General features: G+C 46.5%; 3 protein-coding genes across 3 annotated transcripts; 1 reads left to right on the top strand and 2 right to left on the bottom strand.

Annotated features, from left to right (window-relative positions):
• The first annotated feature begins 12,490 nt into the window (after positions 1–12,490).
• On the top strand, positions 12,491–20,759 carry LOC123763516 (uncharacterized). Its single transcript, XM_069304442.1, has 2 exons — positions 12,491–12,557; positions 20,137–20,759. Exons 1-2 carry the CDS (start codon positions 12,491–12,493, stop codon positions 20,757–20,759), a joined length of 690 nt encoding a protein of 229 aa, XP_069160543.1.
• Positions 20,760–39,815: 19,056 nt separating this feature from the next.
• On the bottom strand, positions 39,816–41,311 carry LOC138352176 (autotransporter adhesin BpaC-like). Its single transcript, XM_069304443.1, has 2 exons — positions 41,306–41,311; positions 39,816–41,036 (listed from the first exon to the last, which is right to left on the bottom strand). The coding sequence occupies exons 1-2, from the start codon at positions 41,309–41,311 to the stop codon at positions 39,816–39,818; spliced, it is 1,227 nt and encodes a 408-aa protein (XP_069160544.1).
• Positions 41,312–41,448: 137 nt separating this feature from the next.
• LOC138352177 (proprotein convertase subtilisin/kexin type 5-like) lies at positions 41,449–44,562 on the bottom strand. The gene is made up of 3 exons (XM_069304444.1): positions 44,500–44,562; positions 43,946–44,077; positions 41,449–43,839 (listed from the first exon to the last, which is right to left on the bottom strand). Exons 1-3 carry the CDS (start codon positions 44,560–44,562, stop codon positions 41,449–41,451), a joined length of 2,586 nt encoding a protein of 861 aa, XP_069160545.1.
• Between the last annotated feature and the right edge of the window lie 27,527 nt (positions 44,563–72,089).

Consider the following 72,089-nt stretch of genomic DNA (forward strand, 5'->3'; position numbering starts at 1 on the left):
TTCCTTTTTTATTAATGGTCTGACGCTTAGAAGCGTTTCGTAAGGCTTCTTACATTCTAAAAGACTCCTTTACACTTAACACTACACTTATGAACAACATTTATGATACACTCGATGAACCAATTAATGCACAACTATATTCTACACACTTCAATGACTATTTAATGGCAATGACTACCACATCAACAATCCTACCTAACCTAACCTAACCTAAGCTATCCTATGTTATAGATTCAGCTACTCAGAACAAGTTCCAAATAGCACGGGCTATGGTGAGCCCGTAGCTTACCTGACACAGGAGTGGGGCAAGTAGCACTGGCTATGGTGAGCCCGTAGTGAACTTACCTGGCACAGGAGCGGTGCTCAACCTATCCTAACACAACATTAGGTAAATTCATCCAAATTATCCCAATTTGTGTCAATTCCACTAAATTTTTCCTAATTGTGTCAAACCAAAACCCCAAATTCTACTAAATGTCCCTATGCACATCACATTCAGAGCACGAGTTGACTGTTAAGCGCTGTTAATGTCTATTCCCAACTCCCATTCCACGCTAGATTACAGCCAATTTTGCTAACATATTATTATGCAAAGTACGATATTAATAGGTATTTTCCTCAAATTACCACAAATCAATCACCTCGGACCTAAACTCATACGACATATACTCAGAAAAGTGATGTTTTTTGGATATGAACTAACTGCCCAGCGCCGAACTTGCAGAGGTCTTGGAGCTTTGTTGAATATTGTATCTAAATTCTTAGAAAAGTTAAGTTTTTGGATATGAACCTAACCGCACTGCACCTAACCTGCTTGGATCTGTGTTGGACATTGTATCCATATTCATAGAAAAATGATGTTTTTGAATATAAACCCAACTGTCCTTCGCCTATTAAACTTGGATTTATATTCAATATTGCAGCTATATTGTTGGGTAAGTGTTTTTGTTTTTTACACATCACCCCAACCGTCCTGGACCAAACCTCCCTTTATCTAACTCCAAATTTTCGTATTTATAGGAGGAAAGTGTTGTTTATGCAAAAGGAGGTTAGGTCCGGGACGGTTGGGTTGATGTGTGAAAACGAAAACACTACAAGAAGTAATTGAACAAGAAATGGAAATCATCAACGACCTACAAGACTCACATCTTCACAGACGGATCAGTTGATCAAGAAAGAGGTTCTGCTGGGGCAGCAGTTTACACTACCAACCATGAAGCTTACTGGAGCATGAATAGTGGGTGCTCAACATTGCAAACAAAATTACATGTCCTGAAGGAGGCAATAAACTATACAATTGAGAATAATTTGCATGATGTCATCATTCATACAGACTCTAAATCTTCGCTTCAGGCATTGTTATCCAGTCAGCACAGAGATAATATACAACTCCTCACAGAAATTCAACATATAGGAAAAGATGCCCATAATCGAGGGCTGTCAATCACCCTAAATTGGATACCAAGTCACATTGGCATAGATGGTAATGAAAAGGCAGACTCACCAGCAAAAACTGGCACTGCTCTACCTGTTGTACAGGTTCAAATACCTCCAAGTTTTACAGATTAAGGAGCAAATCAAGAAGAAAATATTCTCAATTATTAAAAGTCGCCACAGAGCCAAAGTAGCGGAAGGAAGATCCACAGCGATATGGTACGAACAAGCCACTGGTTACTCCTCTTTCAAGCTTGGCAAAAAGATATCCAGAGACATTGCAGTAGCCATACACAGACTCAGACTTGGTTACAAGTGCTGCTGGGAGGTAATGAACCCAATAGTTAAAGAGTGTCACATCTGTGGAACAGAAGCAGAGGCGCCACTATTGCACTACTTACTGGAATGTGAAGCTACTGAAGCCCTGCGCATCAAACTCAACATTAATCCAACGACAGCAGCTGCATTATATGCACATTCCACCGCGACTACAATGATTAGAAAAGCCGTTGAGGAATGGGACTCATTAGTGAGCATTCTGCATCTACATCTGCCACCAAGATAATGTTAATAAAACAAGACTAAAACCAGTGCACTAAAACAGAAGTGATAAACAAACAGGGAAAAAGGAGGAATCCCCTCCTCCATTTTAAACTTAGACTCAAATATCACAGAAACAAGGTTATCACGAATAACTGAATAATACACACGAGCTTTCAGCAATAACACAAACGAGCTGTCGGCAATAACACACTCGAGCTGTCAGTATTAATACAAGAGCTCTCAGGAATAACACACACGAGCTGTCAGCATTAACATACACGAGCTGTCAACATAAGCACACACGAGCTGTCAGCAATAACACACACGAGCTGTCAGCAATAACACACACGAGCTGTCAGCAATAACACACACGAGCTGTCATCAATAACACACACGAGCTGTAAGCAATAACAAACACGAGCTGTCAACAATAACACACACGAGCTGTCAGCAATAACACACCCGAGCAGTCAGCAATAACACACACAAACTGTCAGCAATAACACACGAGCTGTCATCAATAACACACGAGCTGTCAGCAATAATACACACGAGCTGTCAGCAATAACACACACGAGCTGTCAGCAATAACACACACGAGCTGTAAGTAATAACAAACACGAGCTGTCAGCAATAACACACACGAGCAGTCAGCTGTATTACACACGAGCCGTCAGCAATAACACACACGAGCCGTCAGCAATAACACACGAGCTGTCAGCAATAACACACACGAGCAATAACACACACGAGCTGTCAGCTGTATTACACACGAGCCGTCAGCAATAACACACACGAGCCGTCAGCAATAACACACACGAGCCGTCAGCAATAACACACACGAGCCGTCAGCAATAACACACGAGCTGTCAGCAATAACACACACGAGCAATAAAACACACGAGCTGTCAGCTGTATTACACATGAGCCGTCAGCAATAACACACACGAGCCGTCAGCAATAACACACACGAGCCGTCAGCAATAACACACGAGCTGTCAGCAATAACACACACGAGCCGTCAGCAATAACACACGAGCTGTCAGCAATAACACACACGAGCCGTCAGCAATAACACACGAGCTTTCAACAATAACACACACGAGCAATAACACACATGAGCTGTCAGCAATAACACACACGAGCTGTCAGCAATAACACACACGAGCTGTCAGCAATAACACACACGAGCTGTCAGCAATAACACACACGAGCTGTCAGCAATAACACACACGAGCTGTCAGCAATAACACACACGAGCTGTCAGCAATAACACACACGAGCTGTCAGCAATAACACACACGAGCTGTCAACAATAATAGACACGTGCTGTCAGCAATAACACACACGAGGCGTCAGCAATAACACACGAGTTATCAGCAATATCCAACGAGCTGTCTGCAATAACACACACGAGCTGTCAGCAATAACACACACGAGCTGTCAGCAATAACACACACGAGCTGTCAGCAATAACACACACGAGCTGTCAGCAATAACACACACGAGCTGTAAGCAATAACATAACACGAGCTGTCAACAATAACACACACGAGCTGTCAACAATAACACACACGAGCTGTCAGCAATAACACACACGAGCTGTCAGCTGTATTACACACGAGCCGTCAGCAATAACACACACGAGCCGTCAGCAATAACACGCGAGCTGTCAGCAATAACACACACGAGCCGTCAGCAATAGCACACGAGCTGTCAACAATAACACACACGAGCAATAACACACACGAGCTGTCAGCAATAACACACACGAGCTGTCAGCAATAACACACGAGCTGTCAGCAATAACACACACGAGCTGTCAACAATAACACACACGAGCAATAACACACACGAGCAATAACACACACGAGCAATAACACACACGAGCTGTCACCAGTAACACACAGGAGCTGTCAGCAATAACACACGAGCTGTAAGCAATAACACACACGAGCTGTCAGCAATAACACACACGAGCTGTCAGCTGTATTACACACGAGCCGTCAGCAATAACACACACGAGCCGTCAGCAATAACACGCGAGCTGTCAGCAATAACACACACGAGCCGTCAGCAATAGCACACGAGCTGTCAACAATAACACACACGAGCAATAACACACAAGAGCTGTCAGCAATAACACACACGAGCTGTCAGCAATAACACACACGAGCTGTCAGCAATAACACACACGAGCTGTCAACAATAACACACACGAGCAATAACACACACGAGCAATAACACACACGAGCTGTCACCAGTAACACACAGGAGCTGTCAGCGATAACACACGAGCTGTAAGCAATAACACACACGAGCCGTCAGCAATAACACACACGAGCTGTCATCAATAACACAAACGAGCTGTCAGCAATAACACACATGAGCTGTCAGCAATAACACAAACGAGCTGTCAGCAATAACACCAAGGAGCTATCAGCAATAGCACACGAGAGCTGTCAGCAATAACAAAAAAAGGATGTCAGGAATAACACAAACGAAAAGTCGGCAATAACACACAGGAGCTGTCTGCAATACCACACGAGCTGTCAACAATAATAGACACGTGCTGTCAGCAATAACACACACGAGGCGTCTGCAATAACCCACACGGGCTGTCATCAATCGCACATATGAGCTGTCTGCAATAACACACACGAGCTGTCAGCAATAACACACTCGAGGCGTCTGCAATAACACACACGGGCTGTCATTAATCGCACACATGAGCTGTCAGCAATAACACACGAGCCGTTAGCAATAACACACGAGCCGTCAGTAATAACACACACGAGCTGTCAACAATAATAGACACGTGCTGTCAGCAATAACACACACGAGGCGTCAGCAATAACACACGAGTTATCAGCAATATCCAACGAGCTGTCAGCAATAACACACACGAGCTGTCAGCAATAACACGCACGGAATGTCACCAATAACACACACGAGCTGTCAGCAATAACATGCACGGAATGTCACCAATAACACACACGAGCTGTCAGCAATAACACACACGAGCTGTCAGCAATAACACGCACGGAATGTCACCAATAACACACACGAGCTGTCAGTAATAACACACACGAGCTGTCAGCAATAACACACACGAGCTGTCAGCAATAACACACACTAGCTGTCAGCAATATCACACAAGAGCTGTCAGTAGTAACATAAACCAGCTGTCAACAAACACAAGCTATAAGCAATAACAGACAAGAGCGATCACTAGGTTGGTTGTGAGGGATCATCAACCCAGACACCACTAGAGGAGTTTGTGATTACCCGCGGGGAGGTGAGGGAGCATCTGCTAGATTTGGACGTGACAAAGGCTATAGGCCCGGATGGAATCTCACCATGGATACTTAAGGAAGGAGCAGAAGCTCTGTGCTTGCCACTGTCCACGGCGAACAAGTCACTGGTAACAGGTGAACTGCCAAAAATTTGGAAGACTGCCAATGTAGTCTCAATATATAAGAAGGGTGATAGTCAGGAGGCACTGAACTACAGGACCAGTGTCCCTAATTTGCATACCATGCAAGATGATGGAAACGATTGTGCAAAAAAATCTAGTGGAACATCTGGAGCTGAGGAACTTTGTAACACAATCATCAGCATGGGTTCAGAGATGGCAAATCATGCCTAACAGGATTAATTGAGTTCTAAGACCAGGCAACAAAAATCAGGCAAGAAAGAGAGGGCTGGGGAGACTGCATATTTCTGGACTGCCAGAAAGATTTTGACACAGTACCACATAAGAGACTAGTGCACAAACTGGAGATGCAGGTAGGAGTGAAAGGGAAAGTACTCCACTGGATAAGAGAGTACCTAAACAACAGGACACAGCGAGTCACCCTTGAGGGGTGAGGTCTCGGAGTGGCGGGGAGTCACCAGTGGAGTCCCACAGGGATCAGTCCTTGGACCTATACTGTTTCTGATATACGTAAATGATCTCCCAGAAGGAATTGACTCGTTCCTCTCGATGTTTGCTGATGATACAAAAATAATGAGGAGGATCAGGACAGAGGAGGATAGTATTAGGCTACAAGATGACCAAGACAAACTGAAGGAATGGTCCGACAAATGGCTACTAAAGTTCAACCAAAGTAAATGTAAGGTAATGAAACTAGGAGGAGGAACTAGGAGGCCAGTCACTGGATACCGAATGGGAGATGAAGTCCTTCACGAAACGGACAAAGAGAAAGATCTGGGAATTAATATCACGCCAAATCTGTTTCCCGAAGCCCACATCAAAATAATAACATCAGCGGCCTATGCGAGGCTGGCTAACATCATAACTGCTTTCAGAAACCTGTGTAAGGAATCCTTCAGAACCCTTGTATACCACATATGTAAGGCCATTCCTGGAGTATGCAGCCCCAGCATGGAGCCCGTATCTAGTCAAGCACAAGACGAAGCTGGAAAAAGTTCAGAGGTATGCCACTAGGCTAGTCCCAGAACTAAGAGGCATGAGTTATGAGGACAGACTACGTGAACTGCACCTCACATCGCTGGAAGACAGAAGAGCTGGGGGAGACATGATCACCACATACAAAATGCACTAGGAAGAGATATGGTGCAGGCTGCCTCCATACACTGTTTCAAATGTAGATATGACAGAGCCCAGTAGGCTCAGGAATCTGTACATCAGTTGATTGACGATTGAGAGGCGGGACCAAAGAGCCAGAACTCAACCCCCGCAAGCACAATTAGGTGAGTACTATTATCACACACGAGCGGTCAGAAACACACACACGCGAACTGTCAGCAATAACACACACGAGCTGTCAGCAATAATACACATGAACTGTCAACAGAAACACTCACGAGCTGTCAACAATAACACACACGAGCTGTCAACAATAACACACACGAGCCGTCAGCATTAACACACACGAGCTGTCAGCATTAACACACACGAGCCGTCAGCAATAACACACACGAGCTGTCAGCATTAACACACACGAGCCGTCAAAAATAACACACACGAGCCGTCAGCAATAACACACGAGCTGTCAGCAATAACACACGAGCCGTCAGCAATAACACACGAGCTGTCAGCAATAACACACGAGCCGTCAGCAATAACACACGAGCTGTCAACAATAACACACACGAGCCGTCAGCATTAACACACACGAGCTGTCAGCATTAACACACACGAGCCGTCAGCAATAACACACACGAGCTGTCAGCATTAACACACACGAGCCGTCAAAAATAACACACACGAGCCGTCAGCAATAACACACGAGCTGTCAGCAATAACACACGAGCCGTCAGCAATAACACACGAGCTGTCAGCAATAATACACGAGCTGTCAGCAATAACACACGAGCCGTCAGCAATAACACACGAGCTGTCAGCAATAATACACACGAGCTGTCGACAATAACACACACGAGCCGTCAGCATTAACACACACGAGCTGTCAGCATTAACACACACGAGCTGTTGACAATAACACACACGAGCTGTCAACAATAACACACACGAGCTGTCAACAATAACACACACGAGCTGTCAGCAATAACACACACGAGCTGTCAGCAATAACACACACAAGCCGTCACCAATAACACACACGAGCTGAAGGCAAAAAAACACGTGAATTCTCATAAATAAAGCACGCGGAAGATCACCAATAAAACATGCGAGATGCCACAAATAAAACACTATAAATCACTAATAAAATACGCGAGATGCCACCAATAAAACTTGATATGTCCAATAAAACACGTGAGCTGTCAATAATAAAACATGCGAAATATCACTTATAAATCATTCGAGATATCACCAATAAAGCACGTGAGCTGTCACCGATAAAACATGTAAGATGTCACAAATAAAACACGTGAGATGTCACCCAAAATAACACGTTAGCTGTCAACAATGAAACACTGGAGATACTACGAAAATAATACACTGAGATATCACCAATAAACCACGTGACCTCGTATTAATAAAATTCGTGAGCTCTCACCATAAATACATGTGAGCTTGTAACTATTAAAACACTCGAGATATTACTTATAAAATGCGTGAGCTGTCACAATAAAACACGCGATATATCACAATAAAACTCGTGAGCTTAACGAATAAAACAGGCGAGATTTTACTAATAAAACACTCGAGATATCACAAAAAACACGTGAGCTGTCACCAATAAAACACGCGAGATATCACCAATAGAACTCTCTCGACATATCTCCAATAAAACACGCATTTATCACAAATAAAGCACCCGAGATATTGATAATAAAACACGTGAGCTGTCACCAATAAAACACGCAAAATATCACCAATAAAGCAAGCGAGACGTCACCTATAAAACTCGCAAGGTATCACCAATAAAACACGCGAGATAGCACCAATAAAGCACGTGAGATATCATAAATTAAACAAGCGAGATATCACTAATAAATTCGCGAGATAGCACCAATAAAACACGTGAGATGCCACCAATAAAACGCAGCAGATGCCATTAATAAAACACGCGATATATCATCAATAAAACACGCGAGCTGTCACCAATAAAACTAGCGAGATATCACCCATAAAACTCGCAGGATATCACCAATAAAACACGCAAGATATCACCAATAAAACACGCAAGATATCACCAATAAAACACGCGAGATCTCACCAATAAAACACACGAGATATCACCAATAAAACAATCGAAACGTCACCTATAAAACTCTCGAGATATCACATACACAAAACGCGAGATATCACCAATAAAACACGTGAGCTGTCAGCAATAAAACACGCGAGATGTCATCCATAACACACATGAGAATCCACCAATAAAACACGTGAAGTGCGATCAATAAACCCCTGAGATATCATCAATAAAACACGCTAGATGTCACCAATAAAACACGCGAGATGTCACCAATAAAACACGTTTAATGTCACCAATAAAACACGTGACATGCCTCCAATAAAACACGTGAGATGCCATCAATAAAACACGCGAGATATCACCAATAAAACACGTAAGATGCCATCAATAAAACACGTGAGATGCCATCAATAAAACACGCGAGATATCACCAATAAAACACGTGAGATGCCATCAATAAAACACGCGAGATGCCATCAATAAAATACGCGAGATATCACCAATAAAACACGTTAAATGTCACCAATAAAACACGTGAGATGTCACCAATAAAATACGTGAGATGCCACCAATAAAACACGTTAAATAACACCAATAAAACACGTGAGATGTCACCAATAAAATACGTGAGATACTACAAATAAAACACGTGAGTCGTTTAACAATAAAACACGCGAAATGCCTCCAATAAAACTTATGAGATATCACCAATAAAACACGTGAGTTGTCATTAATAAAACATGCGAGACATCACAAAAGAACACGCGAAATCACCAATAAAATACGATAGATGCCACAAATAAAACATCCGAGATGTCTCCAATAAAACAAGCGAGATGTCTCCAACAAAATACGCTAGATATCACCAATAAAATACGCTAGATATCACCAATAAAATACGCTAGATATCACCAATAAAATACGCTAGATATCACCAATAAAATACGCTAGAGATTGGTGATATCAATGAAACACTCGAGATATCACCAATTAACACGTTATATGCCACGAATAAATCACGTGAAATGCCACCAATTAAACATGCGAGATGTCACCAACAATACACGTGAGTCGTCACCAGTAACACGCGAGATATCACCTATAAAACACGTGAAATTCCACCAATAAACCACGCAAGATATCACAAATAACGTGAGTTGTCACCAATAAAACACGCGAGGTGTCACCAATAAAACATGTGAGACATTACCAATATAACACGAGAGATGTCACAAATAAAACGTGCGAGATATCACCAATAAAACATGCAAGTTGTCACCAATAATACACACCAGATGTCACCAATAAACCTCCCGATATATTACCAATGAAACAAGGGGAGTTGTCACCAATAAAACACGCGAGATGCCACCAATAAACCACGCAAGATATCACAAATAACGTGAGTTGTCACCAATAAAGGACTCGAGATATCACCAATAAAACACGCAAGATGTCACTAATAAAACACTCGAGATATCACCAATAAAACACTCGAGATATCACAGTATACAACACGCGAGATATCACCAATAAAACAGGCAAGATGTCACTAATAAAACACAGAGACATCACTAATCAAACACTATCACTTACAGATATCGCTTACTAATGTGAATTGTAACTAAACAAAACGCGAGATGCCAGCAACAGAACTCTTGAAATATCACTAATAAAACACGCGAGAGGGCAGCAACAAGACACTCGAAATATCAATGATAAAACATGTTAGCTATCACCTATAACTCACGCGATATGTCACCAATAAAACACGCGAGATACTACCAATAAAACACGTGAGCTATCATCAATAAAACACGCGAGATATCACCAAAAAACACGTGAGATATCACCAATAAAACACACGAAATATCACCAATAAAACACGCAAGATATCACCAATAAGACACGTGAGCTATTAACAATAAAACAAGAGAGATATCACCAATAAAACACGAGAGATATCACTAATAAAACACGTGAGATATAACCAATTGAAACACTCGAGGTACCACAAATAAAGCACGTGAGATGTCACCAATAAAATATTAGCAGACAAGATACAAACATGTTGGTGGCGGAGGCTTTGTCTTCAATATTAATACAGCGCTTCCTCCTGTGTTAGGAGTGCTTGTATTAACGACGTGGACCATAGTACACATACCGACGAACAACGAAATAAGACATTAGAAGTCGGCACTATTGAGTTGGACAAACCTGAAAACTATTTTCTACTTATGTTGCAAAAGATAAACTAAAATAACCTAACCTTCCTAGGCCTAACAAACTATATCTGAGACCTAATATAGTACATATGTGTGCTATACTAGGACTAGGAATATTTAAGTTCGTTTTTAGCTTATTTATGTCAGACTCTATATAGTAAATAGTAAAAGGTTCTACTATTTAATTGCTTGAATTTGGCTGGGTGACCAGCGCCGGGTCAAGGTGTGCACAGCGACCTGCTCTCAGTGTTACCCTGGCTGTGTCCGGACCGGGGGCGCGGCCCTCCGGTCGCTTGTTTGGCGACATGAGGCACCTTCTTTTATCTGTCCGCCATTCAGAGACGATTGGATGGGAACTTTATGGCCGGGCGTCATACCTGGCAGTAGACTGTGGTCGTCCTGGATATGTTCCGTGTTAATGTAGTAGATGTTTGTAGAGTGCAGCTTCTTACGAACCACCGAGTGCTTGTTAAGTTCAGCTCTCCGCCTGTTTAGAAGTATCTAGCGGCCCGTTATGAAGGTCGTTTGTTCTCCCTCCCTGCTGACGGTGATACCGGCACTGTTTTTGATCGCTGCTGCTCCCTCACGTATGTGGCTCTGTATGGGGGTCCTGTTCGAGTTCTTGGACGGGTTACTACGTCGTTACCTTGGTAACTATGAAACCGTGGTCACCCTATGTCTCAAGTCTCCTGTTCCGTCGACTGTCACGTCGATGAGGTACACCTTGCGCGCCTTCTACGCTGGACAGCCCTGGCCATGTTTTAGGTGTGGCCTTGAGGGGCACAAGGCGGCAGGCTGTTGTGGTGTAGCAGCGGCTCTCGTGAATTTGTTTAGGGAGGAGGATTTTCACCCGTTGGTGACTCTGAACCTGACGCCTTGTGATGGTGTGGTGGGGAAGACTTCAATGCCGTCTGCTGCCCGGGTGGTGATGCCGAGTTCATCGGCTTGCATAACCGTGAGTGCGGTTGATGGTGTAGGTGTCGAGGTGGTGGTGTGAGGACCCGCCCCCACAGTCGACTCCCTCGCTTCCACCGGCTGTGCCTACCCTGTCTTCAGTTCCAGTGTCGCCTGTGGGGGTGTGGGCTTGTGCCCCCTGTTGTCGAAACTGCTGTGCTTCGCGATCGCGCTTTTCGTGGTATGGTGCGGCCACCCTAGAGCTCTACTAGGGTGCCTCTTGCGAGTCGTGACTGTTCCGAAGATCAACGGCCTGTGTCCAAACGTTCCTGGAGGATTCGGAGTGTGTCGTCCCTTGTGCGTGGGCTGACATGCAGGAATTTGAGGACTCTGTTAGCGCTTCCCCTGTGGAGTGCGATGTTGGTGTGCTGGGGGCTGATGTGATGTTGGCGGTGGCGTGGACCCCATTTTGGAGGTGGGGGTTGGTGTGGGGACTTTGGTTCCTGACTCGGCTGCCTCGCCCGAGTCTGTGTTCCGGTTCCCCGTGGGGAGTGGTTCCCCCCTGCCGATGATGATGGTAGGCCTAGTGAGTTGGTTATGGTCCTGTAGAAGGCTACTCTCCCAATGTATTCCGTGCCCTCACTCCTTGTTCTATCGGCGGTGGTGTTAACGCCTCTCCGACCTTCGTCTTCGATGTACCCTGCTCTGGTGCGGTCGCTTCTGTCCAGGCCACCGCCTGATTTAGTGATTCCGGAGTTCATGATGCGCCTGCGTCATCGTGGGGATGTCCGCCCTAACGATGAGGAATGGCAGACTTGGAATGCGTACTGTAAGCAGTATCCAAACAACCTGTCCTCTTAAAAAGAACGTCGCTTTTGGCCGTTTGCCCGTATGGCCGAATTTGGACGTAATTTGAAAATGAAAAAATATGAAAATAAATTTGGGACTTTTTTTTCAACAACAGTAAGTTAAGGGTCCTCTGATAGGTTAGGTGGGCAGGAAATTCTCATAAAGTTTCAAAACGTTATGAAAAACGTGAATTGAAAGTTATCTATTCTAACCTTACAGAGTCGACCGGACGACTCAAACAGAAAACGGAACAGTACGTCACTTTTGTGAGTCGATTTCATTTCAAATTACGTCCAAATTTGGCCATAGAGCGCATACGAGCCACAAGTGACGTTATTTTTAAGAGGACGGGTTGGTGTGTTTCCAGAGAAATATGGGCGTGATTGAGTTTGTTCCTATTACTCCGGGTTCCTGTACGCTCCGGTGTTGTGTTGTTTTTGTAGTTGCGTGTGCATGTGTGGGGTTGGGTTTCTCTTGTTCCCGGTTCCTGCGTGGTCCTGTGTTTATGCCTGTGGGTTTGGGTGTGTGGTTGTGGTTTCTGTTTTCTGATTCCTGTACGTCCCGGTTTTTTGTTACGGTGTGTGTCTGCGTATGGTTGTGGGGGGTTTTATTTTATTTAACTTGTCATGCTTCTTCTTCTTGTCTTTATTGTAGTTAGTTTTATGAATAAAGTTCTGTCTTTCCCGCTTCCTGGTTCCTGTGTTCGGGTCCTGTATTTGTGTGCGATGTTTTTTTTTGTGCTGTCCGTGTGGCCCTTTTGGATTGTTTTGTCTCATATGTTTCTATATACATTGCCATGTTTCCTTTGTGTCCGTGGTAATGTTTTGTTTTGTGTCCGTGGTAATGTTTTGTTTTGTGTCCGTGGTAATGTTTTGTTTTGTGTCCGTGGTAATGTTTTGTTTTGTGTCCGTGGTAATGTTTTGTTTTGTGTCCGTGGTAATGTTTTGTTTTGTGTCCGTGGTATGTGTTTTGTGTCCGTGGTATGTGTTTTGTGTCCATGGTATGTGTTTTGTGTCCATGGTATGTGTTTTGTGTCCGTGGTATGTGTTTTGTGTTTCCTCTTTTGTGCTCTGTTTCATTGTTTTTTAGCCTATTTTTTTTAGTGTTACTGTTCTTGAGTTTATGTCTCATGTTCGATGTTCATTGTGAGATTTTTTCCCGGGTCTGGGTTTTTGTTTTTGTTCATCATGTAATATAATTTTTTATTGTATTTCTTGTAGTTTTATAAATATTTTGTTTTTTTTAAATTGCTTAGCACATCAATCTTTGTACTACCTAAACAGGTGAATGGGTTGTATAATAAACAACAACGCTGGTGTCCCTGACGATTTTTTTTCTTTTTATTGATAAAGCCATTAAATACACATAAAAACAGACAGGCAAACCACATAAGCAGCGAACATTAAAGCATAAAACAAAACATGAAACAACAGAGAAAGGATACACAAAACCAAAAAACAAAACAAGCATACAACAGAAAGCATGAAATAAAAACAACACAGAACGATGTGGAATCAAAACAACAATTACAAATCTAGGTACACAAGCTAGCCTAAGGGGCCACACAAGCAAGACAAATAGCAAAGACAGACATGAATCCATAACCGGAACACGCAGGGACCGGGAAATAACACAAGAAATGACACCCACACATACAAACAAAACAAAACAAGCACCGGAACACGCAGGAACCGGCAAACACACACGAACGCGCGCACACACGGCAAGTCCTGCCTCACAGGGTTACTTGAATTCTATGACCAGGCAACAAAAATCATGTAAGAAAGAGAAGGGTGGGCAGACTGCATATTTTTGGATTGCCAGAAAGCCTTTGATACAGTACCACACAAGAGGCTAGTAAAAAAGCTGGAAATGCAGGTTGGAAAGAAAAGGAAGGTACTCCGTTGGATAAAGGAGTACCTAAGCAACAGGAGACAACAAGTCAATGTGAGGGGTGAGGTCTCAGATTGGCGTGACGTCACCACTGAAGTCCCGCAGGGGTCAGTCCTTGGACCTATACTGTTTCTGATATATGTAAATGATCTCTCAAAGGGTATAGACTCGTTTCTCTCAATGTTTGCTGATGATGAAAAAATTATGAGGAGGATTGAAACAGAGGATGATAGTAGGAGGCTACAAGATGACCTAGACAGACTGAGTGAATGGTCCAACAAATGACTGTTGAAATTCAACCTGAGTAAATGCAAAGTAATGAAACTAGGCAGTGGAAACAGGAGCCCAGACACAGGATACAGAATAGGAGATGAAGTACTTAATGAAACGGACAGAGAGAAAGATCTAGGAGTTGATATCACACCAAACCTGTCTCTTGAAGCCCACATAAAAAGAAAAAAATCTGCAGCATATGCGAGGCTGGCTAACATCAGAACAGCCTTCAGGAACCTGTGTAAGGAATCATTCAGAATCTTGTATACCACATATGTAAGACCAATCCTGGAGTATGCGGCCCCAGCATGGAGACCATACCATGTCACGCACAAGACGAAGCTGGAAAAAGTTCAAAGGTATGCCATTAGAATAGTCCCAGAACTAGGAGGCATGAGTTACGAGGAAAGGCTGCGGGAAATGCACATTATGACACTGGAAGACAGAAGAGTAAGGGGAGACATGATCACAACCTACAAAATGGAGACATCTTGCCGCGGACATCCAAAGAGACAGGAGACGCCGCATGAAGAGACGGAGCAGGCAGGGGCGGCTGAGACGGGGCGGCAGGGGCAGGGACGTCGGAGGTGGGGAAGCTGGTGGCAGGAGAGGGTCCACCCCAAATCCCACGTCAACATCCACACCACCACTCAACACCGGGGCAGAAACCGGCAGGGAATCATCACATGGTCCAGCACATGGAGATTGGTCCAGGGCCGAAAACGGGGGAAAATCCTCCTCCTGGAAGAGGTTAACAGGGGTGACCATGCGCACCTTACACCCCGCGGCCAGGTGACCCGGTAGGCCGCAATTGAAACATGTCCGAGGTTGTCCTGCGTGAAAAACACGAATCAGGAACCCCAACAGCATGATGGAGGACGGGACAGGATCCTGGAGGCGCATGGTGAGAGTGCGGGTCCCACACGGTACCCACTTCCACCTCCCGGTAGGAAAGGCATTCATCCTCACATGTAGGACCACCCCAAACCGGCGAAAGTACCGACGTAGGAGATCCTCAGGGAACTCAAAAGGCATCCCATGCACTGCCACATACGTCGAGGCTCCACAACTGTCTGAGAGGGTCACCAACCCACCATCTCCAGGAAGATCTAACAAGCGCCCATCATAGCGCATGACGAGATCTTGATAAATTGCCGGCGAGCCAAATTTGACAATCGCCCGCAGTCCGGCAAGCAATTGCACACCACACACAGACTTCACTGTGACACGTAGCCTATCTATCATCACCACCTCCACAGCGTGGGAGGAAGCAATCCCAGAGAACTCCAGGCCAATGGAGGCCTGCCTGGTGCCAGGGGGCACAGGCCCCCCCATGATTGCAGACCGTCATGGCCCCAGGGGTCCCTCAGCAGAAACACAGGACACAAGCCACGTCAGTAGCAACACCGAGGTCCTCACTCCTCACAGGGTTGTCAACAACTGCAGTGGCCGGATGGAACAACCAACCCCACGACAGCCGGAGCAGTTCTCCACCAACCCTGACGATTGATCGACCAGTATTTACAACCATGTAGGTTTAACAAGTGTATCACATAAAGGCGTTAATCAGTCCTCCAGCATCTGAAAGTCAACTTTACTTACCCCCCCCCCTGCCCCAGGGTTCGTTGCAGGAGAAAAGAGAAATATTCTAAGCCTTAATGTGCGTCGTAGCGACAGATGCGTGTCACTCTAAAGTATTTACGTAGTGATAATTTCGCATCAGTACCTATGGGGGACCTGCTGCATGGGTAACAGCTTCTCCCCAGTATCTACCTACCCTGGTTTTGCGTCCTGGAGTGGCCACTCTAAACATCCTCCAAACAAAGTCCCAAAAGTGATTCCATGCACCCGCCATTGGAAATACACGTGATGCGTGTTTATGAATGAAAACGGTTTACACACGATTCACAACTAATTATGTTCAATTTTGTTCGAACACTTCTGAAACAAGTGCTTCACTTGCGAATTTTGTTCGAACCACGATGCTATAAATGCTTCACGCACGTACTACAAATACAAATAATCGCCAACAGAACTTAAACACCTAACCTAACCTATGCATATATATGCACAATCTATATAAATAAAAATGGAAATGTTCGTTTGTTCAAAATGGCTAATCTCCGAAAGTTCTTCACCGATTGCTTTGAAATTTTCACATAATGTTCCATTCGCATCCGGTCAAGTTTTTATATGCATACTATATAGATGACACGTCTGTGACAGTAAAAAACAAACACATGCTTTTTCTGAAAAACTGTGTTTTTCATGTGGTTTTCATGTGAGGGGAAACCCTCTTCGAAACCTGTTTACCGATTGGTTTGAAATTTTGACACAACGTTGCATTCGAATAGGTGCATCTTTTTATATATCTATCATATACATGCCTTACCTGTGACAGGAAAAACATGCATTTTTTGAAAAACAGCGCCATCTGTTGAACGTAAGAGCAACACATACTGTAACCTGCAAAATTTCTTCCCCAATTGCTTTGAAATTTTGACACAACGTTGCATTCGAATAGGCGCGTCTTTTTATATACCTACTATATCGATGCCACCCCTGTGACAGGTAAAAAACATGCGTGTTTGAAAAACAGCGCCATATGTTGCACATAAAAGCAACATTCACGCTATGCTAAATATGTCACAAATTCCATTTCAAGGTTTCCGATTGCACTGATAATTTTTTTTCATAGATTTTGATTTATTTTATTTTTTATTGAACTATTTTGTGTGACATTGTGTTGGAATTGAGCTGTGTTGTTTAACATACCGTTCATTTCGTAAGTATAAGTATAGATGCCACACCTGTGACAGGTAAAACTATGCTTTTCTTGACAAACAGCGCCATCTGTTGTATGTAAGAGCAACACACATGCTATACTAAATATGTTACAATTTCATTTCAATGTTTCTGATTGCATTGATAAATTGAATTTTCATAGATTTTGATTTATTTTCATTTTGATTTAATTATTTTGTGTAAATTGCATTGGAATTCAACTGTGTTGTTTACCATACCGTTCATTTCGTGAGTATAGTTTATTTTTTATTAGTTCATCTTTTCATTTCATATTTTAACTGTTTTTCTTATACTTCAGTGATGGGAACATCAGATCACTTGATGTTCCCAATTTTCTGATGGGAACATCAGACCATTTGGGAAGGCATCGGACGAGGGAATGAGGAATGGTGGGGATGAGGAGGGGACGGAAGTGAGAGATGGTGGGGAGGATGTGAGGACAAGGGAGGGGGGTAATTGTGGGGAAGGACGAGGGGGACGAAGGAGTTTGGGATGGTGGGGACGAGAGGATGGGGGAATGGAGAATGGTGGAGAGGACAAAGGGACAGAAGAGTGGGGCATGGTGGGAAGGAAGAGGGGATGGTGGAGTGGGGAATGGTAGGGAGAACGAGGGGACGGTGGAGTGGGGAATGGTTGGGAGGCCGAGGAGTGCCTGGTGGGGGAGGAGTAGGGGACAGGGAAGGTTGCTGTGGCTCAGCATCGCGTATTCGTTGCTGAGCCACAGCAATGCGTGGCCGGGTACTGCTAGTATGATAATATATTATAATACTAGCTGTACCCAGCCACAGCAACCTTTCCCTGTCTCCCAGTCCTCCCCACCATCCCCCTTCCCCTGTTTCCTTGTCCTCCCAACCATTCCTTACTCACCCGTCAACTTATCTTCCCATCTATTCCCCACTCCCGCATTCCCTCGTCCTCCCCACCATTCCCCCCCCTTCCCCGTCCCCTTGTTCTCCCCACCATCTCCCACTCCCCCATCCCCTCGTCCTCCAAACCATCCCCCACTCCCCTGTCCGCTTGTCTTTCCCACCATTCTCCATTCATCTGTCCCCTCGTCCCCATCACTCCCAACTCCCCCGTTCTCTTGTCCTCTCCACCATTACCCTCTTCCCTGTCCCCTCGTCCTCCCCACCATCCCCCACTCCCATCCCCTCGTCCTTCCCACCATTCCCCACTCCCTCGTCCAATACATTCCCTAATTATCTAATTTTCCCATCACTAAAATATAAGAAAAACAGATACAAAACGAAATAAAAAGAATGGTATAATACAAAAAATAAACTTTTCTCATGAAATGAATGGTATAGTAAACAACACAGCTCAATTCCAATGCAATTTCACACAATATAATTCAATCAAAATGGAAATATATAGAAATCTATGAAAATTCAATTTTTCAATAAAATCATTAACACTGAAATGAAATTGTGACATATTTAGTATAGCGTGTGTTGCTCTTACATGTAACAGATGGCACTGTTTTTTTTTAAAAAAACATGTTTTTACCTGTTACAGGTGTGGCATCTATACAGAAGGTATAAAAACATGCACGTATTCGAATGGAATGTTGTGTCAAAATTTCAAAGCAATCGATGAAGAACTTTCGGAGATTAATGCATGTGTTGCTCCTACGTCCAATAGATGGCGCTGTTTAAAAAAAACAACCTGTATTTTCCAGTCACAGGTGAGGTATGTATATAGTAGGTATGTAAAAACACGTGCCTGTTCGAATGCAATGTTGTGTCAAAGTTTAAAATCAATCGGTAAAGAGGTTTCGATGATTTCCCTCACATGAAAAACACATTTCCCCCCCCAAAAAAACATGTTTTATCCCCGTCACAGACGTGAAATCTACATAATATGTATATAAAAACCCGCTTGGATGCGAATGGAACGTTGTGTCAAAATTTCAAAACAATCGGTGAAGAACTTTTAGAGATTGTCAATTTTGAACATACGAACATTTACATTTTTATTTATATAGATTAATTTATATATGATAAAATTCACGTTTTGAATGAACAGCATGTTCAAATTTATGAATGCGTCTGTGGGGTCGACCGCTGAATGTAATGGACTTGAGTCGAGGACGGGTTGCCAAACCGACAACCAGAGCGCATCTCTATAGTCTCCTGAGGCTTATGGATACTTACTACTTCCTAAATCATATAATCATTGATGCGCAGATGAGTAATTATATTCTCGACACAAAGTAATTACAACGTCATGATGTCCGGGGATTGGTTGACTTGCCGCGTGGCGAGTCCTCGAGGCTCCACAGGGACGAGTGTCAACAAAGAGGCTCCACAGGGACGAGTGTCAACAAAGAGGCTCCACAGGGGGCCTCCTGTAGGGCCTCGTAGCCTGGTGGATAGCGCGCAGGACTCGTAATTCTGTGGCGCGGATTCGATTCCCGCACGAGGCAGAAACAAATGGGCAAAGTTTCTTTCACCCTGAGTGCCCCTGTTACCTAGCAGTAAATAGGTACCTGGGAGTTAGTCAGCTGTCACGGGCTGCTTCCTGGGTGTGTGTGTGTGTGTGTGTGGTGTGGGAAAAAAAAAAAAAGTTAGTAAACAGTTGATTGACAGTTGAGAGGCGGGCCGAAAGAGCAAAGCTCAACCCCCGCAAAAACACAACTAGTAAACACAGGGACGAGTGTCAAGAAAGAGGCTCCACAGGGACGAGTGTCAACAAAGAGGCTCCACAGGGACGAGTGTCAACAAAGAGGCTCCACAGGGACGAGTGTCAACAAAGAGGCTCCACAGGGACGAGTGTCAACAAAGAGGCTCCACAGGGACGAGTGTCAACAAAGAGGCTCCACAGGGACGAGTGTCAACAAAGAGGCTCCACAGGGACGAGTGTCAACAAAGAGGCTCCACAGGGACGAGTGTCAACAAAGAGGCTCCACAGGAACAGGTGTCAACGAAGAGGTGAGTGCAACTCTCCACAAGACCAGTACAGGTTTGTGATCAGCAAGCTGGTCGCTGGCCAGCCATTAACCTTATACATTACTCTTGGTTATATTCCGGGAGATCCAGTTGGTTATACTCCAGGAGATCCAGTTGGTTATACTCCAGGAGATCCAGTTGGTTATACTCTGGGAGAACCAGTTGGTTATACTCCGGGAGAACCAGTTGGCTATACTCCAGGAGAACCAGTCATCACACCAGAGTACCTAATCTTTCCAAACTCTTCACAATTCAAGAATTAGTGCATATGTGGCCATCCTGACCTAGGTGTTCCAGGCCCGGCGTCACCTCCTCATAATTCAGCCCGTCCTCCTAAGGTTTCCCAACGTCAAGAAACTGTCGTAGTAAAGTGCCCTTATACAACCTACTAGAGAACCCAAAACAGAAAACGACACAGTATACCAATTTCGCGAGCCGCTACTATTTTTAAGCACAGCAGAGATTGGCTTAGGGAGAGTATGACCTCCAGAGTGGCTCTGTGTATAACTTCCTGCTGGGAATACTTTCGCTACTTCATTAAGTAAATATCAAAAGAAGGCACCAAGCCGGGAAGGCTTTGTGGCAAAGTCAAATGTGCAGGATGTTCAAAAGACGTTAAATATAACTAAGGATGCCAATACGAGAACAAAAGTACATAAGGCGAACGACATCAAAGGTATCTGATTCACCAAGAATTCTATCGAGGGATCTTGCCTACCTTGAGGTTGTTCGACAAGTGTTGGACTTGAGGTTGGGCAAGTGACCGCGAGGGACGGTCGGGAAGCAGGACACACGCACGTCCTGGAAGTCCGGACATTCAACATGGATATGCACGAACGTAAGAGGGACAATGCAGTCTGGACAACTTCGTTGTGTCATGTGACACACTTGTGTCAACGACAGGGATTGTTAGGTTGTGTTAGAGAGGTGGAATTGTAAGTTGAGACGTCACCTGTCCTCGCAGCCCACGCGGTTCTCTTTATAAAGCTAATGTACACCTCTTCCCAATACTTTTGCTCTCACCAGTAAAACACCTCCTGTCACAAATAAAACATATGTTATCACAAATACAACACATGTTATCACAAATAAAACACATGAGCTATCACCAATAAAACACACGAACTGTCACCAACAAAACACTTGGTATTAGTGATAAATTGGTGATAAAAGACGTGTCATCACCAATAAAAAATTTTGGTGATAAAATTTTGTATTGGTGATAAAACATTTTATTGGTGATAAAACACGTGGCATCACCAATAAAACAAGCGGTTTCACCAATTAAACACGGGTATCACCATTAAAAGACGTGATTTCACCAATAACCACGTGACATCACCAATAAGCACGTGGTATCACCAATAAGCACGTGGTATCACCAATAAAACATGTGGTATCACCAACAAAACATGTGGTATCTCCAATAAAACACGGGTGCCGAGTTCATTAACGTACACGAGTCGCATACATTAAACCCCGAGCGGTGTTCCCATTAAAGCATGTGAGCTGTCACCATTAAATAACGTCCCAATTACCTGGACTGCCAATTAGTTGGGTTCATGCATCATCGCCTGCTGATATAATTGGTTTATTTTTGGACACAACTGTACTTAATTTTTTCATGTTAATTGTGTACCGTGCGCATTACTCTTCGAGAATATTTGTACTTTAATTATTGTATTCGATATTTGTGTACTGTTTATATTATTTATTACAGAGCAGTTTTCGTTGTCTTTTGTAAGTATTTTGTATCGTGTATAATTTAATAATCATAAGTATAATTTAATAGTGTAATTTATACACTATATTACTAACAATGGGTTACGACGGCGAAGTAACCTTCTGTGGATGTCTCTGGTACAGTACTCACCTGGTTGAGCTTGCGGGGGTTGAGCTCTGGCTCTTTGGTCTCGCCTCTCAACCGTCAATCAACTGGTGTACAGATTCCTGAGCCTACTGGGCTCTATCATGTATACATTTGAAACTGTGTATGGAGTCAGCCTCCACCTACATCACTTCCTAATGCATTCCATTTGTTAACTACTCTGACACTGAAAAAGTTCTTTGAAACATCCCTGTGGCTCATTTGGGTACTCAGTCTCCACCAATGTCCCCTTTTTCGCATACAGCATAACAGGAACAGAGGAAAGCATGATAGCCAGAGGTAACAGGGGAACAGGGAAAAGTCAAGGTGATGAAATGAAGAAAATGTTCGCCCAGCTTTTGGAGGATATCAATAGCGAGATGCAGGGAATGATGAAGTAAATGTAGAATGAAATAAGCAACCTGAAAAGAGAGCTGACAGCAGCAAAGGAGGTGATTAGATCCTTCAATGAGAACAATGTTGATGCTGAGACTCATATAATCATCCAGGGAGAAGGTGGAAATAGTATACTGGAAGAGAATGCCACTATAAAAGCAACATTTGCAGAAATGCTAATAAAAAATAACTCTGAAGTAATGTCCACAGTGATGGAGGTAGGCCATGAAAGCAGCCACCTCACAGGAAGCGGCACGCTCCACTAGCCAGCTGCTGGAAGAAAAAGATCAGTGATAGCTGTGGGTATTAAAGAGCTGGAAGGATCCAATAGGACAGAGTGGAATGATAAGGACAACGGGGCAGTGAATGAAATACTGAAAGCACTAGAGATGGAAGGGGCTGAGCATAGAATTGAGAAGGTTTTCAGGCTAGGCTGGTACAACAAAGACTGAGACCGTGTGTTAAAGTTAGTGTTTGCAAACGAGAACACAAAGGAGATGATTCTAACAAGGAAAAGCCACCTGCACTATGTGGGAGAATTAAAAAAAGTATTCCTCCAGAGGGACATGATGATGGAGGAGAGCCATGGCGGCAGAAGCAAGGAAGAAGCGCAGGGCGAGAGGGGAAAACCAGGAAATCACAGCTCCCAACACAACATCCTCAGAGGTGAGGGGGGAACCCACAATCAGCTATGAAGTAACACCAGAGGGGAGGGCAACCCTACCACCCTCCTCTGCATAGAAACCCCCCCCCCCTACTACAAACCCTCCCTGCCCCCACTCAAATGCTCAGCCAAATCTCCCTTCTCCCACACCCCATTCCCACCCTGCTACCCCTCCCCACCTCCCACTATGTCCCCCCTCCCCTCTTTTTCTTCCGGTTCTCCCTCCCCTTTCATCCCATACCCTCCCTGCCCCCCCCTCCTTCACTAGACACCCCACCCCTCACATCAGCATCCTCTGAGACCCGTTATCCACCTCACAAATCCTCACACCCATAGAACAGCTTCCCCCACCAGCAGAACACTCACCAAGGAGGCTAATTTGAGAAGGGTCAGAAGAAAGTGAGCCTCAAGGCGATGTACACTAACATAGATGGAATTACAAATAAAGCAAATGAACTTGGAGAATGGGTACTAGAAGAAAACCCAGACATAATAGCACTCACAGAAACAAAGCTGACGAAAACCATAACAAATGCAGTGTTCCCACAGGACTATGGATGACTATGTTATATGTATGACTATGTTATGGACTATGTTATGAGGAAAGAGAAAGAAGGAAGAGGAGGTGGTGGTGTAGCTCTGCTGGTAAGAAAAGGCTAGAACTTTGAGGAGATGGTTATTCAGGGCTGTGAAAGTTTCAGTGACTACATAACAGGCACCATAACAACTGGAGGACAAAAAATTATAGTCGTAGTCATATATAATTCACCACCAAATGACAGAAGACCCAGACAGGAATATGATAGAAACAACATGGCCACCATTATCATAATAGAGAGAGCATCTTCTGTTGCTAGCAGGAATGGTTCTGGACTACTAACCATGGAAGACTTCAGCCACGGGAAGATAGATTGGGAGAACCGAGATCCGCACTGGAGGACCAGAAACATGGAGACCTAAGCTGCTGGACGTGGCAACAAGACACTTTCTAAGCCAGCACATCAAGAAACCAACAAGAATGAGAGGAGATGAACCAGCTATTCTCGATCTTATATTTACCCTAAATGAGTGGGATATAAAGGAAGTTAAGATGGAAGCACCCTTGGTAATGAGTGACCACAGTGTATTGAACTTTGAGTACCTGGTAGAGCTAAGAATTATCTCCCCCAAAAAAGAATAAGGAAACAAAAGGCTGGCATACCGAAAGGGGAACTATGAGGAGATGAGAAGTTTGCTAAGGGAAATACCTTGGGACACAGACCTCAGAGCTAAGTCTGTACAAGATATGATGGACTATGTCACCCAAAAGTGTCAGGAGGCAGTAAACAGGTTCATCCTGGCCCATAGGGAGAGACAGGCAGGTATAGCTGGTAAGGTGCTTCAGTGGATAAGGGAGTACACAAGTAATAAGAAGCAGAGAGTTACGGTGAGGGGTGAGAACTCAGATTGGCGTGAAATCATCAATGGAGTCCCACAGGGCTCTGTACTCGGTCCTATCTTGTTTCTGATATATGTAAATGATCTCTCAGAGGGTATAGATTCATTTCTTTCAATGTTTGCTGACGCTGCCAAAATTATGAGAAGGAATTAAGACAGAGGAGGACTGCTTGAGGCTTCAAGAAGACCTAGACAAGCTGACGGAATGGTTGAACAAATGGTTGTTAGAGTTTAACCCAAGCAAATGTAATGTAATGAAGATAGAAGTAGGGAGCAGGAGGCCACATACTAGGTATCATCTGGGAGATGAAATTCTTCAGGAGTCAGAGAGAGAAAAAGACTTGGGTGTTGACATCACGCCAGACCTGTCCCCTGTAGCCCATATCAAGCGGATAACATCAGCGGCATATGCCAGGCTGGCCAACATAAGAACGGCATTCAGAAACATTGTGTAAGGAATCATTCAGAACTTTGTATACCACATATAGTCAGGCCAATCCTGGAGTATGCAGCCCCAGCATGGAGTCCATATCTAGTCAAGGATAAGACTTAACTGGAAAAGGTTCAAAGGTTTGCCACCAGACTAGTACCTGAGCTGAGAGGTATGAGCTACGAGGAGAGACTACAGGAATTAAACCTCACTTCGCTGGAAGACAGAAGAGTTAGGGGGGACATAATCACCACATTCAAGATTCTCAAGGGAATTGATAGGGTAGATAAAGACAGGCTATTTAACACAAGGGGCACACGCACTAGTGGACACAGGTGGAAACTGAGTGCCCAAATGAGCCACAGAGATATTAGAAAAACTCTTTTAGTGTCAGAGTGGTTGACAAATGGAATGCATTAGGAAGTGATGTGGAGGCTGACTCCATACACAGTTTCAAGTGTAGATATGATAGAGCCCAATAGGCTCAGGAACCTGTACACCTGTTGATTGACGGTTGAGAGGCGGGACCAAAGAGCCAGAGCTCAACCTCCACAAGCACAATTAGGTGAGTACAATTAGGTGAGTACATGCACACAAACACTGAGGAAGGACAGAAGGGAGTTAGTTTCAGGGTGATGTACTCGACAATAGGTGGAATTACAAGCAAGGGAGGTGAACAAAGGGAAAAAGCACAAGAAGTGAACCCAGTTGTAATTGGACTCACAGAAACAAAACTCTCAGGAATAATAACGAATACGAATGTTTCCCCAGGACTACACTGTAATAAGGAGAAAGAGGGAAGTTTTGAGGAAACTATTATTCTGGGCTGCGAGGGGTTCCGAAACTTCATAACAAGCACCATGACGATGGGAGGACCAAGATATAAGTATATATATACAGTGATATATAACCCACCACCAAATGAAAGAAGAACCAGGCAAGAGTATGACAGGAACAACAAGGCGGGTAACACTAGAGAGCAGCTGCTGCTGCACCTGTAGAAATCGATCCCATCTACTCATCATGGGGAATTTCAATCATGGAAGGATAGACTGGCAAAACAAGGAATTGCATGGAGGTTAGGAAACATGGGGAGCTAAACCAGGGTTGCCAGATTGGGCTACAAGTAGCGAATTGGGCTACTTTTGAGAGCCCCATGCTCCCAAATTTTTAATTTCGCTACTTGCGACTTTTTGGGCTAGTTTAAACGCAAGTTGGGCTACTTTGGGCTATTAAATATTAAGAAACTCAATGATGATTATTTATACTTTAATAATATAATCTGTACAAATCACAGTCCGAGTCCAAAAGCCTGACTGACTAGACCATTTACCGCAGGAGAGCCCTGGTCAGAGACCGGCCCCTGGGGACGTTGATCCTAGGAACCTTTGAAAGAAAAAGTAACCGCAAGGCAAGGCAATCCTCCCCCAGGGGCAATAGATTTCCCAACCTTAATTGTTAATAATAGCTTCATCCCAAAAGCTACACCTGGTTCCACAGATCTTCATTAAGGGGAGAAAGTTATCTAGAAATTTCCAGATTGATAAATGATGGGAAAGATCCCTTACAGTTAATACCTTTGTCAGGAAGACGATGGTTGGCAAGGAGCGGTAGTGTAAAGCGGCCGTTTGATCAGTGGGGTTCTCTAACAACTCATTACCAAATAGCTTTTTCCTCTTGTGATAAATATGTTGCAAGGCAACTATTTTCAATGTACGCTGATCCCTCCAATAAGCTATATTTCACATGTCTCAAACCAATCCTAAATGATTTTGAAAGGATGAATTTACTTTATCAAAAGATGAAGCAGATCAGTATAGCCTTCACACTGTCTTAGAAAACTTCACTCTTGCAATACTCAGAAGAATCTTTCGTCCTCATCATGCAAAGCTTCATGCTAATTTGGACTACAATTCTATGTATCTGCCCCTGGAGAAAGTTGACTTTGGTTACGAATTTTCAACACTTCTGGCCACTAACAGACAAAACAATTTTACAACCCAGGAAAAGTTTCAAAATGTTCAAGAAAGATGCGATAATTTTTTAATGAAAGCTTGCAAATAGCTTCTTTCTCGTATTCTAAGTAATGTTGAAACTATAAAAAAAGGTGAAAAATCTGTTACCTATCATATGCCTTAGCTTACTTGGCCACCAATTTCAGAACTTCCGTTAGTATTAGCTGACCAATCTAAGCTTAGTGAAATTGAAAGTCAGTGGCGCCTACTGTTAACCATTGACTGGTCCAACATTTGTAAGGGACAACTTCCGACATCTGAATCGTCATTTTAGACCAAGACAATAACTGTCAAGAACACTGCTGGCGATCCCATACTGATTGACCTCGCTGAGTTTGTGTTGAAAATATACAGCTTGCCAATCAGTAATGCCCTGGTTGAACGGATATTTTCGAGAGTAACGTCTGTGAAAACTAAACTGAGAAATCTTGAATGGGAATGGGACTTGAGCTTTTGACATCAGTCTTGAGAATCAATACATATCTTGAAGAAAATGTAACTTGTTGCTCGTCATTTGAACCACTCATGTCAATGCTTAAATATGAGTCTGCAATATACAAGAACGAGGTTGTGGATGCAGATCAAGATCTTGGTAATCTTCAACTGTAAAGACGTGGAAGGACTCCACACCCATTAAGCTTCAAACAGTAAATATTGGTAAGTTATCCTATTATCATATTGGCTAAATATATATATGCAGAGATAATGTTAATAAAATAATTAAAATCGTTTAATGTATTCTATATACCATAATAGATTACTTTGAAACCCGTATCAGTCACTAAACAAAAAATTGGGCTACTCTTATTACAAATTCGCTACTTTTAGACCGTCAGCTCGCTACTTTTAGCAATTTGAATCTGGCAACCTAAACTATTGGAAGTGGCGACAAGAAACTTTTTAAGTCAAAATTTTAGGGATGCCACATAAATGAGAGGCAACGATGAACCAGCAAGACTCGACCTAGCATTCACTCTAAACGTCTCCGACATAAGGGAAGGAGTGATCACAGTGTACTGATGTTTGAGTACCTGGTCGAAGTAAGGTTAAGGTACTCAATAAAAGGCACAGAAAACAAAAGGCCTGCATTCTGGAAGGAAACTATGAGGAGATAATAATAATAATAACATAATAATAATAATTTTATTTAGGTAAGGTACATACATAAAGAGATTTTACAAAGTTTGTTGGCTTTATAGATAGAGCTAGTACATACAATGCCTAAAGCCACTATTACGCAAAGCGTTTCGGGCAGAAAATTTCTAACAGGGCTAGCTTGGGAAACAGAACTCAGAGGAGAGATGGCCCAAGACATGATAGACCACATCACGCAGAAGTGTAAGGAGGCAGCAGAAAAGTTCGTCCAAGTCCAAAAGGGAAAAAAAAGAAATGGAGATAAGAAACCCATAGATTAATCAGAGACGTAAGATAGCAAAGCAACGAATTATAAGGGAATGGAGAAACTATAGAAATAACAGGACAATAGAGAACAGAGAAAGATACCACAGTGACAGGAATGAGTACGTTAGGGTGAGAAGACAGAGCGACAATATGAAAATGAGCAAAGTGAAATGACAGTGAAGGAACAGGTAATGAAATTGAGGGTAGAGGCAGACAGATTCACTACAAACGACAAGGAGGTGTGCGAAGAACTCAATAAGAAATTCCAGGAGGTCTTCACAGTAGAGCAAGGCGAAGTCCCAGATATAAGAGAGGGAATATCAAACCAGACACCACTAGAGGAATTTGTGATTACCCGCGGGGAGGTGAGGGAGCATCTGCTAGAATTGGATGTGACAAAGGCTATAGGTCCAGATGGAATCTCACCATGGATACTAAAGGAAGGAGCAGAAGCTTTGTGCTTGCCACTATTCACGGCGAACAACAGTATCACTGGTAACAGGTGAACTGCCAAGAATTTGGAAGATGGCCAATGTAGTTCCAATATACAAGAAGGGCAGGAGGCACTGAACTATAGACCAGTGTCCCTAACCTGCATACCATGCAAGATGATGGAGAAAATGGTGCGAAGAAAGCTAGTGGAACATCTGGATCGAAAGAACTTTGTAACACAACAGCAGCATGGGTTCAGGGTTGGCAAATCATGCCTAACAGGATTAATTGAATATATGACCAGGCAACACAAATCAGGCAAGAAAGAGAGGGGTGGGCAGACTGCATATTTTTGGATTGCCAGAAAGCCTTTGACACAGTTCCACATAAGAGACCTAGTGCACAAGGTAGAAATTGCAGGCGGGAGCGAAAGGGAAGGTACTCCACTGGATAAGGGAGTACCTCAGCAACAGAAGACAGCTAGTCACTGTGAGGGGTGAGGTCTCAGATTGGCGTGACGTCACCAGTGGAGTCCCGCAGGGTTCGGTCCTTGGACCTATACTGTTTCTGATATATGTAAATGATCTCTCAGAGTGTATAGAATCGTTCTTCTCATTGCTTGCTGGTGATGCAAAGATTATGAGGAGGATTAAGACAGAGAAATATAGTATGAGGTTACAAGATGATCTAGACAAACTGAATGAATGGTCCAACAAATGGCTACTAAATTTCAACCCGATTAAAAGTAAGGTAATGAAACTAGGCAGTGGAAACAGGAGGCCAGACACAAGGTACCGAATGGGGGAAGAAGTCCTTCATGAAACGGACAGAAAGAAAGATCTAGGAGTTGATATCACACCAAATCTGTCTGCTGAAACCCACATAAAATTAATAACATCTGCGGCGTATGTAAGGATGGCTAACATCAGAACTGCCTTCAGGAACATGTGTAAGGAATCATTCAGAACCCTGTATACCACATATGTAAGACCACTCCTAGAGTATGTGGCCCCATCAAGGAGCTCATACCTTGTCAAGCACAAGAAGAAGCTGGAAAAAGTTCCAGCTTCAGAGGTATGTCACTAGGCTAGTCCCAGAACTAAGAGGCATGAGTTACGAGGAAAGACTGCGTGAGATGCACCTCACGACACTGAAAGACAGACAGAAGGGGAGACATGATCACTACCTACAAAATTATCATAGTAATTGACAAGGTAGATAAGGATAAACTGTTTAACACGGGGGGTACACGAACAAGGGGACACAGGTGGAAACTGAGTACCCAAATGAGCCACAGAGACGTTAAAAAGAACGTTTTCTGTGTCAGAGTAGTTAACAGGTGGAATGCATTAAGCAGTGATGTGGTGGAGGACTGACTCTATACACAGTTTCAAATGTAGATATGATAGAGCCCAGTAGGCTCAGGAATCTGTACACCTGTTGTTTGAGAGTTGAGAGGCGGGACCAAAGAGCCAAAGCTCAACCCCCAAGCACAATCTAGGTGCAGTACAACTAGGTGAGTACAGGCAGACAGATCGGTCAACAGGTTGATAAACGAGAAATCAGGTCAACTGATCACATGAAGGCTCTGGCACACAGTTGGCTACAGACTCATCCAGTTCCTTATATGAATGTTACCTAATATTGTTAATGAATAAAGTTTATTCCTGTTGATGCATATAATAGGCTCATGAAATAAATGGGCCTCTAGGAGTAGGTTTCAACTGAGCTGAGGTAGGATTAAAGCTCTTGCCTTTAGCTTCACTTGGTTCCTTATATGATAGTTCCCTATGTGTTAGTTTCAAAGTACATTCTCATGAAATAAATGGGCTTCTAGGAGCAGGCTTCAGATGAGCTGAGGTAGGATAACAGCTCTTGACTGCAGTTTCACTGGGCGCGTCATTTGACAGTCCTTATGAACCCTAGTCTTAGTTTAAAAAAGGCGGAGAGAGAGAGAGAGAAAGAGAGAGAGAGAGAGAGAGAGAGAGAGAGAGAGAGAGAGAGAGAGAGAGAGAGAGAGAGAGAGAGAGAGAGAGAGAGAGAGAGAGAGAGAAGAGAGAGAGAGAGAGAGAGAGAGAGAGAGAGAGAGAGAGAGAGAGAGAGAGAAGCAGGACCTGGTGTACAAGACTGGGGTGACTGAGAGACACTGTAAGCCTCCAGACAGCAAGATCGTAGCTATAACGACCTGTCAGTGTCGGTGGGTGAAGAGAGGGAAGAGAATCTTCGACTCGGATAAAATTGTGTCTAGAGGAAATATACTATTCGCTGAAGAGTTATAAAACATCACTCCATGAGCGGTCCTTCACTCCCCGGCCGACGCACATCTCAAACATCTGCTCCTCTAAGCCTGTAGATAAGTGCAAAATCTTATCACTTAGATTTAGCGATAAATCTAAGTGATAAGATTTATCATTTAGATTTATCACCTCGGGGGGGGGGGGGGCCTCGTAGCCTGGTGGATAGCGCGCAGGACTCGTAATTCTGTGGCGCGGGTTCGATTCCCGCACGAGGCAGAAACAAATGGGCAAAATTCTTTCACCCTAAATGCCCCTGTTACCTAGCAGTAAATAGGTACCTGGGAGTTAGTCAGCTGTCACGGGCTGCTTCCTGGGGGTGGAGGCCTGGTCGAGGACCGGGCCGCGGGGACACTAAAGCCCCGAAATCATCTCAAGATAACCTCAAGATAGATCACTTAGATTTAAAATCTTATCACTCGCACACACCCGTGGCTCAAGCCTCGTCCAGTAAGTAGCATTATTTTGATTTAATATTAAAATATATTCCAAATGAAAAACCGAAAAGCTCGTCATGTAAGTGTTTTTGAGGCGACAGATGTATGATAACAGCTGTTGGCTTGCAGCGTAGTCCACGATATCTGCACCAGAGAGACAAAGAGACACAGACAGGAAAAGAACGCACGAGAACAAGAGAGAGTGGAACTTGACAAAGGGAACTCAAGAAAGAAGGGTAACGGCGATAACGATAAAAAATACAAGAGAGAGTTAACAGCTGAGAAGTTGAGGGAAGAATGTAGGGTAAGGGAGGTAGAGAAGAAGGTAGGGTAAGGGAGGTAGAGAAGAAGGTAGGGTAAGGGAGGTAGAGAAGAAGGTAGGGTAAGGGAGGTAGAGAAGAAGGTAGGGTAAGGGAGGTAGAGAAGAATGGTAGGGTAAGGGAGGTAGAGAAGACTGGTAGGGTAAGGGAGGTAGAGAAGAAGGTAGGGTAAGGGAGGTAGAGAAGAAGGTACGGTAAGGGAAGGGAGAGAAAAAGGTAGGATATGAGAGGGAGAGAAGAAGGTAGGGTAAGGGAAGGGAGAAAAGAAGGTAGGGAAAGGGAAGGGAGAGAAAAAGGTAGGGAAAGGGAAGGGAGAGAAAAAGGTAGGGTAAGGGAGGGAGAAGAAGAAGTTAGGGTAAGTGTGGCAGAGAAGAAGGTAGGGTAAAGTAGAGAGAGAGAGAGAGAAGGTAGGGGTAAATGAGAGAGAGAAGAAGGTTGAGTAAGGGAGGTAGAGAAGAAGGTATGGTGAGAGAGGTAGACTAAGGGAGGTAAAGACGAAGGTAGGGTGAGGGAGGTAGGCTAAAGAAGGTAAAGAAGGTGGTAGGGTAAGGGAGGAAGAGAAGACGCTAGGGTAAGAGGAGAGATGGGGGGTGGTGTCACTGGGGGGAGGGGGGGGTGGAGCCGAAGAGGCGGGAACGGAAGATTTAAAGTGAAAGGAAGACTAGAGAGAAGAGAGAACGGAAGAAAATGAAGGAGTGTATAAGACGAGAAGATGAAAGGAATGAGGAGAGATGAGAGTGGAAATGAGGGAGGGAACTCCAGGACGAAACAGACGGCGGAAAAGAGATACTTGGAAAACAACGGAGAGAGTTGAGAGGAGGAAAAGGTTAAGCTTTAGCTGAGTAGGATAACATGTCTAACCTTGCAGCTTCGGTAGGAATATCAGCAGCATTACTGACACGAGTGTCTCAGTGTACAGTGTAAGGCAGGATGACAAGGAAAGGGATGAGGGAGGGGGGGGGAAGTGATGAGGGAGGGGGGGAGAGTGATGAAGGAAGGGGGAGAAGATGAGGGAGAGAGAGAAGATGAGGGAGGGGGGAGAAGATGAGGGAGGGGGAGAAGATGAGGGAGGGGGGGAGAAGATGAGGGAGGGGGGAGAAGATGAGGGAGGGGGGGAGAAGATGAGGGAGGGGGGGGAGAAGATGAGGGAGGGGGGAGAAGATGAGGGAGGGGGGAGAAGATGAGGGACGGGGGAGAAGATGAGGGAGGGGGGAGAAGATGAGGGAGGGGGGAGAAGATGAGGGAGGGGGGAGAAGATGAGGGAGGGGGGAGAAGATGAGGGACGGGGGAGAAGATGAGGGAGGGGGAGAGAAGATGAGGGAGGGGGGGATAAGATGAGGGAGGGGGAGAAGATGAGGGAGGGGGGGAGAAGATGAGGGAGGGGGGAGAAGATGAGGGAGGGGGGAGAAGATGAGGGAGGGGGGGAGAAGATGAGGGAGGGGGGAGAAGATGAGGGAGGGGGGGAGAAGATGAGGGAGGGGCGGGAGAAGATGAGGGAGGGGGGGAGAAGATGAGGGAGGGGGGGAGAAGATGAGGGAGGGGGGGAGAAGATGAGGGAGGGGGGGAGAAGATGAGGGAGGGGGGGAGAAGATGAGGGAGGGGGGGAGAAGATGAGGGAGGGGGGGAGAGAGATGAGGGAGGGTGGAGAAGATGAAGGAGGGAAGTGGAGAAGATGAGGGAGGGGAAGAGGGATGAGGGAGGAGGGAGAGAAGGGATAAGGGGGAGGGGGTGGTAAGAACGTGGAAGATTTAAAACTTTTTATAAAAATTATAATCAAGGATGTCAAAATCAGCCGCTCACATTTTGGGTGAAGTCTTCTCCGCCTTCACAGTCACCTGTTGGGGAAGGCCAGGGCGGAGGGTGCGTGCGTGCACTTACCTAGTTGTGCTTGCGGGGTTGAGCTCCGGCTCTTTGGTCCCGCCTCTCAACTGTCAGTCAACTGGTGTACAGATTCCTGAGCCTACTGGGCTCTATCATATCTACAATTGAAACTGTGTATAGAGTCAGCCTCTACCACATCACTTCCTAGTGCATTCAACTTGTTAACTACTCTGACACTAAAAAAGAGTTCTTTCATATGTCTCTATGGCTCATTTGGGTACTCACTTTCCATATGTGTCCCATAGTGTGTGCCCCTTGTGGTAAATAAACTGTCTTGATCTACCCTATCAATTCCTCTGAGAATCTTGTATGTGGTGATCATGACTCCCCTATCTCCTCTGTCTTCCAGAGGCGTGAGGTTTAGTTCCCGTAGTTTCTCCTCGAAGCTCATAGCCCTCAACTCGGGTACTACATTAGTGGCCAACCTTAATCCCTCTGTGTGTCTGTACACACCCACACGTGTACAATAATACTAATACTTTATGTATACAAGAGTACTTAGGTATGATACATGGACAGTAGAGGACACATCGGTAAGAGAAGGATAACACATTAAGTCTCACCTTAAGAACATTAGTTTACTGCCTTCGCCTTAGTGTGTACTTTACGTTTCCACTTACACTTATTACTCACCAATGTCGCGAAAGTTTCTATATTTACGTTGTACAATGTTATGAGGGATCACCAACCTGATCATAAGATCCTACTCAAAATATCGAGGAAAGGCGAGAATGAAAATAAGATTGTTATAAGTCCTTTTCAAGTGACACCAGAAAACTCAAGTGAAATGTGGCAGACAAATCTCATTAATTTGCCAGCCAATATTTTGTTGAACCAACCTACCACATATAGGTATACCTGACACATTTGGGTATACCTGACACATTTGGGTATACCTGACACATTTGGGTATACCTGACATATGTGAGTATATCAGTGTGTTGCAGGTGAGGTTAAGGGAGGTCTGACGTCCTCCCAGACCTCCTTTGTTCCCTGGGGAGCTTAAGGGAGGTCTGGCGCCCTCCCTCGTTCCCTGGGGAGCTTAAGGGAGGTCTGGCGCCCTCCCTCGTTCCCTGGGGAGGTTAAGGGAGGTCTGGCGCCCTCCCTCGTTCCCTGGGGTAGCCGGGAACGAAGGAGCCACATTAAGGGTCTTTCAGTGGTCAGCGATACTAACACGGGTGATACACATCTGGCCAGAACTTGTAACAATGATTAGAAGGTGAGGGTGCTCACTTCCACGAGTAATATGGAGAACATCTCATTTAGTACAGAGGGCGTTATAGACGACTGGAGCAGGTTGTCCGGTAACATCATTAAGGTAACTAATATAACTGGCGTTAAGAATAAGCTCGACACCGCCACTGGGACGTGAGGAAGATGAGGGAGCTCCTCACGAGTGCCAGGTACATGGGCACCATGTATAGTGTCTCCCCCTGCACGGTACATGGGCACCATGTATAGTGTCTCCCCCTGCACGGTACATGGGCACCCTGTATAGTGTCTCCCCCTGCACGGTACATGGGCACCATGTATAGTGTCTCCCCCCTGCACGGTACATGGGCACCATGTATAGTGTCTCCCCCTGCACGGTACATATTAGATACTATTCTAATATCTCTTGTGGCTCATTTGGGCACTCAGTTTCCACCTGTGTCCCCTAGTGCGTGTGCCCCTTGTGTTAAATAGCCTGTCTTTATCTACCCTGTCAATTCCTCAGAGAATCTTGTACGTGATGATTATATCCTCCCTAACTCTTCTGCCTTCTAGCGACGTGAGGTTTAATTCCCGTAGTCTCTCCTCGTAGCTCATACCTCTCAGCTCGGGTATTAGTCTGGTAGCAAACCTTTGAACTTTTTCCAGTTTAGTCTTATACTTGACTAGATATGGACTCCATGCTGGGGCTGCATACTCCAGGATTGCTCTGACATAGGTGGTATACAAAGTTCTGAATGATTCCTTGCACAAGTGTCTAAATGCCGTTCTTATATTAGCCAACCTGGCATATGCTGCTGTGGTAAGAAGGCTGCTGTGGTTATCCTCTTGATATGGGCTTCAGGGGACAGGTCTGGCGTGATATCAACCCCCAGGTTTTTCTCTCCCTCTGACTCTTGAAGAGTTTCATCTCCCAAATGATACCTTGTAACTGGCCTCCTGCTCCCTCCACCTAGCATTCATTACATTACATTTGCTTGAGTTAAACTCTAACAACCATTTGTTCGACCATTCCTTTAATTTGTCTAGGTCTTCTTGAAGCCTCAAGCAGTCCTCCTCTGTCTTAATCCTTCTCATAATTTTGGCATCGTCAGCAAACATTGAGAGAAATGAGTCTACACCCTCCGGGATCGTTTACGTATATCAGAAACAGGATAGGACAGAGTACAGAGTCCTGTGGAACTCCACTGATGATTTCACGCCAATCTGAGGTCTCACCCTTCACTGTAACTCTGCTTTCCTATTGCTTAGGTATTCCCTTATCCACTGAAGCACTTTACCAGTTACTCCTGCCTGTTTCTCCAGCTAGAAACAGCCTTTTATGAGGTACTGTGTCAAAGGCTTTCCGACAGTCCAAAACAAATGCAGTTCATCCAGCCTTCTCATTCTTGCTTAATCTTTGTCACCTGATCAGTAGAATTCAATTAAGCCAGTAAGGCAAGATTTACCCTCCCTGAACCCATGTTGGCGATTTGTCACTAAGTCCCTTCTCTCCAGCTGTGTTACCTAGGTTTTGTCTCACGATCTTCTCCATCCCTTTGCATGGTATACAAGTTAAGGACACTGGCCTGTAGTTCAGTGCCTCTTATCTGTCACCTTTTTTGTATACTGGGACCACATTAGCCGCCTTCAATGTTTCTGGTAGGTCTCCCGTCTCCAGCGATCTACTATACACTATGGAGAGTGGCAAGCAGAGTGCCTCTGCAAATTCTTTCAATACCCATGGTGAGATCCCGTCTGGACCAACACCCTTTCTCACATCCAGATCCAACAGGTGTCTCTTGATCTCATCTCTCGTAATTTCGTACCTTTCCAATGCCCCCTGGTTAACTGCCCCCCTCTCCTAGTGCAGTGACTTCACTATGTTCTATTGTGAAGAACTCCTGGAACCTCATGTTGAGTTCTTCACACACCTCTTTGTCATTCTCTGTATACCTGTCCTCGCCTGTTCTAAGTTTTATTACCTATTCTTTCACTGTTGTTTTCCTCCTGATGTGACTGTGGAGTAACTTTGGTTCGGTCTTGGCTTTGTTTGCTATATAATTTTCATAATTAGGTCATAATATTACATAATAAGGCCGGACACATGATGAGTGCTGGGGGACCAGTGGCCGGACACATGATGGGTACTGGGGGACCAGAGGCCGGACACATGATGGGTACTGGGGGACCAGAGGCCGGACACATGATGGATACCTGGGGACCAGGTCGGACAAATGATGGGTACTGGGGGACCAGAGGCCGGACACATGATGGTTACCTGGGGACCAGGTCGGACAAATGATGGGTACTGGGGGACCAGAGGCCGGACACATGATGGGTACTGGGGGACCAGAGGCCGGACACATAATGGATGCTGGAGACAGCAAATGAACCAAAGACGAATTTTTCTAACGGACAGAAGAGTTTCTGCTCCCAGCAGAAACAAAATAGGGGGTTAATTAACCATACAATACTACCGTCTAGGTTGTCGGAGCATTTCTGTCCCCACTCTAAGTGAAAGGTAAGACACTCCTCTGGCGTTTCGCGAGCGCTGTGTCCCGGGATCGTATCCTGGCCGGGAAGGATTTACTGGACGTCAGTCCTTAACTGTAGCCTCTTTTTACTCTACAGTAAAATGGGTACTTGGTTGTTAAACGATATGGTGGGTCGTATTCCGGGGAACATAGGATTAAGGACTTGCCCGAAACGCTATGCGTGCTAGTAGCTGTACAAAATGTAAACACTCTTGTATATATAAATACAAATACAAAGGGAGGGAGAGTTTGTGGTATGGCAATTTGGTCCTTAAATCTGCGGCTCTTCCCAAAGCAGTATTTCCTAAGACGATACACTGGAAATCTCAGACCAGGATAAGTATGTTAATAATTACTAGTAAGTACTCCGAGCATCATTAGGGAGAAGACTGTCTATTCTAGGTGATTCCTTCTCAGGAACTGGAGTGTTCCATGAGTCAGTGCCTCTGTGAGTCAGTGCCCCATGAGTCAGTGCTCCATGAGTCAGTGCTCCCGTGAGTCAGTGCCCCATGAGTCAGTGCCCCATGAGTCAGTGCCCCATGAGTCAGTGCCCCATGAGTCAGTGCCCCATGAGTCAGTGCCCCATGAGTCAGTGCTCCCGTGAGTCAGTGCCCCATGAGTCAGTGCCCCATGAGTCAGTGCCCCATGAGTCAGTGCCCCATGAGTCAGTGCCCCATGAGTCAGTGCCCCATGAGTCACTAGGGATGGACAGAGGCAGCTGGTGCTCTAGGCTAGGAGCAGGCGAGGCTTCTGGTGGCTGAGAGTCAATACTGGAGGAGCGTGGAGTCTGAGGCCGACATAAGAGTGCTAGTCGTCCTCGAGAGCTGACGGCCTGACGCGTAATCACTCCTTGTCTCCTCTGGACCTCCCTCTCAACACGCTCCCTATCGATCCCTTCCTCCCAAATATTCTCCACCACCGACTCTGCCTAGTCATCATTCTTGTGAGAAGAGTGGAGAGTTATGTCATCAAGCGGGACGTGTCCGGTGCTCCGGGGAGTGGGGATCACCTCGGCTGCCAGTACATACAGTACGACTAGGTACTGTATGGATATGTGGGCCTGCGGGCCGCGCCAAGCAACACTCTGTTGGATCAAACTCTCACAAGTCAAGCCTGTGGAGTAGGAGAACGCCCAGAACCCCATCAAGCAGGTCGGTAAGTACTGTCACCTACCTCGACTACCAGTACACTGGTGGTCATTTAAACATACATTAGGCTTATACCAAGGTCCTCCCCGAGGTCAGACTACAGCCTCTCCGCAGGATACAACCCCACAATAGTGGCCTAACTCCCAGCTACCTATTTACTGCAAGATGAACAGTCACATTAGGTGAAAGGAAACGTGACCAACTATTTCTGCTCCACGTAGAAGTCGAACCTGGATCCCCCGGGAACGGGGGATGGCGCCAACTGTACTACGGAACACTATAATATACATCCCCATACCTGGACTGTGAACGACGAGGGCAGGATATACCTGGCCTGTGAACGACGAGGGCAGGATATACCTGGCCTGTGAACGACGAGGGCAGGATACCTGGACTGTGAACGACGAGGGCAGGATACCGTGAACATGACGGGTGAAGACACGGGGGAAAATTCGCGAAAGTGATTTACAGTATACTCGCATATCTCGGAAACTATTCACTTCTAAATCTTTCGTGGTCATAATGGTACAACTTCATTATATATATATATATATATATATATATATATATATATATATATATATATATATATATATATATATATATATATATATATATATATATATATATGCTAATTTATTTAATATATTTTTATCATATATTTTTACTGACTTTATGTTAAGGTAAAGATGCACCTTCGCCCGTTTCCTCACTGGAAGTAGGTACTTTCAACACTAAACTGTTCTGATCACAATGGCAGAGTTCGAGAGGTATGACAGTCATTTTCTTTACACTTCAGGCATGATAACAAAATAACATTTGCTACTCCAGGGAGAAAAGTTATTTTTGTTTTTCTTTGTCACCCGTTTCTAAATGAGGTGGCACTGAAGAGACCCAAGGGTCTCACAGTTGCAGGCCTCACAGTCCTCGTTGCAGGCTTCACAGTCCTCGTTGCAGGCTTCACAGTCCTCGTTGCAGGCCTCGCTGTCCTCGTTGCAGGCTTTACAGTCCTCGTTGCAGGCCTCGCTGTCCTCGTTGCAGGCTTCACAGTCCTCGTGGCAGGCTTTACAGTCCTCGTTGCAGGCCTCGCTGTCCTCGTTGCAGGCTTTACAGTCCTCGTTGTAGGCCTCGCTGTCCTCGTTGCAGGCCTCGCTGTCCTCGTTGCAGGCCTCGCTGTCCTCGTTGCAGGCCTCGCTGTCCTCGTTGCAGGCTTTACAGTCCTCGTTGTAGGCCTCGCTGTCCTCGTTGCAGGCCTCGCTGTCCTCGTTGCAGGCCTCGCTGTCCTCGTTGCAGGCCTCACAGTCCTCGTTGCAGGCTTCACAGTCCTCGTTGCAGGCTTCACAGTCCTCGTTGCAGGCCTCGCTGTCCTCGTTGCAGGCTTTACAGTCCTCGTTGCAGGCCTCGCTGTCCTCGTTGCAGGCTTCACAGTCCTCGCGGCAGGCTTTACAGTCCTCGTTGCAGGCCTCGCTGTCCTCGTTGCAGGCTTTACAGTCCTCGTTGTAGGCCTCGCTGTCCTCGTTGCAGGCCTCGCTGTCCTCGTTGCAGGCCTCGCTGTCCTCGTTGCAGGCCTCGCTGTCCTCGTTGCAGGCCTCACAGTCCTCGTTGCAGGCTTTACAGTCCTCGTTGTAGGCCTCGCTGTCCTCGTTGCAGGCCTCGCTGTCCTCGTTGCAGGCCTCGCTGTCCTCGTTGCAGGCCTCACAGTCCTCGTTGCAGGCCTCGCTGTCCTCGTTGCAGGCCTCGCTGTCCTCGTTGCAGGCCTCGCCGTCCTCGTTGTAGGCCTCGCTGTCCTCGTTGTAGGCCTCGCTGTCCTCGTTGTAGGCCTCGCTGTCCTCGTTGTAGGCCTCGCTGTCCTCGTTGTAGGCCTCGCTGTCCTCGTTGTAGGCCTCGCTGTCCTCGTTGCAGGCCTCGCTGTCCTCGTTGTAGGCCTCGCTGTCCTCGCTGTCCTCGTTGCAGGCCTCGCTGTCCTCGTTGCAGGCCTCGCTGTCCTCGTTGCAGGCCTCACAGTCCTCGTTGCAGGCCTCGCTGTCCTCGTTGCAGGCCTCGCTGTCCTCGTTGTAGGCCTCGCTGTCCTCGTTGTAGGCCTCGCTGTCCTCGTGTTAGGCCTCGCTGTCCTCGTTGCAGGCCTCGCTGTCCTCGTTGCAGGCCTCGCTGTCCTCGTTGCAGGCCTCGCTGTCCTCGTTGCAGGCCTCGCTGTCCTCGTTGCAGGCCTCACAGTCCTCGTTGCAGGCCTCAGAGTCATCGTTGCAGGCCTCGCTGTCCTCGTTGCAGGCCTCGCTGTCCTCGTTGTAGGCCTCGCTGTCCTCGTTGTAGGCCTCGCTGTCCTCGTTGCAGGCCTCACAGTCATCGTTGCAAGCCTCACAGTCATCGTTGCAAGCCTCACAGTCCTCGTTGCAGGCCTCACAGTCATCGTTGCAGGCCTCACAGTCATCGTTGCAAGCCTCACAGTCATCGTTGCAGGCCTCACAGTCATCGTTGCAGGCCTCACAGTCATCGTTGCAGGCCTCAGTCATCGTTGCAAGCCTCACAGTCATCGTTGCAAGCCTCACAGTCATCGTTGCAGGCCTCACAGTCATCGTTGCAGGCCTCACAGTCCTCGTTGCAGGCCTCACAGTCATCGTTGCAGGCCTCACAGTCATCGTTGCAAGCCTCACAGTCATCGTTGCAGGCCTCACAGTCATCGTTGCAGGCCTCACAGTCATCGTTGCAGGCCTCACAGTCATCGTTGCAAGCCTCACAGTCCTCGTTGCAAGCCTCACAGTCATCGTTGCAGGCCTCACAGTCATCGTTGCAAGCCTCACAGTCATCGTTGCAAGCATCACAGTCCTCGTTGCAAGCCTCACAGTCATCGTTGCAGGCCTCACAGTCCTCGTTGCAAGCCTCACAAACATCGTTGCAGGCCTCACAGTCCTCGTTGCAGGCCTCACAGTCCTCGTTGCAAGCCTCACAGTCATCGTTGCAGGCCTCACAGTCATCGTTGCAAGCCTCACAGTCCTCGTTGCAAGCCTCACAGTCATCGTTGCAGGCCTCACAGTCATCGTTGCAGGCCTCACAGTCATCGTTGCAAGCCTCACAGTCATCGTTGCAAGCCTCACAGTCATCGTTGCAGGCCTCACAGTCATCGTTGCAGGCCCCACAGTCATCGTTGCAAGCCTCACAGTCATCGTTGCAAGCCTCACAGTCATCGTTGCAGGCCTCACAGTCATCGTTGCAAGCCTCACAGTCATCGTTGCAGGCCTCACAGTCATCGTTGCAGGCCTCACAGTTATCGTTGCAGGCCTCACAGTCATCGTTGCAGGCCTCACAGTCATCGTTGCAGGCCTCACAGTCATCGTTGCAAGCCTCACAGTCCTCGTTGCAAGCCTCACAGTCCTCGTTGCAAGCCTCACAGTCATCGTTGCAGGCCTCACAGTCATCGTTGCAAGCCTCACAGTCATCGTTGCAGGCCTCACAGTCATCGTTGCAGGCCTCACAGTCCTCGTTGCAAGCCTCACAGTCATCGTTGCAGGCCTCACAGTCATCGTTGCAAGCCTCACAGTCATCGTTGCAAGCCTCACAGTCATCGTTGCAGGCCTCACAGTCATCGTTGCAGGCCTCACAGTCATCGTTGCAGGCCTCACAGTCATCGTTGCAAGCCTCACAGTCATCGTTGCAGGCCTCACAGTCCTCGTTGCAGGCCTCACAGTCATCGTTGCAGGCCTCACAGTCATCGTTGCAAGCCTCACAGTCATCGTTGCAGGCCTCACAGTCATCGTTGCAGGCCTCACAGTCATCGTTGCAGGCCTCACAGTCATCGTTGCAAGCCTCACAGTCCTCGTTGCAAGCCTCACAGTCATCGTTGCAGGCCTCACAGTCATCGTTGCAAGCCTCACAGTCATCGTTGCAAGCCTCACAGTCCTCGTTGCAAGCCTCACAGTCATCGTTGCAGGCCTCACAGTCCTCGTTGCAAGCCTCACAGACATCGTTGCAGGCCTCACAGTCCTCGTTGCAGGCCTCACAGTCCTCGTTGCAAGCCTCACAGTCATCGTTGCAGGCCTCACAGTCATCGTTGCAAGCCTCACAGTCCTCGTTGCAAGCCTCACAGTCATCGTTGCAGGCCTCACAGTCATTGTTGCAGGCCTCACAGTCATCGTTGCAAGCCTCACAGTCCTCGTTGCAAGCCTCAAAGTCATCGTTGCAGGCCTCACAGTCATCGTTGCAGGCCTCACAGTCATCGTTGCAGGCCTCACAGTCATCGTTGCAGGCCTCACAGTCATCGTTGCAGGCCTCACAGTCATCGTTGCAGGCCTCAAAGTCATCGTTGCAGGCCTCACAGTCATCGTTGCAGGCCTCACAGTCATCGTTGCAGGCCTCACAGTCATCGTTGCAGGCCTCACAGTCATCGTTGCAGGCCTCACAGTCATCGTTGCAGGCCTCACAGTCATCGTTGCAGGCCTCACAGTCATCGTTGCAAGCCTCACAGTCATCGTTGCAGGCCTCACAGTTATCGTTGCAGGCCTCACAGTCATCGTTGCAGGCCTCACAGTCATCGTTGCAGGCCTCACAGTCATCGTTGCAAGCCTCACAGTCCTCGTTGCAAGCCTCACAGTCATCGTTGCAGGCCTCACAGTCATCGTTGCAGGCCTTACAGTCATCGTTGCAAGCCTCACAGTCCTCGTTGCAAGCCTCACAGTCATCGTTGCAGGCCTCACAGTCATCGTTGCAGGCCTCACAGTCATCGTTGCAGGCCTCACAGTCATCGTTGCAGGCCTCACAGTCATCGTTGCAGGCCTCACAGTCGTCGTTGCAGGCCTCACAGTCATCGTTGCAGGCCTCACAGTCATCGTTGCAGGCCTGGCATCTTTGCCGCGCCCGATTTATGCCCCAGAATGGAATTTTAGTATGCCGTTGAGAGCTCTGTTATGTATCAATTGTTATATTTCCGTTCTCTCGCTCGCATATCTTCCACTGACATACGGATGATGTCACATCGCTTGGTTTACACTGATGTTCCCACACTGACATGATTTACAGCACCTTTTAAATTTAATGCCTTAAGATACTGTTTCCTATCTCCTCTGAGCCATATACTTGATCCTAAGAAAGAGTATTGTGCATTTTTACCGTTAAGGTGCGAGTCAAACCGGACGAAGCACTGTGGGAAAGAACCGAATTGCAAGGAGAAAAGTATGGATCGTCGATATGTAGATTTCCCTGTCATATGCTGCCATCTTCCTTCCATTCAGTTTTCCTTGACTTTTGCCTTCAAAAAAGGTCAGAGTTTGCCCCCCACCCCTTCTCTCCTTTCCGCCACCTCCCTCACTCTTTCCCCTCTACCCCTTCCTTCTCAAATGATAAACAGGCAAAGCAGTGGAACACAGGTAAAGGAACATAGTCGCACATACACACACACATTTATACATATATATGGGGGTCTATGGGTCGAGGTTAGCATGCTGTGCTGTGTGGGAGAGGAATGAGCTGAGAGAGGTGTCAGCAAGTAACGGGAGGTGGGAGTTAAGGGAAGGGAAGAGACTTGGATGGAAAAGTGGAAAGTTGAGTGGTGTATAAACTCACTTCTCTGTCCCTGTTCCTCTTCACTTTCCTCCATTGCTGCAGCTCTCTCTTCCTTCGATACATCTCGCTGGAGAGGGAATTATCAGGGGAAAGAGCCGAGCCATTACGACTATATAGCACTTGGAAGAGGTCAAGATAAGAATTTGGGGTTTTGGGGTGGGACGGGGGGGGGGGAGGAATGGTGCCCAACCACTTGGACGGTCGGGGATTGAACGCCGACATGCATGTAGCGAGACCGTCGCTCTACGGTCCAGTCCAAGTGGTTGGAGAAATTCTTCTTAGTACATTTGGAATATTGCTCTTCTTTGCCATAATTACCTCTTATGTAGCCTTGTTCATGCTGGCTCATCCTGTCTCATCCTTGTCCTTCCGTACACTGACATCCTTCTCAAAGTTATTTTTCAGCCAGTGTAATAAGCGCCCCCGACATGGTCTCTTTCACTCAATATCTGCCCTTTACTCTCCACTGCTCATCTTTGGATCCTTCAAGTATCTTGAGTCTTACTCTACTATTTCTCTTTTCTGCTGTTTTAATTCTGGCTAAGGCTTCCTATGCCGCGTGGCTGTGGCATAGCCACTTTCTGCAGTGGCTTTGCTTCTGTGTTCTTTTGTAACATTTCTGCAAATCAAGTCTTCCCTATAAGGCGCTCGTCATGAACTGTTTGGCCTCCAGCTTCTTGATGTTTGGTTGTCTGGTGTTGAACCTTAGATGGTGTCGGTTCTCCATTAAGATCTATTACGGTAACAGGTTGGGGAATCAGGGGTATAAAGGACGGAAACAACGTGACAAAAGTCCTAACGGACTTTTCATGCCCGCGCCACCTCTTGGGTGGCTTAATCTTCGTTAATCTGACAAAAGACAGTTACAGCTCCGCTCCTGTGCCAGGTACACTACGGGCTCACCAAAAGCTCACCAAAGCCTCACTACGGGCTCACCAAAAGCTCACCAAAGCCTCACTACGGGCTTACCAAAGCCCATGCTACTTGAAACTTTTTGTTCCGAGTATCTGAATCTAAAACAACAACAACAATGAGAAAAGAGGTCGGAAAATGGAGCAAGGACACAGAGTGAGGCGGTAGGTCAGTGTGAGCTGTGGCTCCTGGCAAGACAGTGTGAGCTGTGGCTCCTGGCAAGACAGTGTGAGCTGTGGCTCCAGGCAAGACAGTGTGAGCTGTGGCTCCTGGCAAGACAGTGTGAGCTGTGGCTCCTGGCAAGACAGTGTGAGCTGTGGCTCCTGGCAAGACAGTGTGAGCTGTGGCTCCTGGCAAGACAGTGTGAGCTGAGGCTCCTGGCAAGACAGTGTGAGCAGAGGCTCCTGGCAAGACAGTGTGAGCTGAGGCTCCTGGCAAGACAGTGTGAGCTGTGGCTCCTGGCAAGACAGTGTGAGCTGTGGCTCCTGGCAAGACAGTGTGAGCTGTGGCTCCTGGCAAGACAGTGTGAGCTGTGGCTCCTGGCAAGACAGTGTGAGCTGTGGCTCCTGGCAAGACAGTGTGAGCTGTGGCTCCTGGCAAGACAGTGTGAGCTGTGGCTCCTGGCAAGACAGTGTGAGCTGAGGCTCCAGGCAAGACAGTGTGAGCTGTGGCTCCAGGCAAGACAGTGTGAGCAGAAGCTCCAGGCAAGACAGTGTGAGCTGTGGCTCCTGGCAAGACATTGTGAGCTGTGGCTCCTGGCAAGACAGTGTGAGCTGTGGCTCCTGGCAAGACAGTGTGAGCTGTGGCTCCTGGCAAGACAGTGTGAGCTGTGGCTCCTGGCAAGACAGTGTGAGCTGTGGCTCCTGGCAAGACAGTGTGAGCTGTGGCTCCTGGCAAGACAGTGTGAGCTGTGGCTCCTGGCAAGACAGTGTGAGCTGTGGCTCCTGGCAAGACAGTGTGAGCTGTGGCTCCTGGCAAGACAGTGTGAGCTGTGGCTCCTGGCAAGACAGTGTGAGCTGAGGCTCCTGGCAAGACAGTGTGAGCTGTGGCTCCTGGCAAGACAGTGTGAGCTGTGGCTCCTGGCAAGACAGTGTGAGCTGTGGCTCCTGGCAAGACAGTGTGAGCTGAGGCTCCAGGCAAGACAGTGTGAGCTGTGGCTCCAGGCAAGATAGTGTGAGCAGAAGCTCCAGGCAAGACAGTGTGAGCTGTGGCTCCTGGCAAGACATTGTGAGCTGTGGCTCCTGGCAAGACAGTGTGAGCTGTGGCTCCTGGCAAGACAGTGTGAGCTGTGGCTCCTGGCAAGACAGTGTGAGCTGTGGCTCCTGGCAAGACAGTGTGAGCTGTGGCTCCTGGCAAGACAGTGTGAGCTGTGGCTCCTGGCAAGACAGTGTGAGCTGTGGCTCCTGGCAAGAGAGTGTGAGCTGTGGCTCCAGGCAAGACAGTGTGAGCTGTGGCTCCTGGCAAGACAGTGTGAGCTGTGGCTCCTGGCAAGACAGTGTGAGATGTGGCTCCTGGCAAGACAGTGTGAGCTATGGCTCCTGGCAAGACAGTGTGAGCTGTGGCTCCTGGCAAGACAGTGTGAGCTGTGGCTCCAGGCAAGACAGTGTGAGCTGTGGCTCCTGGCAAGACAGTGTGAGCTGTGGCTCCAGGCAATACAATGTGAGCTGTGGCTCCTGGCAAGGCAGTGTGAGCTGTGGCTCCTGGCAAGACAGTGTGAGCTGTGGCTCCAGGCAAGACAGTGTGAGCTGAGGCTCCAGGCAAGACAGTGTGAGCTGAGGCTCCTGGCAAGACAGTGTGAGCTGAGGCTCCAGGCAAGACAGTGTGAGCTGAGTCTTCAACCCATATGAGTTGTTATCACCCACGAAGTTCACCTGATCGGGATATTGAACCTGGTGAGTGTCTGTGAGGTGATGTTCCACGATGTTCCATAATTGTGTTCCATGGTTATGGGTCCTGTGAAGCTCCAGGGACAGTCATCCGTATTGTGTTCTGGACTTCTGCTTCAGTGACTCTACTCCTTTGTAATATGTAATCATTGTTAAGTCGGCAGGTAAATGTCAATTTCCAAGTTTTAAATGTCTGAATAAGTATCCTAAGAACTTCGGAGGTATTATTTTCAATTAATGTTTGAATGTTATTGGAAGTTATCAACAATGTGATAACTGTGGTTTAGGAAACGAATTCCATTTCTCTAAATATATTTTAAACGGATGGTGGCAGCTCTACCCTCTTCTCTTTCTCTCCTACTTATCCTTTCATTTCATCCCTAATACTATCTTATAATCTGTTCATTTCATCCCTAATTCTTTTTAAACTTTACCTTTTCACTAAATATCTGCTTGCTCTCTTCAGTCCCTCCTTCCTCTTACTTTCTCTCTTCCTCTGTCCTCGAACTTCTTCCCTGCTTCCATCCAATTAATTTAATTTTTCTATTTATTCCTATCCCCCCTCTCTCCCCCTTCCGTTACATGCAAATGTCCTGTATGACACTAGAGTGGCCTAAAAGGTGGTCTGAATTGCGTTGGTTTGCCTTGAAAGGTGACTTGTATCTCACTGGTATGACCTGGAAGAAGGCCTGAATAAGTTGGCTGTATCATGGTGGCATGGCCTGAAAGGTGGGCTGTATCATGGTGGCATGGCCTGAAAGGTGGGCTGTATCATGGTGGCATGGCCTGAGGGCACAGTCTTCCTCTTGACAGACAATCTCTCATAAAGTGAAGGAACTGCAAGTTTGGGAGAAGCAGGTCTCGGCTCCGGGTCCCTTTAGCAAAAACCTGCGATCAGTCTAAGCAAAACTATTGAGAGCTTGCCAGCCTCAGGAAGCACAGAAGTATACCAAACTGTGTGTAATGTAAATCGAGACACAGTCACAGAAATGGATCTAAACATGTTAGACAACAGAAGAGAGCAAACACGAGAGATGTGAAATACTCAGTTAAACTGATGGGAGACCGAAGAGGATGTGTTTACAACGAATAACGGTTCAACATGAAGAGAAGTAAGTAAGTAATTACCGAAAAGACGGCACCTAAGCCGGGAAGGCTATGTAGCACCATCAAATGTGCGGGATATTCAAAAGACGGTAAATATCATTAAGGATGCCAATACGAGAACAAAGGCGCATAAGGCGAACGATGTGAAAGGTATCTGATTCACCAAGAATACTATCGAGGAACAAATGACCGCGAGGGACGGTCAGGAATCATACGCACATCCTGGAAGTCCGGACATTCAACAAGGATATGCAAGACAGTAAGAGAGACAGTGCAGTTTGGACAATAAGGAGCAGGGCGGCGTCCCATTAACTGTCCGTGAGTTAAACGCGTGTGGCCAATACGTAATCTCCCCAAAGGCGTTTCTCACTGCCAGTTACGATGGTAGAAGGAAGGCCATGGGGACACGCTACCCATAAGAGCACGCAGTTTGTTACCAATAACAGAAGACCATCGACCCTGCCAACTGGCAAGGATTGAGGAATGAATAACTGGGTAAAGGTCGGAATAAGGAACAAGGAATAAGGAATAGCACTTGTCCCATCTCCCATTACGGGAGATTGGACAAGTGCAGATAGCTTCCTTAATGGCAGCGTCCGCACACTCATTTAAGGACACGCCAATATGGCTGGGTACCTAGCAAAACTCCCACTGTCTTAAACCTGTTGGAGATAAAAAAAAACAGCCAATGTTGAATTTTTACTACCACAGGATGAACACGATTAAAGGACTCTAGAGCCTTGAGGTCACTGCGAGAGTCAACAACAACAACAAGGGACGATCAACAGAGAGAAAGCAGTTGATGAAGAGCATACAATGTAGCATAAAGTTCTGCCATGAAGATGCTAGTCTCCGGAGGCAGGCGACACATATAGGTGTGATCAGGAAAAACAACAGAGAAGCCTGCACCGTCTGCAGACTTAGACCCATCGGTGAAGACGGAAATGGAGCGGGAGTGTGAAGAAAAGTGTTCAAGGAAAAGGCGTTTCAGAACTGTAGGAGGGGTAAAAGCTTTAGTCACGTGGGTCAAGGTATTACAAAACTGAGGAAGGAGAGACTCCACGGACGCAAGGATGGAACAACACAAGGATAAATATTTGGTAACACGAACCAAAAGAGAACCTTGCAAGCAAGAGAACCGTACAGAAATAGGTGGGTGGTGAAAGGGAACAGGGACCACAGGAGGGATAAGGGTCAAAGTACGGCATAAGCGAGAGTGAGGGTGTTGTAGGGACCGCTGCAAGGTAGTGAAGACAGTCGCCATCACGGTGATTCTGTAGAGACAGGACTCTAGTTACATCAAACAAGCTTAGGGTAGGAGTCGAAAGGAAAGGCACCAGAGCTGAGGCATAAAAAGAGACATGCACGAGCCAAAAGGATGTGAGAAAGTGTTCTTTAAGCATTACAAAAGTTGGAGTATGATATGTACCTTGTAGGAAACTAATGGAAGTAAACTACATGTTATGTTTTAAGGTATAATATGAGGCGCATATAGCAGTAATCACTGAATTACACGAAGGTAGGAAGGGGTCAAGATCTGAATCAAGAAATTGTGGACATAAATTGATGAGTAAATTAACACACACACACACACACACACACACACACACACACACACACACACACACACACACACACACACACACACACACACACACTTTGAGAGAATGATTATCTCTCAGCTAGACTTGGACCCCATGGCTGCAGTGATGTGCAGTTTTGAGCACTGTGCATTAGTTTACTACCTTTATTCTAATCCACAAGAGCCTCAAGTCGGGTATCCTAGGATCGGTGATGGCATTAGCAGTTCCGATGTAGTGAGTGGTGACATATGGCGTCTGTTTACACTGGCAGATAGCAGTTTATACATCTTGCCTGTATAACCATGGGTGGAGTCATGCCACCATTACTCTAATTAGAGTTTTGAAGGTAGCAAGAAATGGTCGGGTCCCTGACCTGACCTTCTTAATGATATTCAGATAACCCTTTCTTGCACTCCCAGTGACGTCAGAGGGACCCATAGTTCACCCAATCAGGTGTCGAGCCGCCACACAAAATGCATTCTGATTCGGGTTCTGTGTGGAGGCCTTTCATTATGAGATACGAGTGGAGAGTTTGGCAATTATCCTTAATGTCTTCCTCAGAAGACATTAAGTCTTCCGATACAATACACACAGCAACTTCATCACCTCATTCTTGTGAAAGCTTTCCGTGTGTTATGACGTGTATTCCTTTGAGCTGTTGAATGCTGTCCCCCTCAACAGCTACAAGAGCTACCTCTTGAACGCCTCTTGCTGTGAGACGACTCCCGCAACAGTAGAGAGGATCCCCATTCATCAACGGCTAGGAAGAGCGCACATATGAATGTATGGTGTGATTTCAGAGTAAGTACTCTATTGTCCCTCTGTATGCTGTTGTTGTTTTAGATTCAGCTACTCAGAACAAAAAGTTCCAAGGAGCACGGGCTATGGTGAACACGTAACTTGCCTATGCATTTAATCTCACATTCCATGATGCTGAGTGCCACCCAGTGAGCTGAAGTAACCAAGATCTCTTGACCCAGTCTGGTGTGGCCATTTCTAGCAAGAACCCCTGCGAATTGCCGGTGAATATAACCAGGTGGGTGTCGGTTTTTATGTGCGGTTTTATGTGTCTCTAATTGTCCTATGCCAACGGGATATGGTGCTAGGCAGCCGTTATTGTGGCACGTTCGTGAGTGTTAAAGCGAGGCTCTTTCATGTCTTGTGATTATGTGATCGTGATCGTGATGAGGTCCTCAGATTACGGACCGGCCAGAAACGCTATACGTGTTAGTGGCTTGGCAAGAATGTAAAAATATCATTCTAATATAATCTCACCAACCCATTGTACCCTCTTGTAAATAAAATATTATTATTATTATTATTATTATTATTATTATTATTATTATTATTATTGTGTATTGCCAGCGTATCAGATACTGCACGTTGGTTTTGATAACACGACGTTCCTTAAAATACAGACAATTACCTCATTTTCATGTGTAAATATTTCACATGTTAAGTTTAGGGAATAAATTCGTATGTTAAGTGCACACGGTGTTTCCAGAAAAAATCTTTCCTTCCTCATTTAGGCAAACCAGGTCGCCCCCACAAAAGGCTCCTCCACCTATACTTGAGCCACAGCAAATAAAATTTGATGTTACTGATCTTCAATTCCTTGCACCACCAGACTGAGTCAGACACGACCAGTGCTGGCAGAGGTAAACTGAACCGTGTACCGTTGCTCTGGGTATTTTACTCTCTGTTGATAACCACTGTGGATGGTACGTCCTCCGGTCCTGGCACCACTGCTCACAGAGGTCGTCCAAGTCAAGCAATCTCCGACACACACACACACACACACACACGCACACACACACACACACGCACACGCACACGCACATACACATACACATACACATACACATACACATACACATACACACACACACACACACGCACACACACACACACACACACACACACACACACACACACACACACACACACACACACACACACACACACTGAGAAACGGGAAGAACAGATACACAGAGAATAACAGAGAGGTGTGTGAAGAACTCAACAGGAGATTCCAGGTCTTCAAAGAAGAACAAGGAGAAGCCCCTGCACTAAACGAGGCAAACCAAGCAACCTTGGAGGAATTTGACCTCACCAGTGATGATATCAAACGGAATCTGTTGGAGCTGAATGTGACAAAGGCTGTTGGGCCTGACAGAATCTCACCGTGGATTCTAAATGAAGGTGCAGACACACTAAGTGTGCTACTCTCTATCGTGTATAACAGGCCACTGGAAACATAAGACCTACCAGAAAGTTGGAAGACTGCTAATGTAGCCCTAATATTAAAAAAAGGTGACAGGCAAGAGACACTGAACAGTTTCCAGTTCTGGAAACTGCCCAGTTTCCCTAACTTGTATACCATGCAAGGTGATGGAGAAGATCGTGAGGAAAAGGCTCGTAGAGCATCTGGGGGGATATAGTTTTGTGACACACCACCAACATGGGTTCAGAGATGGTAAGTCGTGCCTCACAGGTTTAATAGAATTCTATGACTAGGCAACAAAAATTAGGCAGGAAAGAGAAGGGTGGGCAGACTGCTTTTTTTTGGACTGCCAGAAAGCCTTTGACACAGTACCCCATAAAATGCTGTTAAAAAAGTTGGAGCAACAGGCAGGAGTAAAAGGGAAGGTGTTCCAGTGGATAAGGGAGTATCTAAGCAACAGGAAACAGCGAGTAACTGCGAGGGGAGAGACATCAGAGTGGCGAGATGTCACCAGCGGAGTCCCACAGGGCTCTGTACTTGAACCCATTCTGTTTCTAATATATGTAAATGATTTTCCAGCGGGTATAGACTAATTGCTGATGATGCAAAAATTATGAGAAGAATCAAGACAGATGAAGATAGACAGAGACTACAGGATGACCTGGACAAACTGGAGGAATGGTCTAGAAAATGGCTGCTAAAGTTCAACTCAGGAAAATGTAAAGTATTGAAATTAGGCGACGGGAGCAGAAGGCTGAACACAAGGTACCATCTGGGAGGTGAAATCCTTGCAAGAGTCAAATAGAGAGTAAGATCTTGGGGTTGATATCACACCGAACCTGTCCCCAGAGGCCCACATCAAAAGGATATCATCAGTGGCATATGCTAGGTTGGCCAACATAAGAACTGCCTTTAGAAATTTGTGTAAGGAATCGTTCAGGACCATGTATTCCACTTATGTAAGACCAATCCTGGAATATGCAGCTCCTGCCTGGAGTCCATACCTAGTTAAACACAAGACAAAGTTAGAGAAGATTCAGCGGTATGCCACCAGACTTGTCGCGGAACTGAGAGGTATGAGCAACGAGGAAAGGCTGAAGGAGCTGAGCCTCACGTCCCTGGAAAACAAAAGAGTATGGGAAGACATGATAACCACCAACAAAATTCTCTGGGGAATTGACAGGGTGGAGAAAGACAGTCTTCAGCACGGGTGGGACACGAACAAGGGGACACAGGTGGAAACTTAGTACCCAGATGAGCCACAGGGACATTAGAAAGAATTTTTTCAGTGTCAGAGTAGTTAACAAATGGAATGCACTAGGGAGTGATGTGGTGGAGGCTGACTCCATACACAGTTTCGAATGTAGATATGATGGAGCCCAATAGGCTCAGGAATCTGTACACCTGTTGATTGACAGTTGAGAGACGGGACCAAAGAACCAAAGCTTAGCCCCCGCAAGCACAAATAGGCGAGTACAAATATGTGAGTACACACACACACGCACACACACACGCACACACACACGCACACAAACAAGAAGATAGAGAGAGACTTCAAGATGAGCTGGACAAACTGAAAAGATGGTGCAACAAATGACAATAACAATTAAATTCGAGAAAATGTGAAGTAGTGAAGCAAGGTGCAAGGAGCAACATACAAAATATACCAAATAGGAGAAAAAGTCCTCCATGAAATGGCCAGAGTCTTAGGAGTTGATATAACATTATAACATCAATCCTGTCTCCTGGAGGCCACATCAAAAGGAAATCATCAGAGGCATCTGCGAGGCTGGCTAACGTCAGAAATGCCTTTTGAAATTTGTGTTAGGAATCTTTTGGAATCTTGTATATCATATATGTCAGACCAATCCTGCAGTAAACTGCTCCAACAAGGAGCCTATATCTAGTTAAACTCAAGGTCCAGTTAGAAAACTTAAAACAAAAACTAGACTATGCCTCCAGACAAGTCCCAGAACTGAGAGGTTTAAGTTACAAGGAAAGCCTACAGGAGTCAGGCCCCATATCAATGGAAGACACAAGCCTCAGGGAAGACATGATTAAAACCTACAAAATTCTCAGGGGGAACTGATAGCGTAAATAAAGTCAGATTATTTAGACACAAAGAGTAACTATAAATAGTAAATAAATACTCGACAGCACGCACAAAGGACAAAGCTGGAGAAGAACTGTCGGTTCATCGGCCGTGGGTGCAGCGTCAGCGGGACCCAACACGCACGGCGCCTTCGACGTGTGTACAAAGGCCAGGCTCTGGGCCCCGGCGTCATCGTCCGCACACAAACAAAAGCTGTCTTCAATCGATACGAAGCGACGGTGTGTGGGAGGTTGTCTGTGATGAAGGGTTGTGTGTGTCTGTGTACTCACCTAATTGTACTTACCTAATTGTGCTTGCGGGGGTTGAGCTCTGGCTCTTTAGTCCCGCCTCTCAACCGTCAATCAACTGGTGTAGAGGTTCCTGAGCCTATTGGGCTCTATCATATCTACACTTGAAACTGTGTATGGAGTCAGCCTCCACCACATCACTTCCTAATGCATTCCATTTGTCAACCACTCTGACACTATTTGAGCACTCATTTTCCCCCTGTGTCCCCTAGTGCGTGTGCCCCTTGGGTTAAATAACCTGTCTTTATCTACCCTGTCGATTCCCTTGAGAATCTTGAATGTTGTGATCATGTCCCCCCTAACTCTTCTGTCTTCCAACGAAGTGAGGTTTAATTCCCGTAGTCTCTCCTCGTAGCTCATACCTTTCAGCTCTTGTACTAGTCTGGTGGCAAACCTTTGAACCTTTTCCAGTTTAATCTTATGCTTGACTACATATGGACTCCACGCCGGAGCCGCATACTCCAGGATTGGTCTGACATATGTGTATATAATGTTCTAAAAGATTCCTTACACAAGTTTCTAAATGCCATTCTTATGTTAGCCAACCTGGCATATGCCGCTGATGTTATCTTCTTGATATGAGCTTCAGGGGACAGGTCTGGCGTGATATCAACCCCCAGGTCTTTCTCTCTCTCGGACTCCTGAAGTATTGCATGTCCCAAATGATACCTTTATCTGGTCTCCTGTTTCCTACCCCTATCTACATTACATTACATTTACTTGGGTTAAACTCTAACAACCTTTTGTTCGACCATTCCTGCAGCTTGTCCAGGTCTTCTTGAAGCCTCAAGCTGTCCTCCTCTGTCTTAATCCTAATCTTGTGTGTGTGTGTGTGTGTGTGTGTGTGTGTGTGTGTGTGTGTGTGTGTGTGTGTGTGTGTGTATGTGTGTACTCACCTAGTTGTGTTTGCGGGGGTTGAGCTCTGGCTCTTTGGTCCCGCCTCTCAACCGTCAATCAACAGGTAAAATGCATTTTACCTGTTGTGTGTGTGTGTGTGTACTCACCTATTTGTATTCACATATTTGTGCTTGCAGGATCGAGCATTGACTCTTGGATCCCGCCTTTCCAGCTATCGGTTGCTTTCAGCAATGACTCCTGTCTCATTTCCCTATCATACCTAGTTTTAAAAGTATGAATATTATTTGCTTCTACAACCTGTTCCCCAAGTGCATTCCATTTTTCCACTTCTCTCACGCTAAAAGGAAACTTCCTAACATCCCTATGACTCATCTGAGTTTACAGTTTCCACCCATGTCCCCTTGTTCTGTTATTATTACGTGTGAACATTTCATCTATTTCCACTTTGTCAATTCCTCCGAGTATTTTATATGTCCCTATCATATCTCCTCTCTCCCTTCTTTTCTCTAGTGTCGTAAGGTTCAGTTCCTTCAGACGCTCTTCATATCCCATCCCTCGTAACTCTGGGACAAGCCTCGTCGCAAACCTTTGAACCTTCTCCAGTTTCTTTATGTGTTTCTTCAGGTGGGGGCTCTATGATGGCGCGGCATACTCTAAGACGGGTCTCATGTAGGCAGTGTAAAGCGCCCTAAAAGCCTCCTCATTTAGGTTTCTGAATGAAGTTCTAATTTTTGCCAGAGTACGCTGCTGTCGTTATCCTATTTATATGTGCCTCAGGAGTTAGATTAGGTGTCACATCCACTCCCAGGTCTCTTTCTCGAATCGTTACAGGTAGGCTGTTCCCCTTCATTGTGTACTGACCCTTTGGTCTCCTATCACCTGATCCCATTTCCATAACTTTACATTTACTGGTGTTAAACTCCAGTAGCCATTTCCCTGACCATCTCTGCAACCTGTTTAAGTCCTCTTGGAGGATCCTACAATCCTCGTCTGTCACAACTCTTCTCATTAATTTTGCGTCATCCGCAAACATTGACATGTATGATTCCACTCCTGTAAACATATCATTTACGTAAATTAGAAAGAGGATTGGTCCCAGCACCGATCCTTAAGGTACTCCACTTGTTACTGTTCGCCAGTCCGACTTCTCGCCCCTTACCATTACCCTCTGGCTCCTTCCTGTTAGGTAGTTCTTCACCCATACTAGGGCCTTTCCGCTTACTCCTGCCTGCCTCTCAAGTTTATATAGCAGTCTCATGTGCGGTACTGTATCAAAGGCCTTTTGGCAGTCAAGAAATATGGAGTCTGCCCAGCCTTCTCTGTCCTGCCTTATCCTTGTTACTTTATCATAGAATTCAAAAAGGTTTGTTAGGCATGATTTCCCTGTCCAGAACCCATGTTGGTGCTTGTTTACAAACCCAATGCTCTCCAGGTGCTCAACAAGTCTTAGCCTAATTATTTTTTCAAGTATTTTGCAGGGGATGCTTGTCAGTGATACGGGTCTGTAGTTAAGTGCCTCCTCCCTATCACCTTTCTTGAAAATCGGAACGACATTTGCCTCCTTCCAGCAACTGGGCAATTCTCCCGACATAAGTGACTCATTAAAGATCATTGCCAGAGGCACGCTGAGAGCCTGCGCTGCCTCTTTAAGTATCCACGGTGATACTTTATCTGGTCCAACAGCTTTATTTGCATCCAGTGTTGTCAACTGTTTCATTCACACTGTGTGTGTGTGTGTACTTACCTAATTGCCAAATTGTACTTACCTAATTGTGCTTGCGGGGGTTGAGCTCCGGCTCTTTGGTCCCGCCTCTCAACTGTCAATCAACTAATGTACAGGTTCCTGAGCCTACTGGGCTCTATCATATCTACACATGAAGCTGTGTATGGAGTCAGCCTCCACCACATCACTTTCTAATGCATTCCATTTGTCTACTACTTTGACACTGAAAAAATTCTTTCTAATGTCTCTATGGCTCATTTGGGCACTCAATTTCCCCCTGTGTCCCCTAGGGCGTGTGCCCCTTGTGGCAAATAGCCTGTCTTTATCTAATCTGTCAATTCCTCTGAGAATCTTGTATGTGTTGATCATTTCCCCCTCTAACTCCTCTGTCTCCCAGTGACATGAGGTTTAATTCCCGTAGTCTCTCCTCGTAGTTCATACCCCTCGCTTCGGGTAGTAGTCTGGTGGCAAACCTGTGAACCTTTTCCGGTTTAGTCTTATGCTTGACTAGATATGGACTCCATGCTGGAGCAGCAAACTCCAGGATTGGTCTGGCATATGGGGTATACAAAGTTCTGAAAGATTCGTTACGCAAATTTCTAAAGGCCGTTCTTATGTTGGCCAACCTGGCATATGCCGCTGATGCTATTCTCTTGATATGAGCTTCAGGAGATATCAACCTCCAGGTCTTTCTCTCTCTCAGATTCTTGAAGTATTTCATCTCCCAAATGATACCTTGTATCTGGTCTTCTGCTCCCTCCACCTATCTTCATTACATTGCATTTGCTTTTGTTAAACTCTAACAACCATTTGTTCAACCATTCCTGCTGCTTGTCCAGGTCTTCCTGAAGCCTCAAGCTGTCCTCCTCTGTATTAATCCTTCTCATAATTTTGGCGTCGTCAGCAAACATTGAGAGGAATGAGTCAATGCTCACTGGGAGATCATTTAAGTATATCAGAAACAGGATATGTCCGAGTTCAGAGCCCTGTGGGACTCCACTGGTGACTTCACGCCAATCTGAGGTCTCACCCCTCACTATAACTCTCTGCTTCCTATTGTTTAGGTACTCCCTTTTCCACTGGAGCGCCCTACCAGTTACTCCTGCCTGTTTTTCCAGCTTATGCATCAGCCTTTTATGGGGTACTGTGTCAAAGGCTTTCCGACAATCCACAAAAATGCAGTCCACCCAGCCTTCTCTTTCTTGCTTAATCTTTGTCACCTGATCGTAGAATTCTATTATTAAGCCTGTAAGTCAAGATTTACCCTCCCTGAACACATGATGAAGGATTGTCACGAAGTTCTTTTTCTCCAGATGTGTTACTAGGTTTTTCGTCACGATCTTCTCCATCACCTTGCATGGTATACAAGTTAAGGACACTGGCCTGTAGATCAGTGCCTCTTGTTTGTCACCCTTTTTGTATATTGGGACTACATTAGCAGTCTTCTATATTTCTGGTAGGTCTCCCGTTTCCAGTGACCTCCGATACACTATGGAGAGTGGCAAGCAGAGCGCTCCTGCACACTCTTTCAATACCCATGGAGAGATTCCGTCTGGGCCAACAGCCTTTCTCACGTCCAGATCCAAAAGGTGCCTCTTGACCTCATCTCTATTAATTTCGAACCATTCCAAGGCCGCCTAGTTTACTGCCACCTTTCCTAGTTCAGTGACCTCTCCTCGTTCTATTGTGAAGACCTTCTGGAACCTCTTGTTGAGTTCCTCACACACACCTCTGTCATTCTCTGTGTACCTGTTCCCACCAATTCTAAGTTTCATCACCTGTTCCTTTACTGTCGTTTTCCTCCTGATGTGACTGTGTAGTAGTTTTGGTTCGGTCTTGGCTTGATTAGCTATGTCATTTTCATACTTTTTCTCCGCTTCTCTTCTCACAGTAACATACTCGTTCCTGGTTCTCTGGTATCTCTCTCTACTTTCTGGTGTTCTGTTATTTCGAAAGTTCCTCCACGTACTTTTGTCCAGTTCCTTTGCTATCATACATGCACTATTAAACCACGGATTCTTCTTTTGCTTCTCGTTTTTTTTTTTGTTGTCTGGTCGGGATAAACCTGCTTGCTGCCTCCTGATACTTTTGGATGACAGAGTCCATCATGTCTTGTACGGACTTAGTTGTGAGTTCTGTGTCCCATGGTATATCCCCTAGGAATTTTCTCATCTCTTCATAATTTCCCTTTTGGTATGCCAGCCCTTTGTTTCCCAGCTCTTTTTTTTTTTGGGGGGGGGGATAATTCCTAGCTCCACCAGGTACTCAATGATCAATACAGTTTATGGCCTGGTAGCCTGGTGGATAGCGTGCAGGACTCATAATTCTGTGGCGCGGGTTCCATTCCTGCACCAGGCAGAAACAAATGAGCAAAGTTTCTTTCACCCTGAATGCACCTGTTACCTAGCAGTAAATAGGTACCTGGGAGTTAGTCAGCTGTCACGGGCTGCTTCCTGGGGTACGTGTGTGTGGTGTGAAAAAAAGGAGTTAGTAAACAGTTTATTGACAGTTGAGAGGTAGGCCAAAAGAGCAAAGCTCAACCCCCGCAAACACAACTAGTTAAATACAACTAGGTGAATACAGTGATCACTCATTCCCAAGGGGGCTTCCAACTTAACTTCCCTTATATCCGACTCATTTAGGGCAAATATTAGATGAAGCATAGCTGGTTCATCCTCTCCTCTCATTCTTGTCGTTCTCTTGATGTGTTGACTTAGAAAGTTTCTTGTTGCTACGTCCAGCAGCTTAGCTCTCCATGTGTCCGGTCTTCAATGTGGGTCTCTGTTCTCCCAATCTATCTTCCCGTGGTTGAAGTCTCCCATGATTAGTAGTCTGGATCCGTTCCTGCTAGCTACAGAAGCTCCTCTCTCTATTATATTGATGGTGCCATGTTATTTCTGTTTTGTTGTACTATGTTTTGTATAGGTACTCACCTATTTGTACACACCTATTTGTGCTTGCAGGGGTAGAGCTTTCGCTCTTTGGTCCCGCCTCTCAACTGTCAATCAACTGGTGTACAGATTCCTGAGCCTACTGGGCTCTATCATATCTACACTTGAAACTCTGTATGGAGTCTGCCTCCACCACATCACTGCCTAATGCATTTCATCCGTTAACTACTCTGACACTGAAAAAGTTCCCTCTAACGTCCCTGTGGCTCATGTGGGTACTCAGTTTCCACCTGTGTCCTCTTGTTCGCGTCCCACCAGTGTTGAATAGTTTATCCTTGATTTCCCGGTCGATTCCCATGAGGATTTCGTAGGTTGTGATCATGTCTCCCCTTGCTCTTCTGTCTTCCAGTGTCGTAAGGTGCATTTCCCGCAGCCTTTCCTCGTAACTCATGCCTCTTAGTCCTGGGACTAGTCTAGTGGCATACCTTTGAACTTTTTCCAGCTTCGTCTTGTGCTTGACAAGGTACGGGCTCCATGCTGGGGCCGCATACTCCAGGATTGGTCTTACATATGTGGTGTACAAGATTCTGAATGATTCCTTACACAGGTTCCTGAACGCTGTTCTGATGTTAGCCAGCCTCGCATATGCCGCAGATGTTATTCTTTTTATGTGGGCTTCAGGAGACAGGTTTGGTATGATATCAACTCCTAGATCTTTCTCTCTGTCTGTTTCATTAAGTACTTCATCTCCTGTTCTGTATCCTGTGTCTGGCCTCCTGTTTCCACTGCCTAGTTTCATTACTTTGCATTTGCTTGGATTGAACTTCAACAGCCATTTGTTGGACCATTCACTCAGTCTGTCTAGGTCATCTTGTAGCCTCCTACTATCATCCTCTGTTTCAATCCTTCTCATAATTTTTGCATCGTGTGTGTGTGTGTGTGCGTGTGTGTGTGTGTGTGTGTGTGTGTGTGTGTGTGTGTGTGTGTGTGTGTGTGTGTGTGTGTGTGTGCGCGCGTGTGTGTGTGTGTGTGTGTGTGTATACTCACCTATTTGAACTCACCTATTTGTTCTTGCGGGGGTTGAGCTCTGGCTCTTTGGTCGCGCCTCTCAACTGTCAATCAACTGGTGTACAGGTTCCTGAGCCTACAGGGCTCTATCATATCTACACTTGAAACTGTGTATGGAGTCAGCCTCCACCACATCACTTCCTAATGCATTCCATTTGTCAACCACTCTGACACTAAAAAAAGTTCTTTCTAATATCTCTATGGCTAATTTGGGCACTCAATTTCCCCCTGTGTCCCATAGTGCGTGTGCCCCTTGTGGTAAATAGTCTGTCTTTATCTACACTATCTTTATCTTTATCTACCCTCTGAGAATATTGTATGTGGTGATCATGTCCCCTCTAACTCTTCTGTCTCCCAGTGACGTGAGGTATAATTCCTGTAGTCTCTCTTCGTAGCTCATACCCCTCAGTTCGCGTACTAGTCTGGTGGCAAACCTTTGAACATTTCCCAGTTTAGTCTTATGCTTGACTAGATATTGACTCCATGCTGGAGCCGCACACTCCAGGATTGGTCTGACATATGGGTATACAGGTCTGACATATGTGGTATACAAAGTTCTGAAAGATTCCTTACACAAGTTTCTAAAGGACGTTCTTATGTTAGCCAACATGGCATATGCCGCTGATGTTATCCTCTTGATATGAGCTTCAGGGGACAGTTCTGGCGTGATATCAACCCCCAGGTCTTTCTCTCTCTCTCTCTGACTCTTGAAGTATTTCATCTCCCAAATGATACCTAATATCTGGTCTCCTGCTCCCTACACCTATCTTTATTACATTGCATTTGCTTGGGTTAAACTCTAACAACCTTTTGTTCGACCATTCCTGTGGCTTGTCCAGGTCTTCTTGAAGCTTCAAGCACTCCTCCTCTGTCTCAATCCTTCTCATAATTTTGGCGTCGTCAGCAACATTCAGAAGAATGAGTCTATACCCTCTGGGAGATCATTTAAGTATATCAGAAACAGGATAGGTAAGAGTACAGAGCCCTGTGGGACTCCACTGGTGACTTCACGCCAATCTGAGATCTCACCCCTCACTGTAACTCTCTGCTTCCTATTGTTTAAGTATTCCTTTATCCACTGGAGCGCCCTACCAGGTACTCCTGCTCATGCATTAGCCTTTTATGGGGTATTGTGTCAAAGGCTTTCCGACAGTCCAAAAAACTGTCCGCCGGTTGTCTAATACTCCTGATCTATTTCTTTATCATATCTACTATTAAAATTATAAATGGAGTTCGTTAATACAGCCTCTAATTCATTCATCTTTCCCACTACTCTTATGCTAAACCTATCTAACATCTTTGACTCATCTGAGTCCCAAGCTTCCATGTTCCAAGCTCTTGTTATATTGGTATTCATTGTGAATATTTCCTCTTTTTCCATTGTCAATCCTCTAAGTATTTAATACATCTCAATCATGTATCTCTCTCTCTCTCTCTCTCTCTCTCTCTCTCTCTCTTCCATTCTAGCACTATCTGATTTAGTTCCTTCAGTCTTTCTTCGTACCCCATTCATCGCAGCTCTTGGAAAAGCCTCGTTGGAAACTTCTGAACCGTTTCGAGTTTCCTCATTTATGTTTTTTTTTAACTGTGGGCTCCATGATGGGGCGGCATGTTCTAAAACTCGTCTCACTTAGATGGTGTACATCGGTCTAACTATCTCCTTATTTACGTTCCTGAATGAGGTTCAGACGTTTGCTAGTGTAAAGTATGCTGCTGATATCCTATTTATATGAGCCTCAGAAGTTAGGTTTGGAGTTATGTCCACTCCCAGGTCTCTTTTCTTTAGTCGTTACAGGGAGGTAGTTCCCTTCATTGTGTACTGTCCTTTTGGTCTTCTGTCGCCTGTTCCTGTTTGCATCACGTTACATTCGCATGTCTTGAACTCCAGTAGCCATTTCCAGAATACTCTAGGCGAGCACATACAAATGAGTACACACATACACAAATACCATAACAATGATATATATTAAAATTTATTCTCGTCACCAGGGTTTTCCCAAAAAGGAATTTGAGTAAGGCTTGCCATCTGAGGATTAAATTAGCATTTTAAAAGCACTACAATCACCTTCTGTGGTTGATTGTTCAACAAATCACCGAACAATATATTTAACAGATCTCTAACGCTGTCCGTAGAGGACAGAAGAAAATGTATATATGCTGATTAGCTTGTAAATATATCTTGAGGTTATCTTGAGATGATTTCGGGGCTTTAGTGTCCCCGCGGCACGGTCCTCGACCAAGCCTCCACCCCCAGGAAGCAGCCCGTGACAGCTGACTAACACCCAGGTACCTATTTACTGCTAGGTAACAGGGGCATTCAGGGTGAAAGAAACTCTGCCCATTTGTTTCTGCCTCGTGCGGGAATCGAACCCGCGCCACAGAATTACGAGTCCTGCGCGCTATCCACCAGGCTACGAGGCCCCATCCCTACCCACATCTGGCCACATCTGTGGTAGAAAACAAAATCTGAGGCACTGACCACGACAATACCGGCTTTACTACCTCACTTGGCCAGTAACGCCCAACTATTAAACATAACTGAGGGGTTTAACTCAACAGTAAAATGGGTACCTGGTTATTAAAAGACTTTTCGCGGGGTCGTATTCCAGGGAACATAGGATTAAGGACTTGCCTGAAACACTATGCGTACCAGTGGCTGTACAAGAATGTAAGAATTATATATATAATATATATATATATATATATATGTCGTACCTAGTAGCCAGAACGCCCTACTCAGCCTACTATGCAAGGCCCAATTTGCCTAATAAGCCAAGTTTTCCTGAATTAATATATTTTATCTAATTATTTTCTTATGAAATGATAAAGCTACCCATTTCATTATGTATGAGGTCAATTTTTTTTTATTGGAGTTAAAATTAACGTAGATATATGACCGAACCTAACCAACCCTACCTAACCTAACCTAACCTATCTTTATAGGTTAGTTTAGGTTAGGTGGCCGAAAAAGTTAGGTTAGGTTAGGTTAGGTAGGTTAGGTAGTCGAAAAAACATTAATTCATGAAAACTTGGCTTATTAGGCAAATCGGGCCTTGCATAGTAGGCTGAGAAGTGCGTTCTGGCTACTAGGTACGACATATATATATATATATATATATATATATATATATATATATATATATATATATATATATATATATATATATATATATATATATAATTAAATATGACCGAAAAAGTAAGATTAATAATTCTAACACGAATTTTCTCAATCTTTCGTACATTACGCTTCACTGTTGGAGGTAAATCAAAAATCACTTCTCCAAAATTCATTTTTATTTCTAGTCTGACGCGACACGGGCGCGTTTCGTAAAACTTATTACATTTTCAAAGACTTCACAAATACACAACTGATTAGAACGTATCTCTGATTTTATATCTACATTTGAGTGAGGTGGGAAGGGTGATGTGGCATTAACACAAGACAGAACAGGAGGGGATATTAATAGGGTATTAAAAGTATCAACACAAGACAGAACAGAAACAATGGGTATTGAATAGAAGTGTTTGTAGAAAGCCTATTGGTCCATATTTCTTGATGCTTCTATATTGGAGCGGAGTCTTGAGGTGGGTAGAATATAGTTGTGCAATAATTGGCTGTTGATTGCTGGTGTTGACTTCTTGATGTGTAGTGCCTCGCAAACGTCAAGCCGCCTGCTATCGCTGTATCTATCGATGATTTCTGTGTTGTTTACTAGGATTTCTCTGGCGATGCCTCATATATATATATATATATATATATATATATATATATATATATATATATATATATATATATATATATATATAAGGCACAACTGTGCTGGCTAGGGTTCGAGTCTCCTGGTGGGAAAGTGTTCTAAAGTTGTATACTTCACTCTCGTGTTTAGGAGAGTTGTGCCTTAAGTTCATAGACACAGTGTTCTCCCATATTAACAGGGACTTGATGAAATAAACGTATAAATGACCCCTCACTTGCTCTAGTGCTCTTGGGAGGTGATGATCTTTGGGGTATTTAAATACTCCGAAATTACCATCTCTTTTAAGGGTCTGAGCAGGTGGTGGAGCGGGTTAAGGCGTACCTGTTATGCCAGTTGCTGGAAGGCTTCTGTGCTGGCTAGGGTTCGAGTCTCCTGGTGGGAAAGTGTTCTAAAGTTGTATACTTCACTCTCGTGTTTAGGAGAGTTGTGCCTTAAGTTCATAGACACAGTGTTCTCCCATATTAACAGGGACTTGATGAAATAAACGTATAAATGACCCCTCACTTGCTCTAGTGCTCTTGGGAGGTGATGATCTTTGGGGTATTTAAATACTCCGAAATTACCATCTCTTTTAAGGGTCTGAGCAGGTGGTGGAGCGGGTTAAGGCGTACCTGTTATGCCAGTTGCTGGAAGGCTTCTGTGCTGGATAGGGTTCGAGTCTCCTGGTGGGAAAGTGTTCTAAAGTTGTATACTTCACTCTCGTGTTTAGGAGAGTTGTGCCTTAAGTTCATAGACACAGTGTTCTCCCATATTAACAGGGACTTGATGAAATAAACGTATAAATGACCCCTCACTTGCTCTAGTGCTCTTGGGAGGTGATGATCTTTGGGGTATTTAAATACTCCGAAATTACCATCTCTTTTAAGGGTCTGAGCAAGTGGTGGAGCGGGTTAAGGCGTACCTGTTATGCCAGTTGCTGGAAGGCTTCTGTGCTGGCTAGGGTTCGAGTCTCCTGGTGGGAAAGTGTTCTAAAGTTGTATATATATATATATATATATATATATATATATATATATATATATATGTATATATATATATATATATATATATATATATATATATATATATATATAAAAAAGTCAAGAGATGAACACTACTGCACACCTGTACACCCGTGCACAATTATTTATTACGCCTACAGTAAAATATAATCATGAATTCATTGATGACAAGAACTTGATGAGTCTCTGACCTAACAACGACTCGCAGGAGCCTCCCTTAATCTTGTTAATGTAGAGATGAGTATGCGTCCCAAGCGGACTAGGTTGGGGCAGGTGCCGAGGCTCGCCTCCTTACCCAGGGCTCCACAGCCTTGGGGTAAGGAGGTAATCTCCCAGATTACTTGCTGGCTAGGCTTTTATTAAATAATAATTCAGCTTCACCGTCCTAGCATGTCACTGCTTCACTGTTCTATGCAGAAACTGCCACACTGTTTAGACCAAGCACTGCATGTTTTTCCTACCTCAGACCTACATCACCTCCCTACCCTTCTGAGGGACAACATTAATTGGGTTCCATTCAAGAGTTCCCCTTCCACTCTCGGTCGGTATGTAAAGATTTATTTTTTTATAAGGGATAGTTGGCTCTGCCTGGCGTCCCCATCCTTCTGTAATGCTTGGTCCCTGCCTGGCGTCCCCATCCTTCTGTACTACTGGGTCCCTGCCTGGCGTCCCCATCCTTCTGTACTACTGGGTCCCTGCCTGGCGTCCCCATCCTTCTATACTACTGGTCCCTGTCTGGCGTCCCCATCCTTCTGTACTACTGGTCCCTGCCTGGCGTCCCCATCCTTCTATACTACTGGTCCCTGCCTGGCGTCCCCATCCTTCTATACTACTGGTCCCTGCCTGGCGTCCCCATCCTTCTGTAATGCTTGGTCCCTGCCTGGCGTCCCCATCCTACTGTACTACTGGGTCCCTGCCTGGCGTCCCCATCCTTCTGTAATGCTTGGTCCCTGCCTGGCGTCCCCATCCTTCTATTCTACTGGGTCCCTGCCTGGCGTCCCCATCCTTCAATACTACTGGTCCTTGCCTGGCGTCCCCATCCTACTGTACTACTGGGTCCCTGCCTGGCGTCCCCATCCTTCTGTAATACTTGGTCCCTGCCTGGCGTCCCCATCCTACTGTACTACTGGTCCTTGCCTGGCGTCCCCATCCTTCTATACTAATGGGTCCCTGCCTGGCGTCCCCATCCTTCTATACTACTGGGTCCCTGCCTGGCGTGCCCATCCTTCTGTACTACTGGTCCCTGCCTGGCGTCCCCATCCTTCTATAGTACTGGGTCCCTGCCTGGCGTGCCCATCCTTCTGTACTACTGGTCCCTGCCTGGCGTCCCCATCCTTCTATACTACTGGGTCCCTGCCTGGCGTCCCCATCCTTCTATACTACTGGGTCCCTGCCTGGCGTCCCCATCCTTCTGTACTACTGGTCCCTGCCTGGCGTCCCCATCCTTCTATACTACTGGGTCCCTGCCTGGCGTCCCCATCCTTCAATACTACTGGGTCCCTGCCTGGCGTCCCCATCCTTCTGTACTACTGGTCCCTGCCTGGCGTCCCCATCCTTCTATACTACTGGGTCCCTGCCTGGCGTCCCCATCCTTCAATACTACTGGGTCCCTGCCTGGCGTCCCCATCCTTCTATACTACTGGGTCCCTGCCTGGCGTGCCCATCCTTCTGTACTACTGGTCCCTGCCTGGCGTCCCCATCCTTCTATACTACTGGGTCCCTGCCTGGCGTCCCCATCCTTCTATACTACTGGGTCCCTGCCTGGCGTCCCCATCCTTCTATACTACTGGGTCCCTGCCTGGCGTCCCCATCCTTCTATACTACTGGGTCCCTGCCTGGCGTCCCCATCCTTCTATACTACTGGGTCCCTGTCTGGCGTCCCCATCCTACTGTACTACTGGTCCCTGCCTGGTGTCCCCATCCTTCTATACTACTGGGAACCTGCCTGGCGTCCCCATCCTTCAATACTACTGGTCCTTGCCTGGCGTCCCCATCCTTCTATACTACTGGTCCTTGCCTGGCGTCCCCATCCTACTGTACTACTGGTCCTTGCCTGGCGTCCCCATCCTACTGTACTACTGGTCCTTGCCTGGCGTCCCCATCCTTCTATACTACTGGTCCCTGCCTGGCGTCCCCATCCTTCTATACTACTGGTCCTTGCCTGGCGTCCCCATCCTTCTATACTACTGGGTCCCTGCCTGGCGTCCCCATCCTTCTATACTACTGGTCCCTGCCTGGCGTCCCCATCCTTCTATACTACTGGTCCCTGTCTGGCGTCCCCATCCTTCTATACTACTGGTCCTTGCCTGGCGTCCCCATCCTTCTATACTACTGGGTCCCTGCCTGGCGTCCCCATCCTTCTGTACTACTGGTCCCTGCCTGGCGTCCCCATCCTTCTATACTACTGGTCCCTGCCTGGCGTCCCCATCCTACTGTACTACTGGTCCCTGCCTGGCGTCCCCATCCTTCTATACTACTGGTCCTTGCCTGGCGTCCCCATCCTTCTATACTACTGGTCCTTGCCTGGCGTCCCCATCCTTCTATACTACTGGTCCTTGCCTGGCGTCCCCATCCTTCTATACTACTGGGTCCCTGCCTGGCGTCCCCATCCTTCTATACTACTGGGTCCCTGCCTGGCGTCCCCATCCTTCTGTACTACTGGTCCCTGCCTGGCGTCCCCATCCTTCTATACTACTGGGTCCCTGCCTGGCGTCCCCATCCTTCTATACTACTGGGTCCCTGCCTGGCGTCCCCATCCTTCTATACTACTGGGTCCCTGCCTGGCGTCCCCATCCTTCTATACTACTGGGTCCCTGCCTGGCGTCCCCATCCTTCTATACTACTGGGTCCCTGTCTGGCGTCCCCATCCTACTGTACTACTGGTCCCTGCCTGGTGTCCCCATCCTTCTATACTACTGGGAACCTGCCTGGTGTCCCCATCCTTCAATACTACTGGTCCTTGCCTGGCGTCCCCATCCTTCTATACTACTGGTCCTTGCCTGGCGTCCCCATCCTACTGTACTACTGGTCCTTGCCTGGCGTCCCCATCCTACTGTACTACTGGTCCTTGCCTGGCGTCCCCATCCTTCTATACTACTGGTCCCTGCCTGGCGTCCCCATCCTTCTATACTACTGGTCCTTGCCTGGCGTCCCCATCCTTCTATACTACTGGGTCCCTGCCTGGCGTCCCCATCCTTCTATACTACTGGTCCCTGCCTGGCGTCCCCATCCTTCTATACTACTGGTCCCTGTCTGGCGTCCCCATCCTTCTATACTACTGGTCCTTGCCTGGCGTCCCCATCCTTCTATACTACTGGGTCCCTGCCTGGCGTCCCCATCCTTCTGTACTACTGGTCCCTGCCTGGCGTCCCCATCCTTCTATACTACTGGTCCCTGCCTGGCGTCCCCATCCTACTGTACTACTGGTCCCTGCCTGGCGTCCCCATCCTTCTATACTACTGGTCCTTGCCTGGCGTCCCCATCCTTCAATACTACTGGGTCCCTGCCTGGCGTCCCCATCCTTCTATACTACTGGGTCCCTGCCTGGCGTGCCCATCCTTCTGTACTACTGGTCCCTGCCTGGCGTCCCCATCCTTCTATACTACTGGGTCCCTGCCTGGCGTCCCCATCCTTCTATACTACTGGGTCCCTGCCTGGCGTCCCCATCCTTCTATACTACTGGGTCCCTGCCTGGCGTCCCCATCCTTCTATACTACTGGGTCCCTGCCTGGCGTCCCCATCCTTCTATACTACTGGGTCCCTGTCTGGCGTCCCCATCCTACTGTACTACTGGTCCCTGCCTGGTGTCCCCATCCTTCTATACTACTGGGAACCTGCCTGGCGTCCCCATCCTTCAATACTACTGGTCCTTGCCTGGCGTCCCCATCCTTCTATACTACTGGTCCTTGCCTGGCGTCCCCATCCTACTGTACTACTGGTCCTTGCCTGGCGTCCCCATCCTACTGTACTACTGGTCCTTGCCTGGCGTCCCCATCCTTCTATACTACTGGTCCCTGCCTGGCGTCCCCATCCTTCTATACTACTGGTCCTTGCCTGGCGTCCCCATTCTTCTATACTACTGGGTCCCTGCCTGGCGTCCCCATCCTTCTATACTACTGGTCCCTGCCTGGCGTCCCCATCCTTCTATACTACTGGTCCCTGTCTGGCGTCCCCATCCTTCTATACTACTGGTCCTTGCCTGGCGTCCCCATCCTTCTATACTACTGGGTCCCTGCCTGGCGTCCCCATCCTTCTGTACTACTGGTCCCTGCCTGGCGTCCCCATCCTTCTATACTACTGGTCCCTGCCTGGCGTCCCCATCCTACTGTACTACTGGTCCCTGCCTGGCGTCCCCATCCTTCTATACTACTGGTCCTTGCCTGGCGTCCCCATCCTTCTATACTACTGGTCCTTGCCTGGCGTCCCCATCCTTCTATACTACTGGTCCTTGCCTGGCGTCCCCATCCTTCTATACTACTGGGTCCCTGCCTGGCGTCCCCATCCTTCTATACTACTGGGTCCCTGCCTGGCGTCCCCATCCTTCTGTACTACTGGTCCCTGCCTGGCGTCCCCATCCTTCTATACTACTGGGTCCCTGCCTGGCGTCCCCATCCTTCTATACTACTGGGTCCCTGCCTGGCGTCCCCATCCTTCTATACTACTGGGTCCCTGCCTGGCGTCCCCATCCTTCTATACTACTGGGTCCCTGCCTGGCGTCCCCATCCTACTGTACTACTGGTCCCTGCCTGGTGTCCCCATCCTTCTATACTACTGGGAACCTGCCTGGTGTCCCCATCCTTCAATACTACTGGTCCTTGCCTGGCGTCCCCATCCTTCTATACTACTGGTCCTTGCCTGGCGTCCCCATCCTACTGTACTACTGGTCCTTGCCTGGCGTCCCCATCCTACTGTACTACTGGTCCTTGCCTGGCGTCCCCATCCTTCTATACTACTGGTCCCTGCCTGGCGTCCCCATCCTTCTATACTACTGGTCCTTGCCTGGCGTCCCCATTCTTCTATACTACTGGGTCCCTGCCTGGCGTCCCCATCCTTCTATACTACTGGTCCCTGCCTGGCGTCCCCATCCTTCTATACTACTGGTCCCTGTCTGGCGTCCCCATCCTTCTATACTACTGGTCCTTGCCTGGCGTCCCCATCCTTCTATACTACTGGGTCCCTGCCTGGCGTCCCCATCCTTCTGTACTACTGGTCCCTGCCTGGCGTCCCCATCCTTCTATACTACTGGTCCCTGCCTGGCGTCCCCATCCTACTGTACTACTGGTCCCTGCCTGGCGTCCCCATCCTTCTATACTACTGGTCCTTGCCTGGCGTCCCCATCCTTCTATACTACTGGTCCTTGCCTGGCGTCCCCATCCTTCTATACTACTGGTCCTTGCCTGGCGTCCCCATCCTTCTATACTACTGGGTCCCTGCCTGGCGTCCCCATCCTTCTATACTACTGGTCCCTGCCCGGCGTCCCCATCCTTCTGTACTACTGGTCCCTGCCTGGCGTCCCCATCCTTCTGTACTACTGGGTCCCTGCCCGGCGTCCCCATCCTTCTATACTACTGGGTCCCTGTCTGGCGTCCCCATCCTACTGTACTACTGGTCCCTGCCTGGTGTCCCCATCCTTCTATACTACTGGGAACCTGCCTGGTGTCCCCATCCTTCAATACTACTGGTCCTTGCCTGGCGTCCCCATCCTTCTATACTACTGGTCCTTGCCTGGCGTCCCCATCCTACTGTACTACTGGTCCTTGCCTGGCGTCCCCATCCTACTGTACTACTGGTCCTTGCCTGGCGTCCCCATCCTTCTATACTACTGGTCCCTGCCTGGCGTCCCCATCCTTCTATACTACTGGTCCTTGCCTGGCGTCCCCATCCTTCTATACTACTGGGTCCCTGCCTGGCGTCCCCATCCTTCTATACTACTGGTCCCTGCCTGGCGTCCCCATCCTTCTATACTACTGGTCCCTGTCTGGCGTCCCCATCCTTCTATACTACTGGTCCTTGCCTGGCGTCCCCATCCTTCTATACTACTGGGTCCCTGCCTGGCGTCCCCATCCTTCTGTACTACTGGTCCCTGCCTGGCGTCCCCATCCTTCTATACTACTGGTCCCTGCCTGGCGTCCCCATCCTACTGTACTACTGGTCCCTGCCTGGCGTCCCCATCCTTC

This window comes from Procambarus clarkii, chromosome 52, assembly GCF_040958095.1.
Source record: "Procambarus clarkii isolate CNS0578487 chromosome 52, FALCON_Pclarkii_2.0, whole genome shotgun sequence".
In the NCBI taxonomy this organism is placed as follows: Eukaryota; Metazoa; Arthropoda; class Malacostraca; order Decapoda; family Cambaridae; genus Procambarus; species Procambarus clarkii.

Excerpts from the sequence above, each read along its gene's own strand:
- LOC123763516 (XM_069304442.1), top strand. The coding sequence starts at position 12,491 with ATGCGCCTGCGTCATCGTGGGGATGTCCGCCCTAACGATGAGGAATGG. Across the intron at positions 12,558-20,136 it reads GCAGACTTGGAATGCGTACT|TTGAGAGGCGGGCCGAAAGA; the intron begins GTAAGCAGTATC and ends GTTGATTGACAG.
- LOC138352177 (XM_069304444.1), bottom strand. The coding sequence starts at position 44,562 with ATGTATCGAAGGAAGAGAGAGCTGCAGCAATGGAGGAAAGTGAAGAGG. Across the intron at positions 44,078-44,499 it reads AGAGGAACAGGGACAGAGAA|TGCTTCGTCCGGTTTGACTC; the intron begins GTGAGTTTATAC and ends TCTTTCCCACAG. Across the intron at positions 43,840-43,945 it reads TAAAAGGTGCTGTAAATCAT|AGCTCTCAACGGCATACTAA; the intron begins GTCAGTGTGGGA and ends GATACATAACAG.